This window comes from Trachurus japonicus, chromosome 3, assembly GCF_045865225.1.
Source record: "Trachurus japonicus isolate A0001 chromosome 3, Traja_1.0".
NCBI classification, from domain to species: Eukaryota; Metazoa; Chordata; class Actinopteri; order Carangiformes; family Carangidae; genus Trachurus; species Trachurus japonicus.
In genome coordinates, this window is record NC_140909.1 from 32,153,786 (window position 1) to 32,216,029 (window position 62,244).

The following is a 62,244-nucleotide window of genomic DNA, read 5'->3' on the forward strand; positions in this document are numbered from 1 at the left end:
TGCCATAATTGGCAAAGTCTTCGTCTTTAAATTTATCAGAACTTTTATGGACACATGTTCAGAAGATCTCTACCACCACCTGAGGTAAACACAGAAACTTTATTACGTAATGTCAGGGTATAGCCCCTGACATGAATACAGTTCCTATACATAACATATAGGTTTGTGGGCACGAAAACTAAATATGGTGCAACTAAAAATAATTGTTTTAACTCGCAGGGAAACTGGGCAGGATACACAGGAGCAAGGAGCACAAGAACGAACAAAGGGCAGTGGGAAAACAATGGACTGCCACTTCGACTGGGGCTGAGGCTGCTGATGGCGGCGAGACAACCCTCTTTTGGAAGGCCTTCAAGAAGGTGAATCTGGAACAGATGACTTCTCTCGAGCAGTCTTTTCTGCTACGCAAAGTAGGCTACTCAATAAAAGTCATTGGAAGGGAGCTGTCTAGAAATTTAACATCATGAACTTTTGTCACATCAGGAACTTGTTAACAACTGACGCTGCAAAAATGTACTTCAATGCCATGATACTCCGATACATGAGATGCTGTGTATATGCCATGTTGGACTCCAGACAGATCCCAGAAAGAAAGTCATCCTTTGGTCAATCTGCCTTTTCCATTTAAGCCATCCGATAAATGGAACAGACTCCAAGTGACCTGAAAATCAACAAGAACTGTCACAGTTTCTGCCTTGCCACAAAGAAATGGCTCCTGATGATGCCAACACTTAGGTGGTTGTAGTAATGAGAAGGCCACAAGGTGGCGCAGTTGGTGGAAGGAAAAATTATACATGTAGAGAACACATTTTTTTACAGTCTATGGTAGAGAAGAAGAGATGCTTGTTGATGTTCAGGGTCATCTTGCTGTGATGTGTGCCCATGTGTGACCTACCTGCATTACTCCAGTTATGTTGAAGTAAAACAAATTTTCCTGGAATACAAGGACTCCTGTGTGGGTTACTACAGTGGTGCTCCCAGATTTCCTGTCTGATTTTCTGATTTTGCGTTTCTCTTTTTTGCTGTTTATATTTTATGCTTTCTCCGTTGTATTTTAAATTCTGTGTCTGTTATATGTCGGGACTACGGATGGAAATTAGGTGCAACTTTTTGGGTCTTCACCAGTATCTCCAGCTCAACAAAGCACATCACAATCTAGCTACTCCAATACTGCACTGAGAAATTGTTCAAAACAAGAGAGAGCAACTAAAAAACAGATGTACAACTGTTATAGGGGAATGAGCCGATGGAACAGATGCGACAAAAGAATGTTCAAACATAAAGTAATACAACTTTGATAGACTATAATTGACATTGATCTACTGCATGATGATTGATATATTGCTTTATGATTTAGGAAAACGTCTTAAACTTTGCTTTTGTTTTATTATTTTTCTGATTTTTTTCAGCTTTATAATGTGTGTGTATTGCGTCGACAACAGTCTTGAAAGCAGTGTGCTCTCTGTAGCGGCAGAGTAAAGGTTTAGTGATCATATGGTCATGGGTACGATTCTTTTCACTTCATTGCTTGACTTTTGATTCCAATTATTCAGCTGTCATGACAGTCTTTGATTCCTCATAGTATAAAGCTCATTGTAACTCAGGTTCTCTGTGGCCATATGGTTAGTGCTCAGCCTGAAATTCACAGACATTTTCATTCTAAGTCATTCAAGCTTGCACTATTTGCTAATTCTGCAACAGCGTTCAGTTGCTATCAGCAGTCACACCATTTCCATTCTTGGAAATGCTTTTTCTAGTTAGTGTGACTGCTGAAGCAGTCACACTATTGTTCTTCTGTTTGGCCATTTTCTTCCGCCTTTTTACGGTCTTCTTCTAGTCCTTCATACTTTGTGCTATTTCAACAATTCATATATCAAAACGTGCAGCTTTTTTTGAACTTTATCGGCATTACTTTTCTCTTTTTAACTCTTTATACTTTTTAAAATATTTAACTTTTTCTGATTTTTTTCAGCTTTATAATGTGTGTGTGTTGCGTCTAACGAGCAGAGCTAGAGTGGTGCTAGAGTGGGGAGAGGCAAAAAAACATTCAGAGTTTTTCTGGCTAAACTGTCAGCATGGCCACAAATTAAACTCTAGACAAATTATTTTCTCCAGTTTTGTAGCCACACTTGTCTTCTGGCTAAAATTCTGGTCAAAAATGCAAAGAGACTTAGATAATAATTTGCTCTCATACAGCTCAATGCATTTTTTTCACATCAACTTTGTAACTTGCTGTTAAGTGCTTTTTAATTTCTCTTTATTTTAAGCATCATTGAAAAATCTCACATTCATCAAAGTCTCAACCTCTCTTATTCACAACTGATCATGAGGTCATGGGTTCGTCCTGCCTCATTCATGTTGTACTTTCTGCTAGAGACTTCATTCAAATTCGACAAACTTCTAATGATAAAGACCCACTCCCGTGAAAATCGTGTTTTTTGAGCTTTTCACATGTTCCTGTGGCATTTTTCTTGTGTTAGAGCACATATCAGCAGAAAAGGAAGTGCAAATTGCATAGTTTTACACTATGCGCTGAATCTGTAATTATACAATGCAATCGGGGGGCAAAGTCAAAGTCTTCTGACCATGAGATTGTGGGTTCAATTCCTACCTTGGTCAACCATTTGTATGGTCATCACTGCTTGCACTATTTTTACAAAAGTGTCCTCTACTTACTTGTTGTGGTTAATTTATTTTCCCAGTCGTCCTCTGTTGACTTCTGATAACTTGCTTCATGTTGAAACTGCTGCTCTCAGCCTGAAATTCACAGAAATTTTCATTCTAAGTCATTCAAGCTTGACTCTCAAGCTTTCTTGATGTTGACAGTGCAGATCATTAACAGACAACAGTCTCTGCAACTGTGTGTGCACTGTGGCCTAGAGGCAGAGTGGAAGTCTACTGACCATGAGATTGTGATTCCAACCTTGGTCAAACATTTGTATGGTGGTCACTGCTTGCACTATTTGCTAATTCTGCAACAGCGTTCAGCTGCTTTCAGCAGTCACACCATTTCCATTCTTGGAAATGCTTTTTCTAGTTAGTGTGACTGCTGAAGCAGTCACACTATTGTTCTTCTGTTTGGCCATTTTCTTCCGCCTTTTTACGGTCTTCTTCTAGTCCTTCATACTTTGTGCTATTTCAACAATTCATATATCAAAACGTGCAGCTTCTTTTGAACTTTATCGGCATTACTTTTCTCTTTTTAACTATTTATACTTTTTCAAATATTTAACTTTTTCACAAGAAATCTCACATTCATCAAAGTCTCAACCTCTCTTCTTCACAACTTCACTGTAGTGTAGGGGTTAGGGTAATTGCTTGCCAACCCTAAGGTCACTGGTTCGAATCCAAGGGAAGAACTCTTGTTATGTTATGTTGAATTCTGCTCTCTTCCACTGCCTTCAATTGGTTACAGGTGTTTGTTATCTCCTTGATTACTCATACCAGTTTGCAGCACATCATCACATTACAATGAATGACAACAGTTTTGAAAGCAGTGTGCTCTCTGTAGCCGAGTGGCAGAGTAAAGGTTTAATGATCATATGGTCATAGGTTCGATTCCTGCCTCAGTCTTTTCACTTCATTGCTTGACTTATTCAGCTGTCATTGGACAGTCTTTGATTTCATAGTATAAAGCTCATTGTAACTCAGGTTCTCTGTGGCCATATGGTTAGTGCTCAGCCTGAAATTCACAGACATTTTCATTCTAAGTCATTCAAGCTTGACTCTCAAGCTTTCTTGATGTTGACAGTGTGCAGATCATTAACAGACAACAGTCTCTGCAACTGTGTGTGCACTGTGGCCTAGAGGCAGAGTGGAAGTCTAATGACCATGAGGATGTGGGTTCGATTCCGACCTTGGTCAAACATTTGTATGGAGATCACTGCTTGCACTATTTGCTAATTCTGCAACAGCGTTCAGTTGCTGTCAGCAGTCACACCATTTCCATTCTTGGAAATGCTTTTTCTAGTTAGTGTGACTGCTGAAGCAGTCACACTATTGTTCTTCTGTTTGGCCATTTTCTTCCGCCTTTTTACGGTCTTCTTCTAGTCCTTCATACTTTGTGCTATTTCAACAATTCATATATCAAAACGTGCAGCTTTTTTTGAACTTTATCGGCATTACTTTTCTCTTTTTAACTATTTATACTTTTTCAAATATTTAACTTTTTCACAAAAAATCTCACATTCATCAAAGTCTCAACCTCTCTTCTTCACAACTCCACTGTAGTGTAGGGGGTAGGGTAACTGCCTGCCAACCCTAAGGTCACTGGTTCGAATCCAAGGGAAGGACTCTTGTTATGTTATGTTGAATTCTGCTCTCCTCCCCCGCCTTCAATTGGTTACAGGTGTTTGTTATCTCCTTGATTACTCGTACCAGTTTGCAGCACATCATCACATTACAATGAATGACAACAGTCTTGAAAGCAGTGTGCTCTCTGTAGCCGAGTGGCAGAGTAAAGGTTTAGTGATCATATGGTCGTGGGTTCGATTCCTGCCTCAGTCATTTCACATCATTGCTTGACTTTTGATTCCAATTATTCAGCTGTCATTGGACAGTCTTTGATTCCTCATAGTATAAAGCTCATTGTAACTCAGGTTCTTTGTGGCCATATGGTTAGTGTGTTAGGTGTTGTGCTATTTCAACAATTCATATATCAAAACGTGCAGCTTTTTTTGAACTTTATCGGCATTACTTTTCTCTTTTTAACTATTTATACTTTTTAAAATATTTAACTTTTTCTGCAAATTAAACTCTAGACAAATTATTTTCTCCAGTTTTGTAGCCACACTTGTCTTCTGGCTAAAATTCTGGTCAAAAATGCAAAGAGACTTAGATAATAATTTAAAATATTTTTTAAATGCAGCCAGGGAGCTCTCTGCTCTCATTCAGCCCAATGCTGAGAGTTCTCCACAACTCTGTCTGTAGTCCAGTTGGTTACAGGTGTTCGTTAAGAGACGCATTAATTGCTTCTGCCACCGTTTGCAGCACATCATCACATTACAATGGCAACATGCTTATGTCTGTGCTCTCTGTGGCGAAGTGGCAGAGTAAAGGTTTATTGATCATGAGGTCATGGGTTCGATTCCTTACTTTTTTTTTTAAGCAGAAGCCAGTGATCCTCTTATCAAAGGTTTTCTTTACCCTTCACGTAGTGTCTCTGTCTGTAGCCTAGTGGTTAGCTTGCTGGTCTGGAGACCTGAAGATTGCTGGTTCAAATCTTGCCTCAACAACAATTATAGTGAATTATTTTCCCAGTCGTCCTCTGTTGACTTCTGATAACTTGCTTCATGTTGAAACTGCTGCTCTCAGCCTGAAATTCACAGAAATTTTCATTCTAAGTCATTCAAGCTTGACTCTCAAGCTTTCTTGATGTCAGATCCCTAGAGGCAGAGTGGAAGTCTAATGACCATGAGGCTGTGGGTTCGATTCCAACCTTGGTCAAACATTTGTATGGTGATCACTGCTTGCATCACACCATTTCCATTCTTGGAAATGCTTTTTCTAGTTATTTTTCCACTTCCGGCCGATTTTCGATGCGCTACTAGTCCTGCAACTCGAAGAGTTGCAGGACAAATTATATATCAAAACGTGCGTCCTGATCGGGATCGGTGTGCTATTACTTTTCTCAACAGTTTACGAATTTTTCGCGACGTAGTCGCGAAAAACTGCGCAAAAATTTTGCATGTAAGTCAATGGGACGGGCGAGAAAAAAAAGACCGAAAAAGACCAATCATTGGAGTTTAACAAAAGTCTACTGCTCAGGCATACTTTCACCTAGAGACTCCATTTAAACTTTAAACAGTAGACACAAGTCTTGTGTATTGTCATATTACTCCACGTTTTGATAGGTCATATAGTTTTTGATCAATCCCTGATCAATGACCATGATCATTTTTGGAGAAATTATGAGTTTATAATGGGTGTGTATAATGTTCGTGTCAGAGTCCGTGACATCATCACAATTTACACTCTACAGACATAATTTTTTCAGAATTTGTAAGACAAACTTGTTTAACCTAATGTGGTTACAGCTCCTCCATATCAGTGCTTATAGAAAGATGATCATGTGTCTGTCTGATCAGCTCTGTCTTGACCTTAAGATCGTGGGTTTGATTCCCATGTTGACAGAGATGGCACAACCCGCAGTAGCTCCCGTGGCCCATTCAAAATTTCCCGAGAGGAAATTTTCTAGTTATCTCCTGTAATATTATTTTTGCTTTTTGAATTATTAAAAGGCTAGGCTCAAAAGCTACTACTTCAGCCTAGGGGAGCATACGTCAGTCCGACTGCCCATAAGTCCTCATGAAGTTGAAACATTCATCCAAACAGTTCTTTCTGGTACACATATTTAGACAGAAGCCTTGAGCACACCTGTGTTTACCCCTAGTGCAGATTAAAACAGGAAATAATAAGTCAAAACTCAACAAAAATTCAACAGGCTGCAAAGCTAAATGCTAACATGCTAACCGTTTTACTTTGGTCCTTTAGCTCCCTAATCCTCAGTCCCAAACTTTAGGCTACTGATTTAGTCTACTTGCCAGCCCATAGGGCCCCATTGTGAACCCAATTCGTTGAGTACCCCAAAGTTTTATGTTAGAAATATATAGTATGGGTCTCCAGTATTCAGAAACTGCCGGATGCTAATTTATATATATTGGGCAATTAGCACAATTGACATAATTAGCATAAATTAGCATCGTTTCCTATATGGGCAATATTTCAGCAAAATTGACTTGGCTGATCTGGGCAATATTGGAGTGGTTTTAGGGGTTATTGATGATGCTGAATCCATTTCTGACATTTTCAAAATTCAAAATGGCTGTCTAAACCGGTAGTGACCAGATTTAAACCGCCAGTGGGCCGATTTTGATGGATTTCAATCTGGTCCCTTCCGGTTTAGACAGCCATTTTGAATTTTGAAAATGTCAGAAATGGATTCAGCATCATCAATAACCCCTAAAACCACTCCAATATTGCCCAGATCAGCCAAGTCAATTTTGCTGAAATATTGCCCATATAGGAAACTATGCTAATTTATGCTAATTATGTCAATTGTGCTAATTGCCCAATATATATAAGTTAGCATCCGGCAGTTTCTGAATACTGGGGACCCATACTATATATTTTAACATAAAACTTTGGGGTACTCAACATTTCCGGGTACTCATTTTTGGCAAGTAGACTAATTGCATTTAGAATACATTTAATGAGTGCATAAACTTATCATGAATTTACTATGAAACCATATAGGACATACATGCATAATTGCTGTGCGCTGACTTATTGATACAATTTGTGTTTGAACCTCTACCTGTGGTAGCTCCATATCTGGGAGTGTAATGTTTGTTTTGCATTTGAACTTTGAATTGTCCTACAATGTGCTGTACAAATGGACATGAGGAAGAGTTAATTTGATTTGTACTCATTTGTACTGAACTTAACTAGTATGAGACTAGTAGACTACTCAACTATTAACTGAGTTTTGTTGGTCAAACTTCATTAGGGTCTTTTTCTTCTTCACCATGTGCTTCTCACTGTCATTTTAATGGTAGCCTACTGTATTAAACAATTGTTTTGTTTTATTTTGTTTTGTTTTATGGTGATTGGTTGTTGTTGTTGTTGTTGTTTTGTATGTTTAATGGCAAGAATGTTGCTCAGTGATAGATTACTAGAATAATTAGATATTGAGTGAGGGGCAGGCAATATAAGATGTATCTTCTCCCTGCTCCCTTCCAACCAATGGAAGGAATGTTGTGATGATATTGTCAAATTGTGAAATTGCCTTGGTTGGAATAAATAAAAAGAAAGAAAGAAAAAAAGAAGTCTCAAGCCTTTGTGACCTCTGACCTTTGATGAGTGTACAATAACAATACTGTATATGTATATAAACCTGGCACACTTTGACTGTTGTGTCTGCTGCTGCACACAGTTACATCACAGCTCTTTACGTGTAAGCCGAGCATCTGAAAAATGTCCCCCATGGCAGGTAACCTGGGCAGGTCTCAGCGCCAAGGCTCCTCCAGGTGATCAGCAGGTGACAGAAGTGTCCGTGTCACATTCCTGCCTTGTTACATACCAGTCTGACATGTGACGTGCAGAGGGTGCGTCTGATCCCCAGGAGGATAATACACGAAGCAGCAGTGAAGTGGAACTCAACGTGACCCAGAAACAGTATAGTGGACACAAAGATAAAAACACAGGAGCAGAGACGAGAGTGGAGCCGTGAGGTCCGAGCTCTCCACAGAGGACCTGTTTCCTGTGAACCCTGGGTAAACTGAACTGAGTTCTGTGTGAGATCTGCTTGTCTGATGTCTGATTAGTCTGAGGACGAGAAACCAGGTGATCCAGCAGGTGACAGAGGTTTCTATGTAGCATTCCTGCCGCATTACACAGAAAGAGGAGCAGGGTGAATGTCTGAACAGCCACTGAATGGAGCTCATTGTGTTTCCAAGATTTTTTTATTTTTTATCATTGATTGTTTTATATAATAGTTTTTATTTTTTCAGGGTCAAAGCACAGTACATCTGAATTAAACAAGTAATTAATTTAAGGCTTGGTTAAAAAGTGGGATTTCTATTTACCATTAAGACAAATTTGGTTACTGCCTAATTTAAAATGATATGAAATGATACTTTTTCACTTCTATTTCCTCTAAGATGTGTGAGAAGTTTTCTCTACTGCTCCACACGCAGTCAGTCAGACAAAAAACAAAAGGTGACAGGTGACGTAAACACCGGGACTTGAGGGAACGGCTAAGGCTTTACTAAACTGACACCTTCCTCTACTTTCCTGCTAATAAGGTGAAATTAAGTGGGATTAAAGCGTTTATTAAGCCACATGACCTGCTCGGATTATCCCTTAAAAGTGACCCAAACATTCTTTTCCAGGCCAAATGAAACCAATCTGATTCCCCTGCACCAGTGACTAGACAGCCCCGCTGGCTGGCTCGCACACACACTCCTCCTCCTCAGCCAGGAACTAAACCGGTCCTGCAGTCTGACAGCAGAGGTTTTTTTTTTTTTCTCCTCCAGTGTGTAGCTGTGAGACTCAGACACGTTTACTCCATCTGATATCTAATCTAAGCATGTTTCTCACGCAAAGAAAGCCACCGGGTCTATAAAGGTGGCCCGGCCCAGATCCACAGTGCAGACCAGGATCCAGCAGACAGGCAGCATGGGTAAGTCTCTGCCTGTTTTACTGCTTTCTACTCAAATCAGTCTGTGCATGTGAAAACCACTTACAGTAAAGTCAAAGACAAAGTCTGGTCACGCTTCATGTAATGTATTCACACTGCTGCTGAACAAATGTACTTTTTTTCTGCTCTTAGTGAAGAAAATATCTTGATTTCGTTCTGTGCTGCACCTTAAGGGCTAGAAAACAATTAGACTTATCTCAGGAGATCAACCATTTGTTTCAAAGCTCAATATCATGTGGTGCTCACATATGAATTAAATCAGCTATAAAGCTGTACCTTTTTATTTTTTGTGTGCTGTTTATAGTTAAAGTATATAGTTTATTACACACTGTTGTAGTAAGCAAGTAAAATACAGTTTATGCTGACAAATACAATATCTGTTTACAACCAGATGCAGTTGGTGTTAACATAGAAATCTGTCTTGAATGTTTAGGTTAAGTTAAAGCTTTTCTCACACTTAAATCTGCCTTAAATCTGTAAATCATTCACCTCTCTGTGGACAAATCAGATTTTATTACTGTGACTTCACACAGTAGATAAAGAACATAAAAAGTTTAATTCATTTAGATTGTCTATTGTATTATTCCAACAATAACTAATCCTCTTGGTCTGAGAAGAGGATCCATATCTTTTCTGTCACCCCAACATATTATTCAACATTTAACTTATTTAGCCTCTATATGCACTGTATAAACTGTTTATGACACACTAAATTGTATTGTTGTAATTATTATCATTATTTTAATCATAGACTTTACTCCCCGAGAGAAAGAGGGCACAGGTCATTGTTGTTTAGCAACAAACAACAAACAACAAAACAACACTAGCTACATTTAGCTACAACATGTTTACACCAGTAAGTGTAGAAAGTGTTAAAACTTTGATGATTGTTATTATGAATATCAATCATTAGCAATATCATTGCATTCATAACTTTCTATTATAATTATAATTATTGTATACAATCAGCTAGAACAACCTATCGTCAACTTATCAACCTACACATATCAAAAATCTAATATGCACTTTGTGTTTTATGTCAGTGCCATTTTTTCACCTAACATACTAAAAATACACTGTGAATACTGTACTCACTGATATACTGTATACTTACTGTAATTTGTGTTCCTTTATAAGCCACATTTTCACCTCTCCCCTATTTTGTATGGTGGCCCTGAGAGCTAAACAAAAATAAATAATGCAAATAAACAAACTTGCTGCTGAAATACCTTCATCAATTTGACGAAACACAAGCTGCAAAAAAATGACAATGGAAATTAAAAAAAAATCTGTATTGTTGTGAGATTTTGTTCAAACATTCATCTTTCTTTGTTGATCCTTAAATTTTCCTCTAGCACCATCATCAGTTCAAAATTAGTAACAGAAACCAACAACCATCAAAGCTAACAACTTTCTGTCTGCAACACATTGATACAATAATTATATTGTATCAATGATATGCATGTGATAATATCATTTTGTCATCATTATGTTTTGCACTTTTTTAGTGTAATTGTTGTTTTTGTTCAGAAGACTTATATTGTGAAATGTTTCGGCCACAATATCACAATATTCATATAAAGTTTCCTGAATTGAATTGAACTGATGAGTCTGTGTGTGTGTGTGTGTGTGTGTGTGTGTGTGTGTGTGTGTGTGTGTGTGTGTGTGTGTGTGTGTGTGTGTGTGTGTGTGTGTGTGTGTGTGTGTGTGTGAGACAGCTCAGAAGACGGCTCTGATTGTGTATGCCCACCAGAGCCCGGGCTCATTCAATGCAGCGGTTCGTGATGTGGCTGTTGAGGAGCTGACGGAGCAGGGATTCAGGGTCATCGTGTCCGACCTTTACGCCATGAACTTCAGAGCCAGTGCCACACAGGAGGACATCATTGGTTTGTCTGTCTCTCTCAACACCTACTGACTTCCCACCTCTGTCTGTGGCCTTCAGGTCCAAGTCCAGGACATGATACAACTCATACTGTAAATGTATTGGTTGTGGATTAATCCACATGGAGTGCTCTAGTAACTATTTGGGGCAGCAGGAAGGGAAGCGTTATGGTTCGGAAACATAAGATTAATGGATACACATATAGTTTAGTTTAGTTTATTAGTTTAATAACATTTAACATTTAAAGGGGAAAAAAATGAAAGGATGGTTGCACCAGATTTAGCTCCCAGCTAATATCCATCTGTAGTCTCTACACTTTTGCTACTTATGCTACTTTTCAGGATACAAAAACTATGGAACATCACCTTATGTGTCCTTTAAGTCCTGATGGAGTTTATCATGTGCAGGTGAACTGAAGGAGCCGGAACTTTTCAAGTATGGAGATGAGACAATGCACGCCTGGATGGACGGCCGCCTGAGTGAGGACATCGTGGCAGAGCAGCGCAAAGTGGAGGAGGCCGAACTCATTGTCTTCCAGGTCAGACACCCCACCTCTCCGGTCTGCCCTGCGTGGAGTCACAAGTGCTAAAACACATTTCTTGGCATGACATTTCCTCTCTGATTTTCTCAGAACTGTAAACACAAAACTCAACTATCAAACCACTTTCACCAAACCTCTGATTCACTCTTCTTGCAACACCAAACATATCAAACACCTCCAGTTTATCTCCTCTGAAATAGAGAAAAGACTTTTATGTTTTCTAAAATATTATTCACACCTCACAACAGGTACAGCTACAGGTGTGCCGTACCTGCGTTTAACCTGGGCTTAACATTTTGCATCATGAGTGCAGCTATGTGTACACTTCTAACTCACAGCATTAGACAAGACTTTATAGACTATGGAGGACGTTTATTTCCATGAAAAGTGAAAACATCAGGTCAAGTTCAATCATCTTTGTAGATAGATGCTGTCATTGTCAAGAAATACAACAAAACTTCAGCAAATTCCTTAGCATCTTTAAAAAATACATAAATAAAATAAAAATAATTAAATTATACACACCCACACACTCTCTCAGCTAACAGACTCACTCACTTGTACCATTATCTCATCATGTAAAAAGTATATGAATTAAAATGACATTTATTGTGAAGAGTCCTTTTAGTTACAGTAGGTCTGGTGGACTGTGTGGATTACTACACCAAAGAAAGTAGTTCCACATAAATGTGCTCTTTACTTCTATTTTTATTTGACAGTGTTAAGATATATCCTACACCAACTTTTGTTTAGGAACATTTTTTGTGACCTGTTTTAAGGAGAAACAGTGACCACTGAGCTGAGAGCCAGAGTGCGGGGAGGGGAGTCAAAAAGTGTTGTTTGATGGACTTACACACACTGGTTTTTTGAATTATCTGCAATAAACAACAGTGATTTTAAATTGACTTGTATCAGCAGTAGTGACATCAAAGTCACAGGTGTTATTTTTTCACCACAGCAGATTAACACTTGTACACATGTAAAAAATAATAATGTTAAAGCAGAAGTAAGCGTAATGTTTGTGTTAATATAAGTCTTAAATAGTTATATCTTCCGACAGCAATCACTTGTATAGAGTGTTTGGTCTGAAACACGGGTCTGTCAGTCACTCTGCTCTGCTGTAAGCCGAGGAGAAAACTTTCCTTGTATCCTACAACCTTTATCCAATGAGGAGAGAGAACGGTATAAAGGGGCAGTCCTCTCTGTGTGTGCAGCCAAGGGATGCGCGTGAATGTGGTGACGTAGGGACGAGGGCGGGGACTGCTAACTCCATCCTCTGGCAGGAAGTTAGCCAAAACGACCGGATCATACTTCTGCTTTAAAGGCGACTGCATTCTGTTTTTCTGTGTCAGCGTCTGGGCCTTTGTTTTGCCCATTGCCATGACTCATTGGGGCGACAACTGTTGTAATTGTTATTGGTAACGGCTGAGATTTTTCTGGCTGTGACAAATCAAAGTGTGAGGGGGTGAGAGGTGTGGCTGTCACACCTGGAGATCAATTACAGAGTAGCACACACATTATACTGCTTTTCTTTTTTATTGTATTGCATGGCAACAAGAAAATAACACCAGCCAGCCATATCCTGTATGCTTCACTAAATCCCATACAAATTAAAAGAATAAACCAGCTGCTTGGTTTTTATCCTGCATGTCAGAGCATGGAGGTGATACACATAGTCTACAAAACAGCATTAAGAAAAAGCACACATCCAAAATGAAGACATTAAAGGAAAGAAATTAATTTGTTTCTCTGTGGGTTTGTGCAGTTTCCTTTGTACTGGTTCAGCGTGCCCGCCATCATGAAGGGCTGGATGGACAGAGTCCTGGCACAAGGTTTCGCTTTCTCCCTGGAGAAGATGTACAACAACGGCATTTTCAAGGTGTGTACCACATAGGCAACATGGATTCAATTTTTTGTTATCTAATTATTGCTACACTACTGTTGTCATTATTTCCTTGTATTAGGCTACTTCAACTGTGATGGGGTCAAGACAGGTGGGGAAGCTGAGGTCACTGTGTATCATTGAATTGAACTGAGTAATTTTGTAACATAATATAACACAACACATGGAAAGAGTGTGGGGAAACATCTGAACATCTATCACAGTGAAATTGTCATGGAGCTACTCAAAACATTAACAACAAAACAAAAACTAGGCTAATTCAGACATGACAGGTGCAACACAATATGATAGGACTCACTGCAACACTGATGAAACATTTGGATCTAAGGTAATCCAATCGAAGAAAGTGTCAAAACATCAAAGTTATTAATAAACTAACCTCATTTTAATTTTATCTTTTTTGGTGTAGCTACATGATTTGATTTGATTTTTTAATAGTTAGCGTTTTTTGAATGAATTACACTATATTGTATATCTTAATATTTTATCATTAGGTACATGACGGTGTGTAAAAGCACCGGCAGAACTGTCTTTTGGACATTTTTTGAACATAAATGGAGTTAGCCTAATCTTCACCTTAATCCTGCTCCAGACCAGGATTGCCCCGTAGCATAAGTCACCATGGTTACAAGGTTGGCATTCGTGTTAACCACTTTGATGGAACGGAGCTGAGGCTCAGGTTAATGGGACAGAAAGTCTGAGCTTAGCTCGAAGTGTCAGGCTTAGCCAGAACCATGTTTCCTTGGTTACTGAGGTGGAGCTAGTCTCGATGGAACATTGTTGGCCACGTTGATGGAACTCTCACTAAAATAAGCGAGACTCAGCCATTTAAGCCAGATTTTGTGCTAAGCGAGCTTGATGGAACAAACACCCTCCTGATACTGATACTCAGGATTTGGTCTCAAAAGTGGTTTCCAGCACTAAACTTATTTCGATTCTGTAAGTAGAGGCAGCATGTTTCAGCCTGTATGATAACTGTGTTTTTGTGTCCATTAATAAGGATAAGAAGGCGATGTTGTCCTTCTCTACCGGAGCAACACAGACCATGTTCCAGCCTGATGGGGTCAATGGAGACATCAACGTCACACTGTGGCCTCTACAGGTATTTTACAACTGCACTGCACATTATATCCTCCTACCTCATGTTTCTTATCTGCATCTCTCCACTGTAAACTATCTTGTACACACCATGAAATTACCTCACGTACATGTTCAGTGCTGGTGGATGTTTGTGAACCTGCCTCTCTCCCTGTGTCCTTCAGAACGGCACCCTACACTTCTGTGGATTTCAGGTCCTTGCCCCTCAGATCTTCTGGAGCCCGGCTCACTGTCCTCCCATGGTGCGAACCGCAATGTTAGAGGGGTGGCGAGGCCGGCTGAAAGGACTGCTGGCAGAAAAGCCTTTGACCTTTGCCCCCTGTGAGCTGTTCGACCTCAGTTTTCAGGGGGGGTTCTTGCTCCGGCCTAAAGTGAAGGAGGAGCAAGAGTCGCAGGCCTACGGCATCACCACCGGACACCATCTGGGAAAACCTCTGCCGCCTAACAACCAGACAAAGGCTCAGCCCACGGATGGAAATAAACCGGACTGCAAGAACTAGGACCTCCTCCTCATTCTTCAATGTGTGTTTAAGATCATTTAAATGTAATATATGTGATTTTATTCATGCTTTGTTTTCTGGAGCTAAAATTAAACCATTTACATTACAATGACCATGACTTGTTTTTATTACAGTTTTTCGCAACTAAAACACATTTCTTGAAACATTTTTTTCTCATTGTCAAACTACTTTCACTTAGGCTAACCCCTGACTCTTCCTGCAAAACCAAAAACATCAAAAACCGTCAGGCAGTTTGGTCTGTTTTCAAAATCAAATGCTGTTTTTTTTTCTTTGTAGAAACATTGAAAACACATAACAATTTTCTCATAAAAAGATATTTTATATTTCATTTTAAAAAAAACACACACACACACACACACACACACAAAACTCTGTCTGACATAGGCTACTGTAAGTATGTAAGCATAAGGGTCTGGTGCAGCAAGTGAGCTACTTCTGCAGGAATGGCGTTCAATTCAATTCCTAACCCTAACCCAATGTTAACAGTCACTACCTACAGACTCTGTGGGAGAGGGCCCAGGCCCACGGAACCCCTCGGGCCTCATCCACCCATGAGTACTATCGCAGAGACTGCAGCCCTGCGCCCTGCCATGAACTACACACTGTGGTTATGTTTATGTTCTGCACAGAGCGAGAAACATGCGGGAGGCCCAAACATGACGAACAGGGAACACTGCCAAGAAGGTGGTGTGAAAATCACATATCCACAATGGATATCCAAAGTTTGTAGTTGTAATAGGTCGATTTGGTGGAAATGTGTTAATTAAAGCATCACATTTACATTATTTAGGAATAAGAAAGTGACAACGTTGCCTCTCCTCCTCGGCTCGCTCCCCCTCCGCTGCGGGGCGGAATGGTACGGTCTCTCGTGACGTCATCGCTGGCTCTTCGCGAAGACGGGGCTGTTGTTTGTTGTTTTGCTGAGGAGCTCGTTGCCGCTGCGCCCTTAGAGTGTCTACTCAAGAGGTTAACATCCAGACAACACAGAAAGAGAGACAAAAAGAAGAAAACCTGAGTTAACTGTGAAGTCGTGTTTATAATCTGTCACATCGAGCGAAAAGAGCCCGGAAACGGCAAACATGAAATGGATGTTCAAAGAGGATCATTCCTTGGGTAAGGGAGGAGGGAGGTGATCAAATAGTGTCAGAAAATGTCTACGCAGATTAATTTTCTTGAAGGATATGCGTTATTCAGGGCTGTGATAGTGTGATTGGGGGGTGATGTTTATAAAAGCCAACTTAAAAAGACGTCGGCCGCACAGACTGGCCTGTCCTTCAGGCTTTTGTTCAGAGAGAGGAGGCTTTGGTTTGTAGCCTAGCTGTGTCGACCGCATCAAACACATTAAAAATGGCTGAAAATATTAATGTCAGTTCATGTAAAAGCCTCCTCGCGTATCTCCGCTCACAAAATGACGCTTTGAGTGAGTATGGTCCACGAATCATCGTGTCTTTTGTCCTCACAAGTAAAGGGGGGAGACGAGCTGCTTCCTGGCTAATGGTGGGTATTGACACATTAAGCTGCTGAGCCTTCGCTCTGTATTGACCTGCTGTTTGCAGCAGCAGGACAATGCAGCTTCAATGTGTCTGTTGTGCAGCTAAACATCAGATTATTCATCCGTCTCCACCTGACTTTAACTCCACTGGCACGGAAAAGGAAGTTGTTGTGCAGAGGAGTCGCAGCAGGCCTCAAGGCCGACTCAGCTCCCGACTAAAGCTGAAATGATCTGTCACTAATGATCAGTCATCAGCCAGACAACTATTGGGTTTATTGCCATCTGTCAAATACACGGATCCTGGATCCTAATTAAAAGTGACGGAACCTGATCAAAAGTGAAACAGAAAGAAGAGTGATTACAATTTTATGGTGTATTTTTATAATCACTGATTCAAATAATTTGTTGATAAAATGTCATAAAATGTAAAAACAGAATTGTGGAAAAGTACATCACTGTTTCTCATAGGTTATACAGTAGTTGTCTTTTCCACCTGATAGTCTTAGGGGGGCTAATAATCAGATAATGGTTTCAGCAGGAAGTTAGTGTAACAGCTTCCAGCACAGAAATGGCACCACTATCCCAGAGTTAATGTGCTGTTGATGTTTTATTCATGATAAAAGCTGCTCATTCGTCTTTAAGTGAACAAATTGATGGCTGTAGTTCAGACGGTCGCTGTGCATCTTAATTCACAGCGGACGTCCGTAGATCTCACACCTCAGTTGTCCAGTATTGATCTGTGTCCATCACCCGTTTCCTCTGATGTTGTTCAAAAGTGGAGGTATTGAGTAAGAGACATGTATTTCTGTTCTCATGTGAAACAACCAGCTTATTGATGCCAGTGTTTTGTCTTTGTCTTTTTGTTTCCGTCCTGAAGAACATCGATGCATAGAGTCAGCCAAAATACGCAACAAGTACCCTGACAGGGTGCCGGTGAGTGATGATAATGGAACTCCATGTCTGCTTTCTTTCATCACATGTTGCCTGTTGTTCTACTCACATCTGTGTGTGTGTGTGTGTATGTGTGTGTGGTTTGTCAGGTGATTGTGGAGAAAGTCTCTGGATCACAGATCGTGGACATCGACAAGAGGAAGTACCTGGTCCCCTCTGACATCACAGTGGCTCAGTTCATGTGGATCATCAGGAAACGCATCCAGCTGCCCTCAGAGAAGGCCATCTTCCTGTTTGTGGACAAGACCGTGCCTCAGTCCAGGTCTGAGCCAGGACATTAGAGATTTTGTACTTATTTTTTACTTTTAGTCATAATTAATCAGATCATTCAGGTCTCTGTTTCAGACCTGACAACAAGGAAAACAATCTTAATCAGGCAAACAAAAAAACACGATTCATACAACACAAACAAACAATGGGAAGAGTCGTAAAAATCAGATCTATTTAGCTTTAAAATTTTAAAATGACAGTAGGGCTGTGTAGCTATTGGCAACAGTGTGGCAATACAATAGATAATTGCATTTTTTTTTTTTTTTGAAAAGTCTATTTTTTAGCAAAAACTCTTATACCCCTCTTACCCTGATTAGACAGAAGTTTGCTTATTTTCATCTCTGTCAACACATATGAGGGATATCTGGGGTTAGGTCATTAGTGCATCGTGTAGTTGTAAACATCTGATGATGATTCTTGTGAAGTTTGCCATTAGTGATAAAGTGCTTAGATAAACAGGATGTAGCTGTTGAAGTGAAGATGCTGCAGCATGACGGCACAGAATCTCTCGGTTATCAAGTGCTGACATGAAAGTCGAGGTCACGATAGTTTTACATTTTGAACAGGACAGACGGTCTTCGATGTCGTAGAGGAAACTGAGCCTGATAATCGGTCTCTGCTGCAGGGGCAGAGAAAACATGGATGTGATCTGTTCCACGTTTAAAACAAGTCTGCGATTAAGAAGTGGCGAAGAATTCAGAGGCAGAGTGAGGAGCAGTTGGAGCCTCAGCTGGAGCAGAGCCAGGGGCGTCTGGGAGAAAATGGACAATGAAGTAGTGATTAGCTGAGCTGGGATCAGATGCTCCCGGGCTGCAAGGAAAGAACATGATCTTGCAAAAAAGACAAAAAACTATTATTGCCAAATAATGCCGTAATTCCCTTGAACTTGGTGTAGTTTGAAAAATTACACCAACATTTTTTTTTTTGGATTATTAAACTAAAAAAAAAGTTCTTTGGATGAGTTGGATGAGGAATCGTTTCTGCTCGAGTTTGAACAGCTGAGCTGTAACTAGTCTGTAACCTCATGGTCATATAAGGCTGTTGAGATAAAAGTACAGTCAATCATATTTATGGCTCTTATCAGCAGGCACTCAGTGAAATTTCAGGCGTCATCACAGTCTGTATAAAGTGACACTGTCCCTTCTTCATGGCCTCTTATCGCCATCATGTGTCTTCTGTGGTTTGAGTACAGAGGCAGCATCAGCTCTGCATTTTAAACAAAAAAGAGAAGTAGGTGGAGATGTTTGAACTCGTCACACTGCCACACAGCAAGAAATAATAATCCACTGTAAAGGTTTCACATAGAGGCTGATTCATCAGCCAGGGTGAGCAGCAGTTACACCCAACACTCCTCTCCAGCTGGTTGGTCATCATCCAGCACCTTCAGTCTCTATTTTTAGTCCCGTCACAGAGAGCAACAAGTAGGGAGGATTACAGCATTGGTCAGTGTAGCGACACATACAGCTCAATATTACTGAAGTTTTGCTTTGACCAGTGGTGTTATTATTATTTTGGTCCAAACTCACATAAGCAAAAGATTAAAGAGATTAGAAAGATTTAGCCTAAGTTTTTTCTTGTTTTCAAGTCTTCCAGAAATAAGTTTCTCTTGGTCCCAATCCAAGTCTTTTGATATCTGGCATAAACTGACATTTGCTCAAATATTCATAAAATATGTATCTGACATGTTATGATAAAATTCTCCGGCAAATATTGAAGGTTCTGATTAAAAACTATTGAACTGATGAGCTTAAATTATTGAGCGGATATTAAGAAAGGAAGGATCTACAGCTGTACAGAGGTATAAAGGGGGTAGAGCATCTTCCCTGACCAACAATCTTTGAGCTAAGCGATTTTATCACGTCTCCTGACAGACTGATTACAATTGCTGCAGCAGTAGATAAGGTTTAAAAAAAAGTAGGTGTTGTCTTATATTTGATAACATCAGGTCTCTCTCAGGACCAGACATGAATCTGAAATGTCAAATGGGGAAAATGGTGGATTTGCTGAAGCAAAACACAATAACATGGAATAAGATCAGAGGATGTCGTGGGTCACCTGTGGTCTCCCGTAGTAACCGCCTCTCATTTTGTTGCAGCATCACGATGGGGCAGCTGTACGAGAAGGAGAAGGACGAGGATGGCTTTTTATACGTGGCGTACAGCGGGGAGAACACCTTCGGTTTTTAAATCAAGAAGCCATTATCATGACCGGCCTTTTCCCGCGGCGCCGCGCGGCCACACCGACACCCACCCACATCTAATCACAGCCCCGACTCTGCCCCTGGAGACACGGAGGGAAGCCCCAGAGAGATTCAGCCACACGAACGCAACAGAAGGATGTACAGACCGCTCCCGACTTGATGAACGTAATGAGTGCACCGGCGTGTTTGTTCTGGCCCATGTTGCACCACTTCTTTACAGATACATAGATTCAGTTGTGTATAGTGTGTTATATTTCAATTATTATCTGTTTGATGTTGTGATTTGAGTGTTTTAGGAGGAGCTTTGATTTTATTTTATGTTGTTTTTTTTTTTTTTCACATTTTAAACGATATGTGTGAATGACTTTTGCTTTTAGTTCTGCTTTCCTCTTTGGAGACAATATTTAAAAAAAAAAAATAAAAAAAAAATTAATTTAAGTATTTGAAGGTAAGGTAGCTGGATGACCTAACCAATAAAAAGATTCAAAATAAACCTTGTTGTTGTTTTTTGATTCCAGCACTGTATTTATGGAAAGTAGATTTCTGAATTAATTGAATAATTCGTGGCTCTTTTCATTGTAAAAATTCAAATCTTATTTTGTCCAAACAACCAAAAACTCCAAAATCTTGCATAACACACAAATAGTTGTGTTAACACAAATTAGTACATGTCTCAATCATCGTATGTATCAGGCACGTGTCTACATGGGCTGGGGTGGGGGGAGGAATCCAATGAAAACTCACAGGTATAGCTTCTTCTTTTCTTTTTCTTGAGATTTCATAGTTGTGAATTAGGTTTTATTGTAGCCTACTGAAGATCCAAACCTCCAAATGCTCATTATAAATCTAAATCTAAAATTGACAAAGTTTAATTATTTTTTTCTTTTTAACAGAGTAATGACTTTTAACAGTTTGTTAATCCTTTACTGACACTTTATAAATGATCGTCTGAACCACTGACAAATAACATGTGATAGATTACTTGCTTTATAAATGCTGAATCCATCACATACTGTATGGATGTTACATTGCCCCCTCTGTTGGCCATGTAGGGTAACTAACTTTCTTTCTTTCTTTTTTTTTTTTTTTTTAAACTTTCTCTGTGCTCTTTCCCTTGCAGGGGTGTATATAGGGAGGAGTTATCGCTCTTCTCTTTCTCTCTCCTCCCCCGATCCTGTGCTCCACCATGTCCGGCTGAGGAACTCAGTCTCAGTGTGATCTTTTAAATCCAGATTACACATTAATCAATTTACAGTATGTAGGTTTTTAGAAGTGTTCAGAGCACAGTGGATCTATTAATTAGGCTATATAGATATAAAATTAGCATTATTAACATCAGTTTCACTTTAAAACTGTGTGACTCAGTTGTTTTCCTATTTTCACTTCCTCCCCAGTACTTACCACACAAAACATCTACCAGAGGAAGAAGCCGATATTTCTTATTTCTGTGAACCACACACAATGTCAATGCCTGACTTGTTGACCTGTGTCCTCTTTGTTACGGGGGAATTTATTTCTGAGTCTTTTCTTCACTTTGTGTAACAAGGTTTTGCTTTGTTTTTCCTGATTTTCCTTTCCTTTTTTTCTTTCTTTTTCCTTTAATTTTAACCTGCTTGGATACAATATTTCATTTTTGTCTGATATTTGCTCAACTTACAGTGTTATGCACTCTACACTGGAACGTTTTTTGTTGACATGTTGACTGATTTGGGTCTATGGAGAAAAATAAATGAAATGAATGAAATTAAATTTTTTCAGTCTGTAAAGTTGGACTTGTGTAGTGTTTGGTGAGTATATTGTATATTCCTCTCATTTTTTCAATCCAAATTCGATACAATTTACAGCTCCCTGGCCACTCCTTGCCCTTCAAGCACTGGACCTATAGGGCAACAGAGCCTTCAGTGTAGCTGCCCCCTCCCTCTGAAACTTTCTTCCCAAACCCATCCTGCTCTGACCTGTCCACCTTCAATACCCTTGTAAAAATCCACCTTTTCAAGCTTGCTTAATGTTTAATATTGCCTGTTTTCTCTTAAAGGTCCAGTGTGTAAAATGGGGGTAAAACCATTATATTCAGCATTCAGATTATAGTTTGCAGTGTCTTTGAGTTCTTGAAAAGCGCTTTATAAATAAAATGTATTATTATTATTGTTATATTTGTTATATTTTAGGCTAAAAACAGAGATCAAATAATTTTTTTCTGAACAACTTTTTCATGTCGCGACTTCAGGACACTTGGGTCAGTACGGATGAGCAGTATGGAGGTATTTGGATGCTTCATAGTGTTTGTTTTGGACGATTCAAAAGTGAGCTCTATCCGCCACCATTATATAAAAATCTGTTGCACTCCAAACTCCAAAAGCGTTTTGATAACTCCGAAAGTTCTCCGAACCCTTCCTTGGCATGACAGTGAGTAGAAAATTGGTGAAGTATTGATTTTGAGTGAAGTAACCCTTTAAGTAATGCTTTTTAATAGTGAAGATGACTGATTTACACATCTAATAATCTTATAATCACATCACGCAGGTAAAAAAGGAAACAGTGAGAGTTTTGCTTCTCTGCATTTACTCGATAAATGATATTCAAATTTGTTTTCAGAATAATGAAGTGAAGACCCTGTGTCTACTGTGAAGTATTTCCTGTTTCAGAGGTTCAGCTTCTTCTGAGAAGAAGCTGCTGAGCCTCTGGAGGAAACATGAGGGAAGTGAAAATCAACTTGACACCACATTGTGCTATTAGCACTAATACAAGAATGCTGCTTCTACTAATACTGCTGCTGCTAAAACTGATGTTATCACTGCTACTGCTACGTCACACACACACACACACACACACACACACACTTAAAGGAAGGGTTGGATATCTTTTTCTGGAGCATTTTTTACTGAAATCCTGTTGCTACTGCTTGAAATCCTCTTCCAGTTGCAACCAAGTAATTTAAAGTCCGTCACCTGTGGAATGGACAGTCCTGTTAAAGCATCATCCAATCATGTTGAATGCCACGTTCAAGACAATTGGATCATGATGCATCAATCAAACTGCCATCTCTCTCTCTCACTCCTCCGCCTACTGCTCTTCATGCACTAATTGCGTACATGCTCAGAGTCTTCAATGAGTTATGAAGCGCAAAAGACAAGGCCAGTATTTCAATGTACCACACTCCAGTACCTCTAAGCTGGATGGTTTATTATGATGTTTGGTGTTTTCTTACCTGTGAATGAAGCTGGCAGAAAGTTAGCAATGCCACGCAGTGAAGCCCCACTACACGTGACATTATCATGAAAAACCTTGTCACTGGGATAGGCAATCCAATGTAATCCCATTGTAGGCAACACGGCTTTCTTTCTGAACAAGCATTGGGTGTTCCTGTGCTTTTGAATTGTGTATTTTCAAAATGTGGCCTGCTAGAACCGTTTTTCCAGGATCTCCAATCCTACCTTTAACAAACTGACTTAAAGAGGAACTAAACAGGACTTTCACCTCATTTATGCCACATTTTTACCTTAATTAAACAGCTTTGGAGTCATTTTGATGGCTTGATAAATGACTTGTTACTTGTTACGAGGGAGAATGGAGGCTTGCCTTCCACCTAGTGTCTCTTGGCTGAAATCCCACCTTGCAAGATCAGCGCCACCAACCCGGTGTCCCAGCTCTCGTCTCAGCAGCACCCTAACACGCTGCGTAACCCATAATCTCGTTTATGATGGATAAGACTAAGGCTTTGTTGAAAACAAAGGTACATGGCCAAGAGGAGGGTTAGCAAAACAGAGGAAAAGCGACCAGACTTGCATAATTCCCCTTTAACAGTTGACAGATGACAACCTTGACCTTATGCTTTACTACTTCTCCTACATGAGTGCTTCACCTGCTGTGGCTTAGTGTACCTTGTTATAGATAATTTTGTCAGTTCATAAATACAGCAAACACATGCAAAACCACAGACAAACTGAATTTGATTAATCCAGTTACTGCAAGTTAGTTTTATAGTTTTATTTTTTATTTTTTTCTTCAAATTAAGTGCAGCATGAACATTTACCTATATTGTTATTCATTTACTCTACAATTCACTTTCACATCATATTGCATACTTATTATAAAGTGTTCCTCATTTTCTTTTGACCTGAGAACATAAATACTTAATGGACACCAATCCAACAAATTATAGACAAATTCTTTTTGCAAAACCAACATCTGCATTTGGAAAACTATCACTTCTAAACCACAGTTTCTTCTTCTCTGTATTTTGAAGTCTGAGAAATAAGTCTGAGTCATTCAAGGAACAAACAAGGAAGTCAAAACTATACCAGCATGAATTTCCTCTCTCCTCACATAAAAAATCAATAGAGCCTCTTCTCTTCTGATTTAGTCCAGTCATTTTATGAAAAAAGGCTGAACAAATTGCAACAGAAGCAAACTCAACTTATTTTGTATCCTCAACATGACCTGAGTGAGGGAAAAAAAAGCCCCGAAGAATCCCATTAGGGGAAAGTTTCGAAAAAGACCCAAATATAGCCCATTAAATTTGCATAAATTTGCATAATTCCACCATTTTGACGGTACATGTAGGAAGGTGCTGTGGTGGTACCAACATGAAAATTGGAATGAGTTGCCTCCAGAGGTTCATAAAGGGACCAGTGTATTGTCTTGAAATTTCGGACCAAGTCACGGAGTTTACTTCACTTTCATCAACTTACCAACTAGTTTTAGCGCTTAGGCTACCATGTAAAATGAGTGTATGTCCTTTGCTGCAAGTCCTTCCATCTCTCCACCCCCCTTTCACAAATATCTCTCTATCTATCATTAGGTGAAAATGCCATGTTTTTTTGTTTTTTTTTAAAGAACTGTCATCAAAACAACACTGTAAGACGCAATTAGTAAACCTTACTAGAAAAAAGCATGGAAACTCGTTCCAGCTATTAAGGTTTACTATAGTATTTACTGAGTAAGGTTTACTTGATCATTTACTTAGTAAGGCTTACTTGATTATTTACTTAGTAAGGTTTACTTGATCACTTACTTAGTAAGGTTTACTTGATCACTTACTTAGTAAGGTTTACTTGATCACTTACTTAGTAAGGTTTACTTAATAATTTATTTAGTAAGGTTTACTCGATCCTTTAGTAAAGTTTACTCTATCATTTATTTAGTAAAGTTTACTCTATCATTTATTTAGTAAAGTTTACTCGATCCTTTAGTAAAGTTTACTCTATCATTTATTTAGAAAGGTTTACTCGATCCTTTAGTAAAGTTTACTCTATCATTTATTTAGTAAAACTTACTAAATAATTTACTTGAGCTCTAATTAGTGATTACATTAAGGAACATCAAGTTAATAAAATAAACATATAATTTAATTCAGAAACAAATAATATTGTGGCCTTTATTATAACAAATTAACAGTAAAAAAAAAAACCTGTAATAAAGTACATCTAAACTGAAAACGCTGTACCAACTTTCAACTTGCTGTTTAACAAACCAACAGTCTGACAATAAAGTCATACACTGGCAAGTGTGCATTTTACATTCTCAAAGATTTATTGTACAAACGGTTAATTAATAACGTCCAACAATCCATCAACGATCATCCTCATCAACGATGGGACTAGAGCTGCGTAGAGGAGTACGTGGCAGTGAGGGCTGCTTCACAATGGTCAGATGGAGCCAGGAGGAGCTCTGTACATCTGCACCCTAGAGAAAGGACACAGCCTGGTCAACTCAGATAGACACCACCAGAATGGATGCTGGGTAATCATCGAGCCCAGTTCATGTTAGTCTGTAAGTGTGCAAATAACTGAAAACAGTCACGACGACTGACCAATCTATGTGCATGTGATTACCTTGCATGTAGTAAGGTGCTCTGGATAAAAAAACATGTCTGTACCTCATCAACGATGGGACTAGAGCTGCGTAGAGGAGTACGTGGCAGTGAGGGCTGCTTCACAATGGTCAGATGGAGCCAGGACACTTCCTGCTGTAAAAACATTTTAGACATGTTAGGTAAGACATTAATTGTGCCTGACATCCGCTATTGTATTTGTGAAATGTTTATTTTATTTGTGAAAACGCTAAAGGGGAGATTTCACCGTTTTTGTTTGATACCTGCAGACCTCATTAGACCAGGTCCAGATCAAAAACCGCTATGCCTAGACTTCTCCAATCTGGCCTAGATTAATCTACAGGCCCTGAAGATTAATTCAGAAACAGTTTCTGATCTGTGAAACATTTATTTTATTTGTGAAAATGCAATAAAGGCACATTTCACTGTTTTCTCATCATATAGACCACTAGACCTGGTCCTGATCAAAAACCACTATGCCTAGACTTCTAAAATCTCGCCTGAATTATCCTACAGAGGCTAAACATTCATTATAACGCAGTTTCTGATCTGTGAAACCTTTATTCTATTTGTGAAAATCCTATAAAGGCAGATTTCACTGTTTTTTCAGAATATAGACCACATTAGACCTGGTCCAGGTCAAAAACCACTATGCCTAGACTTCTACAATCTGGCCTAGATGAATCTACAGGCCCTGAAGATTAATTCAGACACAGTTTCTGATTTGTGAAACCTTTCCTCTAGGTCTAATGTGGTCTATATGATGAGAAAATGGTGAAATCTGCCTTTATTACATTTTCACAAATAGAATAAAGGTTTCACAAATCAGAAACTGTGTCTGAATTAATATTTAGCCTCTGTAGGATAATCCAGGCAAGATTTGAGAAGTCGATTTTAGGATAACATAACCATGCTGACCCACTGAACCCGCTTCACAGTAGCTGCACCCTCCGTCTCCTTCTCTCCAGCCGCTCTGCGCCGCGGGCACACAAGCAGCATGAGACAAGCCGCGCATCAACGTCATCTTACGGCTCGGCCCGGAGTTAAAATCAAACGCACTAGTCCTGCTGCGGTCGAGTTGAACAGGGTTGAAAACACTGAACTTTGAACTTCGTTGTTGTGATGTACATTATCATGCAGATAAGAAAGATTAAAAAATAAGACCAACGAAAACAATGACGACTGGTTTCATTTCGATGGGCGCCCCTATCAGTTTGAGACCGAGTTTACTGATGATAAGCTGAAGGAAATGGAGGAGAAAAGTAAAAGAGGGGCAGCTGCGGTGGTGGTTGTGTGCTGGAAATGGAAGCTAAAAGTGACAGAGGGATAGAGCCGGTGGAGTCTAAATGCTGGACCTGGGGGAGTCCAGTCGGCCACGGAGGTATGTAATGTCAGTGCCTGGACTCTATGCTGGACACGGAAAGAGTGGGCGAGTAGTTTTCGTCTCATTTCCATAGAAACCAGGCTAAGCTAACAGATATTGATGCCTCGTATTATGAGATGGGACCCTGTTTGTACTGTTGATGACGTTTGGTGCTGTTGATGTATTATTTGTGGCTGTAAGTGGCTGTTTGGTCGCGGTTTGTACGTGGAGAAATAGCCTTGGTGTTGGCGCGGTTCTACTACAACGGGAGGGGGGGTCGGTATCACGGTGCGTTGGAACATAAATTTACGCCAGAAGACCCCCCTTCAACCCAGGCTACAGCGGCCGTGCTCTACCAAGATGCACGTTGCTCACTACTCACCCCCAATTTCCACCTGGCAGCGCTGCGGAACGTCTCGGTTCCACCGCTGTTTTCATAGTGACAGTGAGCGGCCCAATGCTAATTTTTACTCCGCTCCCCCTCTCCCCCTCTCCCCCTCCAGCTGTCTCTCAGGCGCAAGCACACATTGTTCACTGAACGCACCTCCATCTTCACGATTCAGGTAACTTATTTTGGTTTCAAAACGGCGAATTTGACCGGCGAAAAGTGTGTCTGTAACTTCCATCCATTACAACACTCTTTGAAACAAATACCGGGTGGTTTAAATACATTTTAATGTGAAGACATGGACTTTTAACACGGTGTGGCGAACTAACGTTAATTTGAACTTTCCATGGCTCTCGCCAAACCCCGGTTACACAGCCCCCACCATTCTTAGTCCAATACATAACGGCAGCGGCCAGATAAACACATTTAATACATAAAACGTATAACTTATAAAACTTACCTTCCTGATGAAATGAGTCCAGGATATGAAAAAAGATTTAAAAACGCGCTGTTTCCTTCTGTCGTAGTGACTGTGCTGCTGTGTCAAGCCAAGCCAAGCCCGGTTGCTCAAGTAAAGCTTACTTGTAAATAAAAGTAAATGTTACTATAACCACAGTGCAATTAAAGGTTACTTGCTCTGGCTAAGTAACCCTAAATACAAATAAAAGTAAATATTACTATAACCACAGTGAAATTAGAGATTACTCGCTCTGGGAAAGTAACCTTAAATACAAATAAAAGTAAATGTTACTATAACCACAGTGAAATTAGAGATTACTCGCTCTGGGAAAGTAACCTTAAATACAAATAAAAGTAAATATTACTATAACCACTGTGCAATCAGAGGTTACTCGCTCTGGCCAAGTAACCATAAATACAAATAAAAGTAAATGTTACTATAACCACAGTGCAATTAGGGGTTACTCGCTCTGGGAAAGTAACCTTAAATACAAATAAAAGTAAATTATACTAATCACAATGTAATTAAAGGTTAGTCGCTCTAGGCAAGTAACCGTGAATACAAATAAATAGGTAAATCATACTAATCATAGTGTAATTAAATGTTACTCGCTCTGGACAAGTAAAAAAATATATCTTTACTCAAAACAATAAGTAAATTGTGTTTTTCAGTAAAGGTTACTTGATTAAACCTAGTATTATATCAAATTAGTAAAGGTTACTCATTTTTTCTAAGTCTTGGTGACTATTATGTTTTACAGTGAACCATCAAAAGATAGGCTAAGTGTCCTTCTCCTTAAGATAGGAGGATGTCATACCTGCTCTACTAAAGATGTGACTATCTTGAAAAATTGCAGTCATCCTAAAATTTAAAGTGGTTTCTTGTCGGCTGACCGATGGAGTCAACTCATTCCAATTTTCATGCTGGTACCACCACAGCACCACATGTGCCGTCAAAACGGTGGAATTTATGCAAATGTGTGCAAATTTGCTCATGTTAACAAATAATTTCAAAAATCGTGTAGCTAATACATTTTTTGTTTGTCTTAATGTAAGTAATCAACTCAGTAATTTTCACGGAGATATCTAAAGGTTAAAAAAAAATGTTTGGGCTATATTTGGGTCTTTTTCTAAACTTTCCCCTAATGGGATTCTTCAGGGCTTTTTTTCCCTTAGGACATGTTGAGGATACAAAATCAGTTGAGTTTGCTTCTGTTGCAATTTGTTCAACGTTGACCCCTTTTTTGGCTTAAAATTACTGGACTAATTAGCTGACACTGAACTGTTGTTCCTCGAGCTCAAAAGAGAAAACTGAGAAAGGAGATGTGAAACTACACTGAGAAGGTTTATATTTATATATATTCCTCTGCATCAACATTTGAAATAACACAAATGTAGAATAGAGATGGGGTTTCGTTGAAATGTTTAATTAATACATAAACAGAACAATTAAGCCTCCTCCAGCAGACTTTGGTGATCAGATGAGAGAATTTGACATCATTAAACCTCTGTGTGTGAGCTGTTGTAAAGATGCATCTTTTACTTGATGACAAACATGTCCTGAGAGCGAGCAGAAGCAGGGAAACCCCCCCATTTTATTCTGTGTAGATCTGTCTTTCAGAATAATTTGATGTTTCATCAATATTTTTTCTCTGCAGAGAACAGCCAAAGAAAAGAGAAGTGAAAGCTAAACCAGCAGCTTCTTAGAAGTGTTGAGGGGTGAAATGTATATAAAGAGGCACAGAGCAGGTCTCCAACACAGATCAGACCAGATCAGCCTGAAGATTAAAGTCTTTCATCCAACCCAAGAAGAACCATGAAGACCCTGATGGCTCTGCTTCTCCTGACTCTGATGTGCTTCCTGCATCACAGCTCTGCCAGTGAGTAACTCTCTGAGAGCTGTGACCCTGAACCATGGCCTGTGCATGGTCTGAGGTCTCGACAGGTGTTAACTGTGTCTCTGTGTCTTCACAGGTTCGCACCTATTCAGCAAGACGAAAAGTTGCTGTCCAGAATCTAGAAAAACACCAGTTCCCAGGAATATGGTGAAACACGTGGGGATGACTCCAGATGATTGCCCAAAGGAGAGCACAGCCATTGTGTGAGTATACACAGCGCTAATATTTTGCATGGAAAACACTTTCAGAAGAACAAGAGAAGCCTGCCGTTCATTAAAAAATAGTCACCGGCATCTTGATCATTCAGAATGACATGCTGTGTTTATGTAAATATATTTTTGGTCCATTTTTGCCGTTTCATTGACTTGTGAGCAGCTCTGTTTGCAGAGTTGAAGCCATGTTGTCTGTGGTTTGTTAAAATCCATCCTTTTGCAAAAAAACTACATCTGTAAAGCTTAGGTGTTTGCAGCCTCTCCACATGGGGGAGCTGTTCAGTCGTACAACAAGCCAGGGATTGGCTGGAGCTGGATGGTCAAACAGTACTTAAAAGGCGCAGCTTAAATTGCTTTATGATTTCCATTTAAAATTTTAAACATGTGATGGATCCAGCATTTGTAAAATGATGTATCAAATCAACTCCAAACCAGAGGAGAACTAGTCAGATGAACATTATGCCGCACTTATAAATACAATCATGAGGATGAGGACATGTACTAATGGTTAGTGTTTGTGTAAATAGAGCTTTCATAAACACTTGTTAATACTGGAAGCCATTTTTATTTCAGGTTGCAAGTATTTTATCAAGTATTTTAAAAACGTTTTCAACTTGATGAATGATGAATTAATTAATGATCCAACCTTTAATATGTAATTTCATTGTGACAAAGTAAAATGATAAGATTTATCACAGTCCAGTGCTGCTTCTCTTTTAGCTCAGTGTTCGGTCTCCCTGGCTCCTCTTCTAACTCTGTCCAACATGTGTTGTGTTGTTTCTTACAGTATCACAACAAAGTGCAACAAGCAGTTCTGTATTGACCCCACCTGGAAATGGGCCACGAAGCTCCTGGCAGAGTTTGAGAAATCAGCGAACATTACAAAACCAGCCACCCCCACCACGCCCCCAAAGTGTTCAAATTTGTAAATTTAATGCTGGTCATTTATGTAGAAATAATTATTTTAAATTATTTTCTCAATGGAAACCACATTATGTGTCAGTGACAGTTGTGATATGTCATATTCAAAATGATTAAATGTGTGTTTGAAATGTACATTTAAATCAGTTATTGCCCATTTTCTTAATAAAAGCTACAGTTTTGTTCTCATATTTTGTCCAGTTGATTTTTCATTACCGTTTTCATTCCTTGTAGCAGCGGTCCTCTTTCTCCTGAATGAGTTGAGTGTCATGCTGTTTCAACTACTCTTTCATTTCCACCACCTTTTCCAGGCTCTGGGCCTGCTGTGCTGCAGATTTCTTATGGGCTAGCTACAAGCAGCATTGCATTATACATGCAGTTTATTCTGCTTGGGGCCTCATATTCCGGTTTGTGATCAAGGAAATACAAATACATCATCATGGAAGACAAAAATGTACTTGTTATTCTCTATCATAATAACACTCAGTTTGCATGGCTGTTGATTGATAATGACAAAGCAGTGTGCTTTATGTTACCTTTCGGATTGTAAACAAGCATCTCACGTTTAAAAACACACACAAAAAGATTCACAGGGTGAGCTCATGCTGATGCAACAGACTGTGGTTTTACCTGAATAACTGGTGCCCTGAAGCTTCAGTTCTGGTGCTGTATAAAGGCAAGGCATCTTTATTTATATAGCGCATTTCATACCAAGGCAACTCAATGTGCTTTACATAAAGGCAAAACATGTTTATTTTTTTTAAAGAACAGCATAAAACAGCATAAAAACAAAAAAAACACAGTTACTGTAAAAGCAGGAGCAAAGAAGAATAAAAAAGTAATAAAGTTAAAAGTTCTTTAAAAGAGCTCAGCTATAAGCACGTGAAAAGAGAAATGTTTAACAGCTAAATGCTGCTTCACCATGTCTGGTTTGAACTCTGAGCTCCACTATCTGACCTGAGTCAGTAGATCTCAGAGCTCGACTGGGTTTATACTCTACTAACATGGCATTCATGTATTCTGGACCTAGACCACTCAGTGATTTGTAAACCAGTAGCAGAACATTAAAATCTATTCTGTAGCTGACTGGGAGCCAGTGTAAGGTCTTAAGAACTGGGCTGATGTGATCTGATCTCTTTGTTCTGGTTAAAACTGGAGCTGCAGCGTTCTGAATGAGCTGCAGCTGTTTGATACTTTTTTGGGAAGTCCAGTCAGAAGACCATTACAGCAGTCAAGTCTACTGGAGATAAAAGCACGATTCAGCTTCTCCTGATCAGTTTGGGACATGAAACCCTTAATTCTGGATATGTTCTTGAGTTGATAAAAGGCTGATTTGGTGACTGATTTGATATGGCTGTTGAAGGTCAGATCTGAGTCTATCAGCACGCCAAGGACTTGGTCTTTAGTTTCTAAACCCTCTTCTCTTTATTGCCAAAAACAATGACCTCAGTTTTTCTTGATTTAACTGAAGGAAATTTTGGTTCATCCAATTTTTTGACTTGCTCTAAACATAACAACTGACATAATGACTCTATTGGACTGCAGTTATCTGGAGACAGTGCGAGATATATGTGTGTCATCTGCATAACTATGATAGTTGACATTAGAATTCTGCAGAATTTGACCCAAAGGCAGCATATACAAATTGAACAGAAACTGTGAGTGAGAAACAGTAGACAGACTCAGAATTATTTCTTGGGAGTGTGTTGGATTTCCTTTCACTTAACAGTGGCTACAAATTACAGACATGACACTCAATCAATCAATCAATCAATCAATCAATCAATCAATCAATCAATCAATCAATCAATCAATCAATCAATCAATCAATCAACCAACCAATCAATCAATCAATCAATCAATCAATCAATCAAAATTTATTTATATAGCACCTTTCAAAGCAAATAAATGCCGTTCAAAGTGCTTTACATTTTGATTGAAAAAGTATATGTGAAACAAGAAGAATAACGAAGATTAAAAACAACAATAAAATATAGCAATAGAGGAAAAAATAGCAACTTTTAACAACAATACATTTTTATAAAATAGAATAGAATAAAATGCAGGACAGAAATATAGGGCAAAATATTTAAAAATAAATAAATAAACTCAAACACTAAAAAGAAAGATAACAATAAGAGAGAAGAAAGTAATAAAATAGAAGAATATAAAAACTGTATAATAGAATAAAATCACTATGAGACTATAACATAAAAGCCAGGTTAAAAAGATGGGTTTTTAGCCCACGTTTGTAACTTCTCTCAGCAGGCTGTTCCACAGCTTTGGGGCATAGTGGCTGAAAGCAGCATCACCAAATGTTTTTGTTCTGCTCTGAGGGACAGTTAAAAGAGAGGAGCCAGAGGATCATGTGGTTTTGGGAGAGCTTCACTAATACTAACATGTTTTGACCTAGGTGGACTCCTCAAGCCAAGTTTTTGACACATAATAATGTGATAATTCAGTTAGGTAAATTCAAGCAAATACAAGGAAACACTTCAGGCTGAAGTGACTTAGTAAAGGGTCTGAAATCCGAATACTTTTAGCAACACAACACTTTGTTTCTCTATTAAGACATTTTAAATTATACTTAAAACACACTAAATCTGTGCAAACAGTTTAGGGGTCTGAAGACTGACTGTAAATCAGCCAAAATCTTAAAAGACATAAGTGCACACCACAGTCCATACTGGCCATAAACTACTGCACATTAGTGATTCCTATGAGGTCTGCTTTTAAAATCCGAAAATGTGGCTATTTATTATTTCTCTGCAATATATTGCACAACAGTCACCACATTTAATGCAGCATACATTTCAAAACTAGCTCTGATTTAATAAAGGCAAACCGCTCCTGTTGCGAATGGAGTGGTGTTTGGAGGCCTGCTATGAGTCTTACAAACCACCAGGTGTCACTGTTGTGACTGTGTTAGTCCTAATTCTCTCTAATTTGGCAGCTGTCTGTGTTGAAGCCATTTTGAATCAGGACAAACACAACAAAGGTTTTTATTGTCAAAGGCTTTTAATCTGCTGTGGCTCATTGTGCCTTATTTGTACCTTAGCTCAACTGACAGATTAATAAAACTGCTTCCACTTCAGGAAGTGAAACAGAAAGTCAGTACAACAAACTGCATCTGCATGTTGTCAGGAGAAATAAAAAAAAAAGATGTCATCAGTAAATACTGACAAATTCTTGTTCCGAAACCAACATTTATATTTCTCAGAGTTTGTGTTTCTCAGTATTTTGAAGTCAAGGAAATACATCCATTATGAAACCAGACAAGGAAAGTGGAAGCAACCTCAGCTCTCTGTCGTCTCATTTACTTTCTGGAACTCTGCCTCTGACCTCATCACTGTGGTAGACCTTCCTGTGAGCTTACATTTATGCGTTTCAGGAAGGAGAAAATAAAGAGCAGTGTCAGTGATGTCACACAGGACCTACATATGTTCCTATAGGCAGCATGTGGCTACAACACATTTCTGTGACATAAATAAGACCTGTCTGCAGTTTTCACTACCATGTGTGACCTGGACATAGTCTCATGCGTTTTACCTACCAGCTGCTGCATGTGTCCACAACCATTACGTCACTTCATTCATCCTGGCTGTAAATGGATTTGGGCAGTTTTCTTTAAGTTGAGTTTTTCATTGTGTCCTTCTCTGTAAGATCTTGGTTCCCAAGACAACAGCATTATCAGATTTTCATGCTCTATTGCCAAACTATTTCATAAAAGGTTGGGTATAAATGGACTAATGTTACCATCATGCCCTATTTGGCTTAACACGTTACTGACTGCTGGGGGTAAGCCACTAAACAATATATTATGGCAACATAAAGGAGTTTTCACCATAGGCCAGCTCTGCAATGAAAATGGTATTCGTCCTTTCTCTGACGTTAAAGCAGAATTTGGACTATCAGAAGCAGCGTTTCTGGCCTATTTACAAATTAAATCAATTACTGGCAAATTTACCCTTGCACATAAAACAGAACTAGATAATAACTTAATGTCAGCCATTACAAAAAGAGGCACAACTTCAAGTATTTATAAGATCTTGTTACTTGCCTCACCTAATCCATTTATACCCACTCAACAGGCATGGGAGAAGGATCTTGGTGTGACACTGACTCCAGAACAGTGGAATGCTATATGGAAAAAGGGTATTGTGTCATCCAGGTGTGTTCGGTACAGGATCATACAATTTAAGATACTATGTAGAGCTTACTATCTGGACCTGTTAAGCATGGAACGCGCCTCCAACTTGCTCTTTGACTATGACACGAACACTCAAGGACACTGGGACATTGCACGGACATTCATGGAAAAAGAGCAGCATTACTCCAATATGCTTTTGTAAAGTTGTTTATATTGTCCTGCAACCTATGTTTTTCTTTTGTTATTACAGTTTTTCTCGATTGTTTACACACATTTTCTGAAAGCATGCCTCATACTCTCAGAACTCTACACACAAATCCAAAAACACACACACAATGGGCAAAACCCTTAACTTCTCCTGCAAAATGAAACTTTACATTCAAAACAATGTTATTTATTCTCAAAATGCTATTTTAGTCTCAAATGACACACACAAACCATCATATGACTAGACATTTATAACAACTAGTTGAACACTGATGTGCTCAGTGTAAAACACTATGATGAATGGAAAACACTTCTACTCCATTCCTCATAATGACTTAGGCTTTTTTTTTACTGTAACTACAGACAGTACATAAATGTGTTGTAAAATTTTAGAATATTGTTTTGATACTCAGAACACTCAAATACACCTTAACAAATGAAATGTGTGAAGACGCGACCGAGGTGGTCGTGTCACTATGCAGCTGTGCTGATGTGACCACAAAAGAAAAAAAGAAAGAGTTGGTCGGGGTCAGCTGATTTACGGCCGAACAGTTTTGAAAGACTGAATACATAATTTTGACAAGATGAGACTACTGTAACATGTAGCTCACCTAGTAGAGCAGCATTCTTTGTAGTCAAAGACTTTGTTCTAGTCTAGGTTCGAATCCCTCTATCAATATGCAATTTTGGTGATCAATGCATTTTCTTTTGTCATCATCATTATGATCACTGCTATATATGTGTGTGTGTGTGTTTGTGTTGTGTGGCCTCTCTGTTTGGTTTCTCTCTTTTTGGTGTCAGTCCATCACTGCCTGCTATGTTGCCCTTTTTTGCTAAAGCTCTGATTGCTAATTGTAAAACTGTGTGACAGGTGTTTACCCATGTGATGAGTCAGTGTGAATAGTAGGGAAAGTAACTTTAGAATTTTGAATAACAGTATGTTACTCGTGAAAACAAGAGATTTTCTTCATGAAAATTGTGCCAAATGCAGAGAATTGTGTGTAGTGTTTTGAAAAAAGTGTGTTATAGAACTGCAAATTGAGTGTAAAGCAGGAATTGTGCTTGTAGTTTAGCAGATTTGGTCAAGGGAGTTGGTGCATGAGTTAGATGTTGAGGCCATTGTGTCTCAAGTACCAAAAATTGTGTGTATCGAGAAAAACTGTAATATTAAGTCAAATGCTACAATGTAATACATCAGCGTACACCCCCCCCCCCTTTTTTGTTTTTGTTTCTGTTATTGTTTTGTTTCTGTTTCTGTTATTGTTTTGTTTTGTTTTGTTTTGTTTTGTTTTGTTTTGTTTTGTAACTACATGAGTGTGTCTGTATGTATGTATGTATGTATGTATGTATAGTGTGAGTGGTGTGGTGTCTGGGTGTGCTGTGAAGTGTGTGTGTGTGTGTGTGTGTGTGTGTGTGTGTGTGTGTGTGTGTGTGTGTGTGTGTGTGTGTGTGTGTGTGTGTGTGTGTGTGTGTGTGTGTGTGTGTGTGTGCATTGGTGAGAGGTATGGTTGGATATGTACATTGCAGTGCCATGCAGCAGACTTGTCATTCCTTTTGCCTTGTTTTATGATGATGTTGAAAATTAATAAAAAAATATATATATATAAAAAAAAGATCTTGGTTCCCATGGCTACAGAGTATAGAGATGTCTCCATCTGGATACTATCACTTTTAACAGCTAAAGAGTGAAGCGTTACACCATGATGTTTTAATGAACTGTCCCTGTTGAAGTGTTAGTGTGACCACGCAACATAAGAAAAAGACTAATGGCTAAAAATCAGTAATCACCAATGAAACTGTCAGTGCTTCTACTGAGGATAGTCGGCCTCCTATGGATACCAACAATATTTCTATTTAGACCCTTTTTTGGCACCCATAACTTTCATCCCAGACTTAATCATTTGGCATCATCATCACTTTGTAAACTAATTTAAACCCTCTTATGTTAGACTTGTCTGTTTGCAGCAGAGAAAGCAGTTCCAGATCAGGAGGATAATGGGGCAAATTAGATCCCAATGCTGTGATGTCAGTTGAAAAAAGAGTTGCTTGAGAGAGACAGGCAGCAAAAAGCGATTGATTGATTTGCTACCCGCTAGGCAACACATCCTCTCATGAACATTTCTACAATCACAGCACATAATATTGTATGTGTTCATATATATGTTGTTATTACAGATAAACTCTTGTATACTAAATGCTTGACTTGAATTTAACATGAGATTTCATACTTGTCCAACTTTGTCTCTGATGTGAAAGAAAACTCAGAATTGTGAAACCTCAGAATCCATTATATTGACCAAACAACGTGAGTCATCATTCATCTCCCCCTACTAACAAAGCTGATTCTTTATTTGGGTTTTGGATGATTTAATGGAAACTAAGTTGAGTGTTGAGATGTATAAACAGAACAGGCATCGTGCAACAGACCGTACAAACTGAGAGATTTATGATCATAAAATCTGGAGAGTATACAACAGTGCTGGTATTTTGAGGGCTAGAAAACTCCCTTTTCGCAATGGCAGACTTGTCTTTAGCGTGAAGAGTGTCAGTGAAAACCCCCGTTTTATTCTGTGAAAAGCTTTGTACAGAATTATTATACATGCTGTTAATTTGTCACTTCCTCTGTAGAAAACAGAAAGAGGAAGAGGACACTCAAGGACTAACCGATCCTTAAGCCACTGATGATGTTGGTTGAGGGGTGGGATGTATATAAAGAGGCACAGAGCAGGTCTCCAACACAGATCAGACCAGATCAGCCTGAAGATTAAAGTCTTTCATCCAACCCAAGAAGAACCATGAAGACGCTGTTGGCTCTGCTTCTCCTGACTCTGATGTGCTTCCTGCATCACAGCTCTGCCAGTGAGTAACTCTCTGAGAGCTGTGACTAAATTATTAATTGTGACTGTGCAGGGTCTGAGGTCTTGACAGGTGTTAACTGTGTCTCTGTTTGTTCGCAGGTTCGCATCTATTCCGGCAGAAGGAAAGTTGCTGTCCAAGAGCCGTTCAAACACGAGTTCCAAGGAAAAAGGTGAAACACGTGGAGATGACCCCAGATAATTGCCCAAAGGAGAGCACAGCCATTGTGTGAGTATGAACAAAAGAGATGGACATGAATTTTCCTTTTTTTTTTTTTTACCAGATTGTGTAAATCACAGTGAACCATTATAATGAACCCGCAGCACCTGCAGCGTTAAGGTTCACTCCTGTATCATTGTTTTTTTCAGTACTTAACATGAAGGACCAGGTGGAGACCTAACACAGAGCTAAAAGACTGAGAGGGAACTCTGCACTGAACTAAGATGTATCAGTCAGATACAAATATGATTGATAAAGGCAATAATATGTCAATATTTTGTCTAGGCTACAGCTTGTTGCTGCTGCCAGTTAATGCAGGTTTAAAGGATCAAACTGAATATGCAAATACACAGTGATATGCAGCAATATGATTTAATGTTAGTAGCCGGAGTTGTTGTATTATTATCATTATTGTTATTGTTATTACTGTATTACTACTACTAAAATAATAGTAATAAATTATAATGATGGATAATAATAATGTATGGATTCTCTACCATCTGAATTAAAAACATGTAATTATTATTCTATTGTTGCCACCTGTGGAGGAGGAAATACTTTATATAATATTTAGAGGTTAAATCTGTAACATTGAATCATATTTAACAAAATCAAACTTTTGCTTGTGTTCCTGTGCATGTTACACCATCCAACATATGTCTTGTTTCTTACAGAATCACAACCTGCATTGGGAGGAAGTTATGCATTGATCCCAACTGGGCCTGGGCGGAGAAACTTTTGCAAGAGTTTAAGAATTCAACAGCTCCCTTCGACCAGTGTTAACGGAGACTAGAACAATGTGAACATGCTGTTCCCTCGTGAACCATTAACTATTACATGTTATTTACGTTCCTTTATTAACTGAATGTCCATGTGATTGGCTGTCACACTTTAGCAGCTAACAAATGATGAGTAGAGGTGTCTGTGACACCGCAAAGTTTATTTTTAGATTACTTCATAATGATGTGAAATGTTGCTTGAATATTATTGTGTCACTGCTGTAAATATAAGGAATAATATTCATATTTGTGCCAATGTACATGAGACTGTTGTGGTTTAACTTATGGTTGTAAAGGGAAATGAACAGTTACAATGCCCCTTGTAGAATAAAAGCACTGGTTTTGTCTGAATACGTGTTTTTGTTTTTCTGTTGGGCTTTTTTCTGCAGTTTATTTTGGAGGTCGTGAGCCAAACTCCTTGTTGATGGACACAGTCAGTGACCTTAAGCTGTGCTCACTCAGGCAGAGGGTTGTTTAATATTTATAAATGTAAAGGCAGCACACACATCCCAATGAAACACTACCTCTTGGGTGCTGGACAGAGAAACAAGTGCAAAAATCAAACAAAGTCTGCACACCAGGAACTGCTCCTAAAGGTGCATTTACAATAGTTAATCATTACATGTACGTATGTGACATTTCAGGCACCTGCCCTTCAACAGACATCGACGATGATATCATGCAGCAAGAATGAAACAAATGTGTTCTTCCTGATATGTTCAGCATCAGTATTTCACATGGCACGCAGTTCAGATCTTGTTCATTTCTCAACATCAGCGGGCTGTAGTGATGGACTGTTACTGTAAGTCATTTTAGACCTTTGCTGAGGTGATGATGGGCACCTGTCAATCAGACATTTCCTCTCTACAGCTGAGTCGCTTTCGGTTTCATCAGTTTCCTCAGTGAGGACAGCAGGCGAGAGAAGAGGTGGCAGAGGCCAAACCAGATATCGGCAGATTTTTCTGTGTTTTCAGTGTTTGCAGTTTGACTGAATCATGCCAGCAACACTGTCTGAGCGCAGCTAGAAAGAGGCTTTTCAAAACACTCCATCTGTGTCTCGAAACACAGCCGATAACAACAGATGTCAGCGTGAGGAGAATTTAGTTGGTTTCAAATCAAAAGACACAAACGGTTAAATAAAGCTGCATTTAAGTTCCTGAATCTGTCACAATAATCTCCAACTAATAGGCTAAATACTTATTTTATATACGCTGACTTATTACAGTAATGTGTACCATATTGAGTTTGTTGATGTAATTTTTTTTTTCCTTTGTGGAATAAAAAGTATTCAGTTAAAAAAAAAATCAATTACAAGACGTGCATTAAAATAATAAATGCACATGTACTGTACAAGTACTGTGCAAGTACTAGCAGGTGAATGTGCTTAAAGTATCCATAATAAAATGTAACTGATATATTTGCGTGTGTGTGTGTGCGTGAGATAACAGACTGCTTCCAGATGAATCGGAAGGTCGTGAGATGATAAATGGCAGAAGAAAGAGGATGCTCTGATGTGATGTGATGTATCTTGTATCTTGCATTATAATTTATTATATCACCTTGACTCCATGATCCTGTTTTAACTTAAAGGACAATTCCAATTCAACCTGGGGCTATAGTGTCTTCTAAAAGAAGGACACTCCACCCCCCAAGAGATGTTGAAAACAAAAGCAAACGAGTAAAACAGTTCATTTTATTTTCAGAAAATGCCTGTAGGTTTAACAGAGAGACAAGAGGATGAGGATTCATGTGGATATTAATCTGAAACACTGCTCATACAGCTGAACCTGCGTCTCGGATCACTCACTAACTAATTACGTAATGCTCTATGTATCATTGGAGTTCTGTGTAAATGCACCACACTAACTAAAATTTCACAATGCTCGTGGAAAGGACAGTCCAGGGCAACATGGGATCTATTAAAAATTACAGTCACGTGACAGTACAGCTGTCAGTGATGTGTATGTGTCCAAAATGTCCGACTCCTGCTCACTGCTGAATGATTTCAGACACAAATGACTTCCCTACCTTCCAGACCTCATCTCCTGGTGATCTGGTTGCATTTCCTAGGAAACACATTTGCTGTTGCACATTCATTGTACAACTTCATTGTGCTGTAAGAAAATCAAAACACAACACAAATTAAGAATAACCTGCTGTTTCGTTGTGATTTGAGCTGCACCTGTTTGTGGGTATAATTTAGTCCGGAAGTCCAACATTTGCTACAGAATCAGAATTTATCCAGCTGTTTTGACCTCTGAGGGGTCAAAGATGATTTTGCGTGTTCACAGCATTGGGTAGACAATGAAGTAAACGTACCTATTTCTCCAATCAATTAAACAAATAGAAGAGGGAAACAAATTAAGTTTAATTTGAAACTGTGGAATTGGAAATGTATTTTTTTTACAAAGACTGGGATAATCCATGTCTTGGTAAAGAACATTTTTTTCAATATGCATTTTGATTTTATTTAATTTAGGCTACTTACATTATCTTTCCAGGACAGTCAATGAAAAAAAAAGAACAACCCTGTAAAAACCTGGATGGGTGACAACCCTAAATCAGAGAGAAATTATAGCCTACAGTTAAGTGTTCATCACTTATTATTATGTTCAAATTTATGGAGTCAGATCTGATCACAGTTGGGCCAACAGGCTCATTATATTGCAGCATTTAGTTCAGAGGTGGCAATAAGCCTTTTGGTTTCAGAACATGCATGGACCAATGTTCATGCATTTATTTTGCAAACAAAGTCAGAAGGACCATTCACTTCCAGTCAAATTGACCAGGTATCACTCAATAGCACTTAGATTAGATTAGAGATTTGTCTTAAAGGTGTACAGAAAAGAAAACTGAATTTGAGCCCACTCTGGATCATAAAATTAATGTGATAACTCATCTTTCAGACGATGTAGGCCAAACTTTGTGCAAAATTCTATTTTTGAGTAAATCCGGGATGAAAGTGTGTATTTTTTTTTTCGCATTGGATAATGCAGGCGCACGGATTATACGTCAGCCTGTACACGATTCACCAGCCACTGATATTGGATCCGTAATCCGTCATTCAAACGTCTGAGACACGCACACACACACGGAGCTCGGTCTCGCCCCAAGCTTTGAATATCCCGCCCGCTCGATAACGACCAATCAAATTCGTTTTCCTCACTCGGGTAAACTCGTGTTGCAGCTCGTGACAACTCGGCGCGACAAACAGGACAAACGGCCATTTCTGTACACCTTTAAAGCAGAAGTAAGTGGTCCGGTCGTTTTCGCTAATGCTGCGTTCCAGGCAGGCTTTTGAAATCGTAAATTACAGCTTCAAGTCACAACTTACGACTTTGTAGCGTTCCAGGCAACCCACTCGTGTTTTTCCAACCTGTTTTACCGGTGAAAGTCACTACAACGGCCACTCGTAACTTCCGACCGGTGAACTCGTACCAGATCGAACTGGTACGACTTCACGGTCGGAAAAATACGAGTTTCCTTGAACGCACCATAACAGTCCTCGTCCCTACGTCGCCACATTCACGGCGTCCCTTGGCTGCACACACAGCCCTGCATGCCGTTCTCTCTCCTCATTGGATAAAAACTGTAGGATACGATAAATGTTTTCTCCTCGGCTCAGAGCAGAGCAGAGTGACTGACAGACCCGTGTTTCAGACCAAACACTCTATGTAAGTGATTGCTGTCAGAAGATATAACTATTTAAGACTTATATTAACACATATTACTCGGCAAACTGGACCTATGAATGACAGACAGCTAACGGCGGCTAGAACAGCTAACCCACAAGAGTCAATAGAATCAGTGCTAATTAGGCTAATAGGCATGTTGAGCACATGTTAACCGTAAAGGGACAGATGTCATAACTTGCAAAAGCTGATGGCTAATGTTACGTACAGTGGCCCTGAGAACTCAACGCAACTTAAAAAAACACATGCAAAGACACTAAATGTGCTACAAATTCTGGAAATAAACAACTGTGTTGCAGAACAAAACACACCACAGACCTGTTTCAGGGGACACAAAAAATCCCAGACCATACTAAAGAGTAATGCTAAGACAACAAAACGTATTAGTAATAATATCTGAACCATGTGACATTGATGTTATGATAAACAAGACAATCTCATCGTACAGTAGGCCTAGTTGTTTTCTAAATTTGTAATTGCACGTGTTTTCTTCAGTTGTACAGTAGTGTGTCGAGCTCTCAGGGCCACCACAGATAGGTGAACAAGTGAGAAAAAAGCATGATGTTTCCCATACAGCAGCAGCACAATAGTTCAAATGAGACTGTAGTTCATGTTTCCTTACACAGAAAGTGAGAAGTCAGATTACAGTTCGGCTTTAGTTAAAGGTTTAGTACATAGTGCTGCATACAAGGTATTTGCAGATAGTATAAGTAGATGAAGTCAGTACATGAGGAGACAGAGCTTAAAGTTGAACACAATTCAAAGTATAACAGTCCTTTGGGGTCTAAAAGTTCATATACAGATGGAGTACACAGCCACTTTTGATATTTCTGAACACGTGTCTGTTCCTTCAGAAAGCTGTAGATGGAAGTGTGGATTGGTGACTCTTGCTTGACATCAACCCTTCAGTCTCTTCCTTGGACGCAGACATGAGCTCATTTGCTGACAAATCGACCTTGGACCAACCAGCCGACTCTGCAGCGATCTCTTCTCCTCGCTCCTCCTTCCACAGCTGCTCGTACTCCTGTTTGAGCTCCTGGTAGGAGCGGGAGAAGGTGTGGAAGATGGAGGTGGCAGGAAACGCCATGATGAGGATGCCACTCAGGATGCTGGTAAGTGCCACTATCTGTCCGGGGATGCTGCGTGGCACCATGTCGCCATAGCCCACCGTAGTCATGGAGATGATGGCCCACCAATAAGAGGCTGGGATGCTGCTGAAGCTGTGGTGGGGGTGTGTGGCGGCAAACGGCGCCAGTTCGCTTTCAGCTAGATGGACGAGCGGCGAGAAGAGCGCCACGGCCACGCAGACGAACAGCAGCAGCAGGCCGAACTCCCTCATGCTGCGCTGCATGGTCATTCCTAACGTCTGCAGGCCCAGGGAGTGGCGAGCCAGGCGCATCACGTACAGGATGCGCAGAGCCCGCAGCAGGCGCAGAATCAGGCTGAGTTTGTCCAGGTAGCCTCTGCCGGCACCCATGATGACCTCTTCCTTTGTTTCATCTCTGACGTCAACGACCAGGGACACGTAGTATGGCAGGATGGCAATGGCGTCGATGATGTTGAGGGGGCCACGGGCAAAGGCCAGCTTGCTCTGAGCATTGACAAATCTTAACATGAACTCCAGCGTGAACCAGGCAACGCAGATGGACTCCACCACGAACATGCTGTGACACTTCTGCGAGCACTCGCCCTGCAGGCACAAAAACACAGTGATGACCGACACTTTACAGGAATGGACACCCACCTGTTGGTCATGATCTACTGGTGGATCTTCAAGTCTTTCCCAGTAGATCTGGAGAACAACAGAAAAACCAGACCATACCCAGGGTTATATGCACCATGAATATATGTAGATTTATGTTTGTGACCACTGTCAAAAAATGCAAAAGAGGCAGGGCATTATTTCTGTCATTCAAGCTGCACTTTCACCTTCACTGACCTGTCCATGTCATTGTTGACCCCAAAGACAGACAAAGAAGCAACAATAGAGAAATCAATCAATACTTAAAATAACTAAACAAATACAGCCTGTAACTTATCAAACCAGGAGGTTCAACAATACAGAGTGATAAAAACATACTTCTTAAACTGCTCTGAGAGTGTTGTTGTTTGCATCGTTAGATGTACTTTAAGCATCAGCTTCAGTGAAGAAACAAACTAGTTTCCCCACAAAAAATACAAAATTGGCCACATGTGTGTGATTTGTTGTGTAATTCTTAAAACAAGAAGCTGTGGTTTTGAGATTTGAGTTACACTGTACTGTAGGTCTCAGTGCAATTCATGTGAAAAATGGACTGAAGCACTTCATGTAATTCAAATACATATAACAAGTAGAGGCTTAATGTTAGTAATTCAGGCAAGCTTGTCTTTTGTTATCCAAACAGGAAATTCCTATCTAACCTCACTGACACGAAGGAAGACTCCACAAGACATCACAACCTAGTGTCTGTCTGGACCCATAGTCAAATTCTGATTTGATAACACCATCCTCGTCTGACAAAAACAAACAATCTCATAAAAAAGACAAAGACTGATGTGTGATTTCAGTTGTGTTTAATTGTAACATGATCAATCAGATGGGAAGGTATAGGAGACAGATTATTAGTTATAGGCTTTTGAAGATTATTGGGATGTCCCATTTTCACCTACTGCTAATAACATATTTGTGATTTCATTTGTATTTCTTTCTGATTTCTGTGAAACAAATGAAATGAAGTAGTGAAGATGGAGCATATTTGTTTGATCTCTTTGAAATCTGTCTCCAGAGAGCCTCGTTCCTTTATGGTGGATCAGTACTAAATAACTGGAGTGTTCCATTGAGAAGCAATATTTATCTTTTCTTTTTTTTTTTTTTTTTTACTTTTCATTGTACTGCACCATACTGTGCTTTTGTTAAAAATGTAAAAACCAGTCCTGCCTCAATTTTCAAAACAAACCATTTTTGTAAACAATGAAATGCACTACTTTGTATTTTTCAAATGGCATAACACATTATAAATTCAAATAACCACCTTTGTCTTTGTCTCTGAAAAATAAGCCACTCTCGGTGTCAGTGTGTACGGTCAAAACTTTAAAAATTGGCAGCATTTAAATTGATTTCAGCACTGAATGTTGACACTGCTGTGAATAAGTCATTAAGATGGGGGGGAAAAATCAATCTCCATTTCAGTGTGCTGACTGATCACAATAATGAGTAGTCACGAACACATCTTCCAAAGAAAAAGCATAAATTACAGCCTGTGAAACAAACACCTCTCTAAGTGTACGTAATGAGTGCCTTTATGTCCATTGACAAGAAAAGGCCAGAGGGCATGAGTCATTAGGCGTTAGAATCAATACTTTTAATCTTGGTACACTGCAGAGGAAATGCAACTTCTGGAAATAAGTGAATTATTTGTGGAGGAAGTCATATTCAAGAGACAAGGGTGAACTTGATCTGAACTTTCTTCTCGCCAACATGTCCATTGCTTTCTTAATAGATTCAACAATTCACTGTTTATAATTGTCTTCCATATACAGTGCTGCTGCAGCCTCTGAAAGCTGTATGTCTCAACATGCAGGCAGCCAAAGAGAAATTGTCAGAGGTTGAGCAAAACAACAAGGTTCATTTACTCAGCTGTGAAATGCAGTATTGCAACTTTCACTTCAAGACATTCCCTGCGACAGACATAAGTCATAGCTCAGCATTAACAACCTGTTGTTAACCAATGAGGATCATTAATCAAATGCAAGTCTTTGAAGAATGTCATTGCTAAAACATAAATGCTGGATGGATACTATAGGTAAAGTAGTGGAATTTAGAATAATTAGAAGTGTAATAACATTGAGTTTAATATGAAGGTTCAGTCCAGAGCTTTCAGAAAATTATGTGATACAGGCGAAAACTGGTATTGGTTTGTGTATGTGGTCATCATGCCTATTATCAGCTGTGTGTGTTATTAAGGGTCAGTCCAGGACATTTCAACTAATTGAAGGATATATATGTTTAGATGACTACCAACAGATAAGAATAAAGGATCTGTTGGTGATGAATGTTATCTGTAAAATTAACATTCACAGGCATAAAAGAGAGGCTGCTTTTCCCTATTTCTGTCTGAAGTCAAGGAGTCATTGTTTTATAAATTACAACAAATCTCAGCCCCTTGTGTTTTCATTACTTGACAAGCCAGCAGTCACATTCAGCTGGATTTATTCACCTGCCAGAATGAATAACAGCCAGTTAAACCAGGTAGCCAAGATTCAGCTTTAGATGTCTGCCAGACACAAAACCAAAAACAGCTCTACAAATTAAAAGGAATCTTGGCTTTCCTTTTTGACTCTGAGCCGAGATCAGAAACATAACTTTCTTTTCAGTCTCACTCTCTCTCTTACTTAGAAAGCTCATGAAAAATAACTTGTTGAGTGTTTCAGCTTCAAAAGTCAACGTGTTTTGTTTTAGGGTTTTTTTCTTGACTTGATTGGATCAGTTGATACAGTATCATGGAGGACTCTCCATCATCTCAGCCTCAGGAACATAATCATATCAGCCCTGTTCAGGCTCTTTAATAACAGTTATACATTCAGCTCTGCTCCTTACCTCGGTACACTTCACAACTCCTCACCACACACTTAGGCTTCACAAATAACCCCGACTAATATTCTGACTAATATCTATCTATTTTATTCACCTGTCTTAACTTTAAAAACGTATTATTTTATTTTGGCCAGTTAGTTATGTTCTTGGCTATGATTATACTGTATACTGTCCCACGGCCGCTTGATGGGATTTTCCCAAAAAGCCTTATTATTATCACGGGGGGCGGCACGGTGGCACAGTGGTTAGCACTGTTGCCTCACAGCAAGAAGGTCCTGGGTTCAAATCCCCGGCCACCCAGGTCCTTTCTGTGTGGAGTTTGCATGTTCTCTAAGATGGTAAAGAGACAGTATCACTGTAATCTACCAGAACCTTCTCTTCAATCCACTTCCAACTGCCAGTTTCACTCTTAATCATAAGTCTATGACAAAGGAAATCTAGCATTGTAGGCCAAATAATATGAATAAACATCCGGGACACCCAATCCGCCACTTGTCCCCGTGTCTGCGTGGGTTTCCTCCGGGTGCTCCGGTTTCCCCCACCACTAAAAACATGCCAGCTAGCCTGATCCTCCAGTCAGTGCCCCTGACCAAAGGCACTGGCTCATAATCTGGAGTTGGTCCCCGGGCGCAGCACCGTGGCTGCCCACTGCTCCTCAGGGATGGGTTAAATGCAGAGAAAGAATTTCACTGTACTAGCTGTATATGTGACAAATAAAGTACCTTTACCTTTACTTTTAATAAATGTTTTAATTAATGTTTTAATCTTTTAATAAAGATGTTTACATCAGCAGGTGCAGGAGCAGTGCGGCCTGCATCATGGGGGACCCTACCAACAAGTTTACTTTACTTTACTAATGTGCTGCTCTGCTCCTTTCTAACATATCACTTTAATCTCTGCACTTGAGTATTTATTAGTTGTGTTTTTATTTACTATTTATTTATTTCTTATTACTAATATTGTACGCTGCTGGTTCCTGGGTATGAATTTCATTTACGTAAGCATGTTTCAATAGTTTTTAGTTAGACTATCTCTTATATTCATATTTAGTCTGTATGTAGTAAAAGCATTTCAAACTACCATATTTGGATTATTTGGATGAGATGCCAAAGCTCTCTGCCTCCACGGCCTTCTGAAGAAATGTCTTAAGTCTCTTAGCTGCTGAAATCTCCAATTTCCTTGCCAGCTATGGTGTGTTTATTGTCAGTGCTTTTTAACTAAAAACAGCCCTTTCAGTCAAGAATGGTAAGAGTGGGTCGATGACAATGAAAACAATTAACTGGAAGACACTAATGTACTCTATGAAACTGAAGAGGCCACAGAGATAATCATTTTCAAGCATACAATAATGGGATGAGTGTCCACAAATATCACATTTATCACATTTATATGATGCAAAATCCAAGGAACTAGACGTCTGATAAATGGAATAAAAATAGCACTGTTTCCCTGTTAAATGCAGTGGAGTAGAAGTATGTAGACCATAGTAAATACTATAGTAATATACACAAGTGCTTAAAAATCATCACTCGGTAAAGTATTTAGTGACCTTCAGCAGTGTTAATGAACATTGTCAAACACATGCAGATAACGCTGCAACTTAAACTCACCCTGGTCTCCTCATCTCTGAGGTCTGGCATGGTGCTAATGCACAGGCTGATGACGGTGACCATCACCATGATCACAGAGAGGCAGGCAAATATCTTTCCAGCCAGTCCAGAGTGGGGGTTTTCCACCACTTCTCTCAGCATCCAGAACACCCTGCGATGGCCCTTCTCAACCTCTGCCGGGGTTTTCTTCAGCATAATTCTCTTCTGCCTCCACTCCTCTTCCTTACGCTCTCTCTCAGCCACGTCTTCAACGCGGGTGATCATGCGGCGGCGGCAACAGCGCTCCATATGACCCGGATCTACACCCCAGTAGTCCAGTTCATCGTGCAGGGACACGGCACACAGTTCCCGAAGAAGACGCAGTTTGCCCGCGGCCAGGAAGTTGAGGATGACCCTGAAGGCCGTCGGGTTTCGGTCAAAGAAGTATTCCTGACATGTCTCGTCATAGTCGTCACAGAGTCGCGCGATCTCCTCGGGGGTGTTGCAGAAACGAAGGCGTCCCAGACGACTTTGGGGAAACTGCTCCAAGGTGCTCCAGGGGAAGGTGTAGCGGTTGCCCCCAACGTTGATGAGAACCTGAAGAGTGTGGTCAACCACATACGAGGCCTTGGGGTCACGGAGCAGCTGGGCACGCTGGAAGTAAACACCCTTGATGGTCTCGGTTTCGGGGATCTCAGTGAAGAAGCGGTCAAGGCTGCTGTCGTCACTGCTGACAGAGTAGGTGCTGAAGTCATGGTTGGCATTGCTGATGATGGGCATGCTGGCTGCAGGGTGTGTGACAAGGCAGAGGAGGTATCTGTAGGTCCAGCTGACAGGATGTTATGGCTGAGGATCTTCAAAGTAGCCAATGAATCTGTGATGATAAAATAACAATTGACAAAATAACCTTTTCAACATGATGTCCCTGTGAAGTTGGATTTTCTATAAATACATATAGTTGTTGTCCAGGTTCATCAGAAACAACATTTAAGCTGTCATGTGTATGCACTGATTTGTTGCCTTTGATCGCTATGCAGATGTTACCTAACACTATGCAGATGATACCTAACACTATGCAGATGATACCTAACACTATGCAGTTGTTGAACTGGACATTGTGAACCTACAAACCTTCGAACCTACCTTATAACTGGTGATTTGTAGCAACAATTTACATATAATCCTCAAATCACAGCCATTTTCTGACATCATGTCCCCTTGTCATGCTCTCTCAAATTACTTTTCCACAAAGTCTCTTCTATCAAGTGTCTCTGGTTTAAAAGTCTGATTGATGGATAGCTGCTTAGATGGATGTACTTCCACAGTTGTCGGGTTTTTAGCCACCTCCCTGACCAAGACCTTTCTTTATTTTTTTTCTTTGACATTTTCTTCTTTTCCAAACAGATACATCCGCTCATACATCAACCAAATTTGATATGCACATAATTATTACAGAAAGAAAACCACATCCTTATCTGCGCAACACAAGAAGAAAAGTAAATAAAATTGAAAAATATAAACAAACACTCATACAAAACAGAACAAAGAAAAATAAAGGGGGTTCAGATAATCTCTGATAAATGTCCAAGGTCTGTCATCTCCACGATCACACTCAGATACTGCCGCAGTTGCCCGCTCCATTGCCAATAGGTCCACAAAATCTTTCAGCCAGGCATCTACGTTGAAGCAATTTAGCTTCCTTTGTTTCCAGTTTATCAATATTATATAAGAAAAGCTAACACTACTACTACTAACTATCCGCTGCATAAGAGTTGATTGTAAGTTATCTTTTCTCTTACCAAGCAGGCAACTAGAGGGCATTCAGGTAACTGTAGGTCAAGAATAGAACTCAGTTGGGCAATGATGTTTTTCCAAACATTCCTCACTGAAGACCCAGAAAAGAGTAGGCATTTCTGTAAAGTTTTGACTACCTCACATGAAAATTTAATTATAGGGTTATCCATTTTAAAGTTAGTTTTAGGATGGAAAAATAAAGATGGTAAAGAGACAGTATCACTGTAATCTGCCAGAACCTTCTCTTCAATCCACTTCCAACTGCCACTTTCACTCTTAATCATAAGTCTATGACAAAGGAAATCTAGCATTGTAGGTCAAATAATATGAATAAACATCCGGGACACCCAATCCGCCACTTGTCCTATAGGTCTTGACAATTATTTGTAACTAATTCGTGGTGTCTTATCTTTTCAAAAAAGCAATTTATCAATTTGTTAAAACCAATGGGGTGGAAATTGTAATGGTATGGTAGACATTAGAAATGACAGCCTAGGTAAGATATTCATTTTTATTTTTACTCTGCCCCAAAATATATGGGCAAGACTGTCCCTCTCTTAAAATCCTCTCTGATTGCCTTGAGGAGTTGTGGCCCATTTAAATCAAAAATCTTCTATCTTCTATGGGGGTCTGGATGTTTATTTCAAGATATCTCATGCCTTGAACTCTCCATTGGAAAGGGGCAGCACCAAGATGTGAAGAGTAGGTCTGGTGGTTCAAGGGGATAGCTTCACTCTTACTGTAATTCACCTTATATTCTGATAAAGCCCCAATAAATCAGTCAACTTCATCAACTGAGGTACTGAGTGACATGGTTGTGTTAATGTCAATAATAAATCATCCGCAAACAAATTAACTTTAAAATTATATCCCCCAATCTGTAACTTTTTCCTTGTACGTATAGCACAAGCCAGAGTTCAAGAGCAAGGATAAACAACAATGGTGAAACAGGACAGCCCTGCCAGGTAGACCTCATAAGGTGAAAAGGGTTATTATAGACCTTTCTTGCCAGGCTGCTCAGTTTGTCTGAAACGGCCAATGAGAGGAGTCCTGGTGAATCCAGACTTCATTTCATCATTATTGAGGCCACTCATCCCCTGGCAGCTTTAGAAATGGTTTTACACATTTGACCTTGCCACACTTTTATCACAGAAGTCTACAGAGAATTCCTTGGTTTTTGTCCTGACTTGTGAATTGTGTGACCTTATTTAGCCAAGGCAGGTGGGTGCTTTTTGAAATACTGCAAGTCCAGTCAATTTAGTTTACCACATGTGGACTCCAGTCAGACAGATGCTAGACACATCTCAAAGATAGTTTGAGAATCAGTATAAGTGTCTGAAACAGACAGACATTTCAGTTTAAAATTTTCTGTTTGGGTTAGTGCTCACTGGGTAAAAATAGCAAGAGCAAAACATGAGGGTGTCTTGATACTCGATTCTGAAGTCAAATCAATAAACCATTTTGCTCTGAATTTGCAACTAGCAGTACCAAAAACATAAAAACACAACAATTTACACCACACAATTTCTGTAGGAATTAGATACTTGACTGACAATTACTCTAAAACTTTCTACCAATTACTTTTCTTTCTTTCTGGTTAGTTCCTATACGTCACTGACATAAACAGCTTTTCAAGGTCTTGGGTTAATATCAATACCAATATTACATTTTTTATTTAAAAATGCATGATACAAAGCGTAGCAGCTTTCCGAGTCTATTTTACAGTGGAGGCCTATATGGGGACCATAATTAAATCCACTCTTGCACTGGATTTAAATGTAGTACACTGCTTGCTCTCTTCTACACTGACATAAAAAGAAAAACAACTTGGCCCTCCACTTTTAGACATGACACTCCTGACTCTTCACACCTATTCACGCCTGGATTCATGTGTCAACTCTCACACCACTGCTGTGAGACCTTCAAATTTCATCTGATCTGCTGAGACATCTGGTCTGGACAACCTAGAGAGGTTAAAATGTCTGAACTAAACTGAACTGATAAAACCTCTTTCAACTAAAGCTTCTGTCTGAGTCTATACGGTCCCAGGTCCTCTTAAGAGCGGCCACAGATGAGAACCTTTTATTAGAATGTAATCTATCAGCGCTGTGAGCTCCACAAAACAAATTTAATTCAACTGGAGACCAGACCAATATAGATTTCTGGAGACAAATGAGGAGACAAAACAATCAACACAGCTGCAGCCACTGGATTTGTAGAGACAACCTCAACCCTTAACCCTCAACACGACTGACTCAACCACACACATTCATTGCCCTCTTATGGATATACTCTCCAAAGAAAATTTAAAACGGCAAACACAATACTGAATAATTGAATATATTTGCATATGTAGGCCTAACTTTAATTAGGATGTTAAAAAGCCAGGTCACATTTCACAGCAAGATTATAATGAGACAGGAGACCCCTCCTGAAACACTACACTGATCATTGATTTATCGATCAGTAGGCTATTAACCCGTAATTTGAATCACATTTGTTAGTGAACATTGTTCTCTGATGTTTCTCTGACAGGTGGATCCTTCATTGATATTCTGATTATTTATTCCTGGAATGAACTCACTCAGTGGCTAGTTTTGTTGTTGTTGTTGTTAAATTAAACTTAAGGTTAAACTTAAGGGGGGAATAAAAGCGTATTTTTCAGTCTCTCACCTCACAGGTCGTAGGTTTTCTGCCATAGGTCTGTCATGTCTCTGCTCGTTGTCCCATGCATGTTCTCAGCTGTTGCTATAATGAAGATGCTCCTCACTGATTAAGACTCGTCCACATAATTGATCTTAGCCTATCATTAAATTGAACAGCAACAGACGCGGGAGCCGAGGAGGCAGCAGCAGCAGCACCAACCTCGGTCTCCACACAGTTTGTAAATCCTGTCTGAAGTTTGCAGGCTGGCCGTGAGTCCGTGCAGCATCACCGGCGGCCGCAGCGGACGTCGCCCCCGGCGGCTTTGTGGAGTTGGAGGGAATTAAATGACTCTGATTTCTTCTCCCCCGGCGCGTCGCTCCGCTGTGTCCATTGGTCCCCGCCGCTGCCGAGGAGAGAATAAATGCGATTATCCAACGGCGGTGCCCTCCTGAAACCTGCTGCTGTGTTTTCATCTGTGTTTGACAGCAGGACCATCCTCCTCCTCCTCCTCCTCCTCCTCCCACCTCTCCTCTCCAGTTCCCTCTTCTTCTACACTGTAAAAAGTGACATCAAGACAGTTCCACTACTTCTATCTACTGTAAAGGTAACAGTCCTACTACCATGATGTAATACAGCCATCAGTCTAATCTCACAGAGAGTGCAACAGTAGCCTATATGAAAGTAGTGAATTTCTACACATGTATACATATAGCAGTGGAGTGCAAAGGTTTGGGCACCTGCACCCTGGTCAAAGTGTATATAGCCTTTTTTTTTTGATTTTTAATTTTCAAAATGACAGACAAGGAAAAGTGCCAGCAGCAAAGGTTTAGCCACCCGACCCTGCTAGTATCTAACCCCCTTTGGAAACTGCAGTGTGTAAATAGTAGCTATATAGCTTGTCTGATACATTTGTCAAAGTTATCTGAGAGCTCAAGTCTCCCGGGTTTCCCATTCTATTGCAGGGCGTTGCTTTGTTTCCCTTTTTCATTCTAAAATTGTAGAAAACAAAAATAATAGGCTACACATTGCTTAAAATATTGCTAAAGAGTGTTTCATGTTTAACTTTATGCCTTTTGGAGATAATTCAACTGTTCACATTAACAGAAATTTTGACCAGGGGTACCAAATCTTTTGCATGCCACATATGTAAGGTAAACACACTTACAGTAGCCTGTATGTATGTGTGTGTATATAAAGAGAGAGAGATTCAGCCCTTCTCCCTCTGCAGCTGCTGCCAGCCACACTTAAACACTTCAAAGTATAACAAATGGACTGTTGTTTTTTACAGTGCAGAGCTGCTTGTCTCCACTTGATCATGACTCTTCAGCATAAACTGGACTCTATTGGAAAGCTTTTGTTTAAATGCAGCTAAAGCCTGATTGACAAAGTTTGTGCAGTCAGACATGGAAACACAGAGAGGATTAATAAGGACGACAGGAGATAAAACAGAACGTGCGCGCATGCACACGCGCACACACACGCACACACACACACATGCTATTATGTCATTCATGATTTGCATCACTGCTGTACAAGAAACAGGTGGTTGTTTGGGCCCAGATCTAATAACCAGAACATCAGCTGCTGTGTAGGTGACGTCCATGTTGTCGTCATGTGACCTCTGCCAGGATAGATTAAGTTGTATTTTAGGATTTATTTCCTGTTTATGTTTCACATGAATTACACACAGCTCATCTTGTGTGTTGCAGTGTGTTTGAGTGATTGTGGTGAAGTTGCCATGGCAACTGATTGGGCTAAGTGAGCCTGTCAGGGGTTTTGCATGAGATGTTTCCCCATTACTTTTCAATGATTTATGGTGTTAAAACATTTTTAAGTGGAAGAATTAGATAACAGAAAACACTCACTGTCCTGCTTCCATTTATCTGCCTCACAAATACTCTTATGTACTTCAAATATTGAAGAACTCATATTTTCCTTTTCCGGGATGAAAAATCCTGCCCTCAGATCCTGATTAAATCTCCTGTTAAAACCTCTGTAAAGTATTGAAGCACTGTGAGTTAAATGCATTCCCAATCTCTAGAGGACATTACCCTCAGTCAATCAGTCAGATCATAAGGGGAATGACAGTACGTCGATCAATGATGACACTTCTGCTGTTTTCAGTTTGACTCACCAGTGCTAAATGAACTGTCAGTGAGCCACTGTCTCCCTTAGTGAAACACATGCAGGTCAGATTCTATGTTTGATATTCAGACCTCACAATGTCCTATTGAGCAGCCGGAGGCCATGATCGTATAGTGGTTAGTACTCTGCGTTGTGGCTGCAGCAACCCCGGTTCAAATCCGGGTCATGGCATCAAGCAGCATTCCTTGGGGATCTTCTCTTTAACTCATCTCTATGTTTAGCTTGCAAATCACACATTGATCATTGCAAAAACCTTCCTCTGCAGCACATGTTTACACAGACAAAGGTGTTCATAGATCCATTTGTGTCAAAGCCGTTGTCCTCTTGCTTCTGTGCTTCATTTGAAAAACAAACTGTCCCTGAATGTCACACAGCAAACTGTCTGTGGCCTAACTGTCTCATTTATAACCTACACAGGTAAAATATACATTTGAGATTCAAACTTTTAACACAGACAGAATCACACAAGCTCGCCATGATCAAATAGTTAGTAGCCTCCTCTGTGTTGTGGTCGCAGTAAGCCCAGTTTGAATCCGGGCCACAGCATGGAGACTGAATGTCTGACACCATCTTATAAATGACACCTGTATCCTAAAAATCATATGTTGTTGCTCTTTTTGGTGTATTATTTGCAAGTGTTCTTGATGTGAAACTGTCAGGGAAGGGTACAGGTTTGATAGCCAGAGATCAAGATGTGTTATCATGCTGGCATGGCTAAGTACCTGTCATTGTATAGTTGTTAGTACTCTGCGTTGTGGCTGCAGCATCCCCGGGTTCGAATCCAGGATACATCACCTGATTTGTGGAGACTATGTTTAACTCTGGTCCATTTCATAATAACCTATATCTTATAAATCACATGTTAATCATAGTCAAATCACAGATGTTTACAGATTAGAGAAGTCAAAGTTGTTCACTCACACTCATTGGGATGTTACTCCTTTTGTTGTTTCTCAGTTTTTATTTTTTTTATTTATTTGATCCATTGAGATTAAAAAATCTCTTTTTCAAGGATGTCCTGAGGAAATACAGATACAAGCAAACATACACAACAAGATCAAGGTAACAAGAGACATCAAACATTAAAAACAAGCAGCACAATTACAGAATTAAGTTAATTTAATTAGCCACCACAGATCAAGATGTACACTGCCAGCACCTTGTGGCTGTGATTGTATAGTGGTTAGTACTCTGCATCGTTTGTTTGATTTATAAAGCACATTTGTTATTGTAAAAACACTTCTACATGTCCATTGACTTTGACATTTGTAGTTTGTAGTTGTGTAACATATTTTTAATTGCTACTGCTCTGTATTTGAAGAAAAATTGCCCCTGGAGGCCACACAGCAGTGTTGAACTATCTATGAACCTAATTGTCTCATTTAAGAATCTTCAAAACCTTCAAAATGTATCCTAGGGGTAGATGCAGCCTTTGTGTAGTGGTCAGCACTCTGTTGTTTATCATAATGCTCTGGGTTCAATTCCTGCCTGATGTTCCATATTGTATTTGCCGCCCTCTGCTCCTGTCACCTCTCAGGTGTTTCAAAGGTTTTACGTCAACACCCTAAGGTGGAGGCCATGTGCCGCTCAGAGGGGTTAGATAACAGAATCATTGTGTTGATCCGTGTGCCTCTTCCTTTAACCAGAACATCCAGTTCATCCACACACTGAGATGAGAGTGATGCTGTAGAATTGTAATAAGATGACCTCTGACCTCACGGGTTGATGAATATCAGGGATTACACGATAATCCACAAGCAACAGAGGGGCGGAGCAAAGGCAAACTAGACTAGACAGTATGTTGGGATGCAACAAGGCTGCAGGAGCATGCTGGGAAAATTACTGAGAGGAAATCAATTCATGTTAACCATTGTGACTTAATGGTTTGTGAAAGAGGGGCTGATTATATGAGATTATTCTTGCTTTTGCTCCTTTTTATTCAAGGTTTGAGATTTAGAGTTGGCACTTCAATTGTTTTGTTTGTTCAATGAATGAAATAAATGTCAATTTCTATTATTTACACATCTGAAATAGTGATATAATCATGACCAATAAACACTAGCTCATGGCTTACAATAAAAAATAGTTACCTTTGTTTCTGTCGCAGGATGCCGGCATGCATTAAAGAGCTGTCTTCAGAGACCAGGAGAGCAAGGAGTCCTTCAACAGATGGCGTGGCCCCCACAGAGCCCTGATGTCAAATCAAATTAAATCAAACTTTATTGTAATTTTCTTTTACCAAGGTAACAACAAAAGGAGAAAATGTTTCTCAAAGATAAATAAGAGGTTAGTTTTTGTTTAAGTCTCTCAGCTTGTGGCTGTTCAGCAGCCTTATGCTATTTCACCTGATGCTGCGGTAGCACATCTGTGAGTACAAAATCTAGAAGAAACTGCAGAGAGGGTGTGAGGTGTCTCTTACAATGTTCAGGGCCCTGGACATTGTAACATCAGAAGAGTTCTCCAACTTAACAATAGTACCTGAAAAACACTGTGCAGGAGAAATGAGGAGAAAGACGAGACACAAATATCAATTTGATTTCTTTTTCTCTGTTTGCTCAACAATGAATGAAAAAAAACCAGCCTTTTAATGTTTGAAATATTGTTCTCGCTTCACAGTGTGCTGGTGAAGAACACAATCAGTCTCTCTTCTTCTTCCTCTTTTTTTTTTTTTTTTTTTTGTTTAGAAACCTTAAGCCTCTTTTGCAACTTAATTTCCTGATGCTGCTGGGGGTTAACATGAATCTCTCTGACAGAAGAAATTAAACCAAACTCCTGGGGAATTGTTCTGCTCTCTCAATTTGTGTCGAATTGCCAGGGGACCCGTGCAGCAGGGCAACTGATAACTCACCCTTGATTCGGCACAAACACTCCTCTCAAACACTTGTTAATTAACTCCTGCTTTAAATCCCAGTCTTATCAGGCCTCCCAAAGTCTACCTTCAAAGGCTGGCCGTGCTTTAAAATGCTGTTGAACTGTATTTCATTAATATGGCATGTTGATGTGAGCTTTGCTTCATTAAGCATTCAGGCCTTGTTTGTGCCGTCCCTCTGTCTCCTGTTTCTCATAATGGAATGAAGAAAGAGAGGAAGTCTGTGCAGCGTTGATGGAGGAAACCCTCGGAAAGGAATCAGATTATATAGGCCAGGTGTCCTTTTACAGTTATTGACGAGCTGCCCTCTCTCCGTCCTCTAACTCAGCTTACATGCAGCCTGACAGATCCCGGAGAGACGTCACCTTAAACAGAGTGCAGTCAACTGTGAACGAAGACACAGAGTCTGCTTGATGAATTTTTTATGTTTTGAAGTTCATCCAAAGTGATGTGAAATGTGAAAATATATATTCTCAGTTATCTTTTGTGCTATGCTGGAGAGGATTTGTGTATTTTATTTGTGCAGGCAAATACACCCTTGTACATCATGGTGTTCATGGCATTGAAAAATGACTGGGAAGAAATTTTAAATTCAACCACTTTCCAGAAGTAGCTGCTTACTGTCCCTGATTCTTCAAGGTAAAATACACATAGACTATTTGTGGCAAATCCCTTTTATTCATATCAATTGATTGAGATGGCGTCGGAAATGTTTGAGATGAAGGTTAATTGTTGAAATCATGTCTCCTAAAGCTGTGTTTTTATTCAACCAAATGGCAACAGCAAAATCATTTTTGCTTTTAAACCAATGAAGAACTGCTTTCATTTTCCGCAACGAAGTCACCAAGAAGTGATGCGGTTGGAAAACAATGCATAAAGTGTAAAATGCACATCCAGACTGGTCTGTCTGTGCAGAATCGTCGGTAGGGAAACATGCAGGATGGACGACCAACAAGTTGTCTAGCAGAACTTTTCACAACCTCTAGCAACAAAAGCAAAGTGTTACAACAGAACCATAATGCAGCTTGGCAACAAATGACATCACCCTCTTCAAAGTGAATGAGAAGCATCTCACTGAAACCTCCAACACTTAAGTGTGAGTGTTGTGTTACAGAAGCAATTTAAAGAGTCTGCACAGCAGCTATAGCTGACCCTCTGAATCCACTGCTCTTTTATTTTGATTTGCTCCCATTTGCTCTGTTAATGTTACTCCATTTTACATACATTCACTCATTTGGTAGATGCTCTAATCCAGAGCGATTTACAAGTGAGGGACAACAGTAAAGCATCAGTGCATTAAGAAACCTTGGTGTAAGAACTAAATCTGTTTAATAAGGCAATGCGGTCCGAGAAGGTCAGCAAGCAATCATCAGAATGAAATGTGTCCTTTTAGACTGATCAAAGATCCGACATGCTCCGATCTGAACCATATGCAGTGTGCTGACAATGTGTGAAGGGAGGTCATTGGAGTAGAGGAGCACTGCAGTGGTCAAGTCAAGAGATAACAACGGCCTGAATTCTCCATCACAATTTAAAGCAGAAGTAAGCGATCCGGTCGTTTTGGCTAATGCTGCGTTCCAGGCAGGCTTTTGAAACCGTAAATTACAGCTTCAAGTCACAACTTACGACTTTGTAGCGTTCCAGGTAACCCGCAACTCGCGTTTCTCCAACCTGTTTTACCTGTGAAAGTCACTATAACAGCCACTCGTAACTTCCGACCCGTGAACTTGTACCAGATTGAACTGGTACGACTTCACAGGTCACGAATTACAGGTTGCCCTGAACGCACCATAACATCTTGTCAGCCGACAGAGTTAGCAGCCCCCGCCCTCGTCATAGATTTATTGGTCCTCGTCCCTACGTCACCACATTCACGCGCATCCCTTGGCTGCACACACAGCCCTTCATGCCGTTCTCTCTCCTCATTGGATAAAAATTGTAGGATACAAAAAATAGTTTTCTCCTCGGCTCAGAGCAGAGCAGAGGGACTGAGAGACCCGTGTTTCGGTCCAAACACTCTATGTAAGTGATTGCTGTCGGAAGATATAACTATTTAAGACTTATATTAACAAAAATATATCACTTACTTCTGCTTTAAACATCAAAGTTGCTTCTTCATCATACAGCTGGGTGTCGTCTACATAGTAGTGATACGAGAAGCCATACAAATGGTTGACTAGAAATATAATTTCCTGAAGAAAATGCTTGTGAATGCTGAAGGCCATTGCTGAAGACATGCTGAATTAGCCTATGGCAAGTAGCCTAGGGATGTGACATTCAACAGATGCCTGAGGCAGGAATTTAACTCATGATCTCAAGAGGAGTAAACCGATGCCATGACCACTGAGCTACAGAGAGCTTACAACAACAACTTCGGTGCATTTCATGCTGAGAGCAGCAGTGTAAACAAGGAGCATTTTAACACAAACCAACAGAGAACGACTGGGGTAGCCTAATGATACACTAACAAGGTGGTTAAGGAAAGGTTCAAACCTGGGACCTTGAAGTTATTAGCTCTGTACACTAACCACTCAACTACAGTGGTACCTAAGAGGGGAGAAGCAAAACAAAGCACTTTAGAAGTTGAATGAAGTTGTCTGCAGCTTAAACTATGTAGAAATAAGTTGAAAGTTTTTGGAGAGTTTTTAGAGTTTGAAGCCTGTTCCAATGCATTTCCCATCGGACAAAAAAATCAGAAAAAGTTTAATATCTGAAAAATTAAAAAATAATTATCAAAAAACTGAATAATAGCAATGAGCTCCTGAAGAAGCTGCACAATTTAATATACATTGTTTTGTATTATTGTATAAAATTGTATATGTATTGTTGAAGTAGCACAAAGTATGTGGGACTAGTTCAAGGACAAAAAATAAAAAATAATAATAAAGAAAGAACAAAGAACAAAGAACAAAGAACAAAGAACAATAAGAGCCAAGATGTGTGGTAAATTGCAAAGAGAAGGGGCACCAGTACCTACGGTATCTTTTGGGCATTCCTGTGGCAAGGGGTAGCTGTAAGGATGTTTGTCCTTGATATGACACACTTAAGTGCCCAGTGAGATAGGATTCAAACTACGAAAGCTGTTTGCCAAATATGCCAAGATCAGAGTATTCAGATAACAGAATGCAGGTCCAGCAAGATAAGAAACTCAGGACTGGGCATCTGTTACAGACAATGTTTCACTGTTCACGGTCAAAGCCCAAAGGATTTGGTTGGAGGAGTCCAGTCCGTGAGAGGAATTCTTAGACCTGTTTGAATACCAATCTTTACAAGAGACATAGAGAAGGCTGTAACTAACAATAGAAGGTCAATTGTTAATTTGCAGAGGTTTTTTTGAGTGTAGTTGGAAATATTTCTGAGGCCCTGGAAGTATTTATCACAAGTGTTATTGACTTGTCAGAAATTAGATGATTTACCAGTATTTCCATGATTTATTAATAATTGCTAAGCAACTGTCTTAAGGAGTCTATTATGCATTTAAAGACCACATTGCATGATGGGCAGATGTGAAATGAGCATTGTTCAGTTGCATTATTCCTTAAAACATTCTGCTCTTGTTCTGGTGTCTCTCCAAGCATGACTCAGCTCCATTTA

General features: G+C 39.6%; 5 protein-coding genes across 5 annotated transcripts; 4 read left to right on the forward strand and 1 right to left on the reverse strand.

The window, feature by feature from the left end:
* Nucleotides 1-8,257: 8,257 nt before the first annotated feature.
* nqo1 (NAD(P)H dehydrogenase, quinone 1) lies at nucleotides 8,258-15,232 on the forward strand. The gene is made up of 7 exons (XM_085770576.1): nucleotides 8,258-8,273; nucleotides 9,106-9,181; nucleotides 10,918-11,085; nucleotides 11,489-11,619; nucleotides 13,388-13,501; nucleotides 14,526-14,627; nucleotides 14,788-15,232. Exons 2-7 carry the CDS (start codon nucleotides 9,178-9,180, stop codon nucleotides 15,121-15,123), a joined length of 855 nt encoding a protein of 284 aa, XP_085626702.1. The 5' UTR covers nucleotides 8,258-8,273; nucleotides 9,106-9,177; the 3' UTR covers nucleotides 15,124-15,232.
* An 826-nt stretch (nucleotides 15,233-16,058) lies between these two features.
* Nucleotides 16,059-20,550, forward strand: LOC146990213 (gamma-aminobutyric acid receptor-associated protein-like 2). The gene is made up of 4 exons (XM_085770588.1): nucleotides 16,059-16,257; nucleotides 17,514-17,569; nucleotides 17,677-17,849; nucleotides 19,953-20,550. The coding sequence occupies exons 1-4, from the start codon at nucleotides 16,224-16,226 to the stop codon at nucleotides 20,041-20,043; spliced, it is 354 nt and encodes a 117-aa protein (XP_085626714.1). The 5' UTR covers nucleotides 16,059-16,223; the 3' UTR covers nucleotides 20,044-20,550.
* Nucleotides 20,551-29,857: 9,307 nt separating this feature from the next.
* Nucleotides 29,858-31,314, forward strand: LOC146990214 (C-C motif chemokine 5-like). The gene is made up of 3 exons (XM_085773146.1): nucleotides 29,858-29,980; nucleotides 30,075-30,201; nucleotides 30,998-31,314. The coding sequence occupies exons 1-3, from the start codon at nucleotides 29,917-29,919 to the stop codon at nucleotides 31,137-31,139; spliced, it is 333 nt and encodes a 110-aa protein (XP_085629272.1). The 5' UTR covers nucleotides 29,858-29,916; the 3' UTR covers nucleotides 31,140-31,314.
* Nucleotides 31,315-38,194: 6,880 nt separating this feature from the next.
* Nucleotides 38,195-39,642, forward strand: LOC146990215 (regakine-1-like). Its single transcript, XM_085773147.1, has 3 exons — nucleotides 38,195-38,347; nucleotides 38,446-38,572; nucleotides 39,238-39,642. Exons 1-3 carry the CDS (start codon nucleotides 38,284-38,286, stop codon nucleotides 39,344-39,346), a joined length of 300 nt encoding a protein of 99 aa, XP_085629273.1. The 5' UTR covers nucleotides 38,195-38,283; the 3' UTR covers nucleotides 39,347-39,642.
* Nucleotides 39,643-43,622: 3,980 nt separating this feature from the next.
* LOC146990216 (voltage-gated potassium channel regulatory subunit KCNG4-like) lies at nucleotides 43,623-54,112 on the reverse strand. The gene is made up of 3 exons (XM_085770598.1): nucleotides 53,664-54,112; nucleotides 49,218-50,070; nucleotides 43,623-44,724 (listed from the first exon to the last, which is right to left on the reverse strand). The coding sequence occupies exons 2-3, from the start codon at nucleotides 49,974-49,976 to the stop codon at nucleotides 43,885-43,887; spliced, it is 1,599 nt and encodes a 532-aa protein (XP_085626724.1). The 5' UTR covers nucleotides 49,977-50,070; nucleotides 53,664-54,112; the 3' UTR covers nucleotides 43,623-43,884.
* Nucleotides 54,113-62,244: the final 8,132 nt, after the last annotated feature.

Coding starts and splice junctions, on each gene's coding strand:
- nqo1 (XM_085770576.1), top strand. Junction 11,086..11,488: donor CACACAGGAGGACATCATTG/GTTTGTCTGTCT, acceptor TATCATGTGCAG/GTGAACTGAAGGAGCCGGAA. Junction 11,620..13,387: donor CCGAACTCATTGTCTTCCAG/GTCAGACACCCC, acceptor GGGTTTGTGCAG/TTTCCTTTGTACTGGTTCAG.
- LOC146990213 (XM_085770588.1), top strand. CDS start 16,224: ATGAAATGGATGTTCAAAGAGGATCATTCCTTGG. Junction 16,258..17,513: donor CAAAGAGGATCATTCCTTGG/GTAAGGGAGGAG, acceptor TCCGTCCTGAAG/AACATCGATGCATAGAGTCA. Junction 17,850..19,952: donor AAGACCGTGCCTCAGTCCAG/GTCTGAGCCAGG, acceptor ATTTTGTTGCAG/CATCACGATGGGGCAGCTGT.
- LOC146990214 (XM_085773146.1), top strand. CDS start 29,917: ATGAAGACCCTGATGGCTCTGCTTCTCCTGACTCTGATGTGCTTCCTG. Junction 29,981..30,074: donor CCTGCATCACAGCTCTGCCA/GTGAGTAACTCT, acceptor GTGTCTTCACAG/GTTCGCACCTATTCAGCAAG. Junction 30,202..30,997: donor AAGGAGAGCACAGCCATTGT/GTGAGTATACAC, acceptor TGTTTCTTACAG/TATCACAACAAAGTGCAACA.
- LOC146990215 (XM_085773147.1), top strand. CDS start 38,284: ATGAAGACGCTGTTGGCTCTGCTTCTCCTGACTCTGATGTGCTTCCTG. Junction 38,348..38,445: donor CCTGCATCACAGCTCTGCCA/GTGAGTAACTCT, acceptor GTTTGTTCGCAG/GTTCGCATCTATTCCGGCAG. Junction 38,573..39,237: donor AAGGAGAGCACAGCCATTGT/GTGAGTATGAAC, acceptor TGTTTCTTACAG/AATCACAACCTGCATTGGGA.
- LOC146990216 (XM_085770598.1), bottom strand. CDS start 49,976: ATGCCCATCATCAGCAATGCCAACCATGACTTCAGCACCTACTCTGTC. Junction 44,725..49,217: donor TCAGAGATGAGGAGACCAGG/GTGAGTTTAAGT, acceptor TTGTGCCTGCAG/GGCGAGTGCTCGCAGAAGTG.